This window comes from Triticum urartu, chromosome 1A (genome assembly GCF_056163025.1).
Source record: "Triticum urartu cultivar PI428250 chromosome 1A, HENAU_Tu73, whole genome shotgun sequence".
Taxonomy (NCBI): domain Eukaryota; kingdom Viridiplantae; phylum Streptophyta; class Magnoliopsida; order Poales; family Poaceae; genus Triticum; species Triticum urartu.
The window spans coordinates 84,257,598-84,329,686 of NC_141873.1; the positions used below are offsets into that span (position 1 = coordinate 84,257,598).

The 72,089-nt window shown below is 44.1% G+C and overlaps 2 protein-coding genes across 3 annotated transcripts; one reads left to right on the forward strand and one right to left on the reverse strand.

Moving 5' to 3' along the window:
* The first annotated feature begins 38,211 nt into the window (after positions 1 to 38,211).
* On the forward strand, positions 38,212 to 48,332 carry LOC125548737 (zinc finger CCCH domain-containing protein 4-like). Its single transcript, XM_048712289.2, has 14 exons — positions 38,212 to 38,501; positions 39,455 to 39,641; positions 40,866 to 41,039; positions 41,176 to 41,314; positions 41,785 to 42,093; positions 43,316 to 43,462; positions 43,545 to 43,728; positions 44,412 to 44,689; positions 44,768 to 44,884; positions 45,354 to 45,492; positions 45,805 to 46,067; positions 46,162 to 46,287; positions 47,154 to 47,660; positions 47,898 to 48,332. Exons 1-14 carry the CDS (start codon positions 38,369 to 38,371, stop codon positions 48,117 to 48,119), a joined length of 2,925 nt encoding a protein of 974 aa, XP_048568246.2. The 5' UTR covers positions 38,212 to 38,368; the 3' UTR covers positions 48,120 to 48,332.
* LOC125548748 (uncharacterized) lies at positions 45,924 to 53,678 on the reverse strand. 2 transcript variants are annotated; one of them, XM_087513708.1, is made up of 4 exons: positions 53,129 to 53,678; positions 52,965 to 53,039; positions 52,495 to 52,696; positions 45,924 to 46,059 (listed from the first exon to the last, which is right to left on the reverse strand). In XM_087513708.1, the coding sequence occupies exons 1-4, from the start codon at positions 53,497 to 53,499 to the stop codon at positions 46,057 to 46,059; spliced, it is 651 nt and encodes a 216-aa protein (XP_087369834.1). In that variant the 5' UTR covers positions 53,500 to 53,678; the 3' UTR covers positions 45,924 to 46,056. The 2 variants fall into 2 exon arrangements, with proteins under 2 accessions (XP_087369834.1, XP_087369833.1); XM_087513707.1 differs by having other exon boundaries at positions 45,969 to 46,107.
* Positions 53,679 to 72,089: the final 18,411 nt, after the last annotated feature.

A 72,089-nucleotide genomic window follows, 5' to 3' on the forward strand; every position in this document is an offset into this window, starting at 1 on the left:
TCTTGGCCAGGCGGTCACGCTCCTGGACCAAGGCAGCGTACTCGGCATCCTTGGTACGAAGGGCGGCATGCGCTTCGCTGAGCTCCCTCCTCAAGTCGGCGTTGGCCCCTGAAAGCACGAAAGACGAAAGAAAAACCAATAAGGAAAAAGTCGTCAAGGAAGATCCGACCCGACTGCTCAGCAGTCGGCCCGAATCTCGGGGACTACACCCAGTGGGTGCGCTGACGCGCCCCCACAGGAGACAGACAAGATCAAGCACTTACTTCGGCTGTTGACCAGGTCGTCGGTCTTCCGACCCAACTCCTGAGCCTGGGAGTTGAAGGCGGCAGCACGGGAGTTATGATATTCCTGGAAGTTCAGACAGGAAGCAAAAATAAGATAGTCGTCAAGAAAGATCCGACCCGACTGCTCAGCAGTCGGCCCAAATCTCGGGGACTACACCCAGTGGGTGCGCTGACGCGCCCCACGGAAGAATCAAGAGACCAAAGCGGCCAAGAATGAAGGACTCACCCGGATGGCGGCCCGCGTCGACAGGAACTCCTGGGTGTACTGCTGCAGCAGGGTGGCTTGAGCTTGAAGCCGGCTCCGGACCCCTTGAGTCGCCACATTCAGCTCGCCAGTCCCCCTGCTAGGAGTCCACTTGGACATGGTGGTGCTGGCCGCCTCCAGAGCCTCCGCCGACTGGCCGGCGCCCGCAACTCGGCGCGACCCCGCGGAGCGGCGCCTCCCCCTGCGCGTCGACGCATCACCGGCTGCACCTCGAAGCCGGCGCCGTCCTCCGGCTCACCCCCGGCCGGCTCCTCTGGCGCCGCTGACGATTGGCCGCCTTGGCCCTCTCCGGCTGGCGCTGCCAGCGGCGCTCTCCCCGCGAAGGCCACGAGGTCCTCCCTCCTCTCCATCAGCAGCGGGTCTTGGACGATTTCCTCCGCCAGGGGCAATGGGGTGTCAGGGGCCACGGCTCGGAGGGGAATGGCGAGCAGCGGAGGCTGGTTACGCGAACCCTCCGCCTCCGTTTCCGCGGTCGCCTCCTCCGCCTAGGCCTTGGCTGCCGCGTCGGCCTGCTCCCTCGCCGCCTGGGCGGCCGCTTTTTCCGCCGCCTCACACTCCTCCCGCGCCTCACGGGCGTTCCTCTCGGTGGCCTCCCTAAGGTCGGTACGGGGGTCCACGCGGCGGGAGCCCGAAGACCCTCCGGTCGGCCCAACTACGGAGCCGCCCGGACCCCGCTCAAGGGAAAGCGGCGCCCTGTCCAGCGAGCGGGAAAAGGTTAGGAAGAATGTTCGAACAAGAGAGAACGATGAAAAGCATGCGACCAGGCAATCGACGACTTACACTGAGACCGCCTCATCTCATTTGGTCGCCGCGGTGGAGGCTTTGGACTTCTTCGGCCGGCTGCCGAAGAGGGTTGACGCGGCCCGGCGCTTCTGTGCACCGCCGCTGGCAACCGGCGCGGTGGACGAGCCCGCACCCTGCTGGTCGGCCGCCGGCTGGCGATGCGGGGCGACTTCGGCTTCGACATCATCCGGCCAGTCCTCGAAGCTGGCGGTAAACCCTGTGCCTCCGGGCTCGGCGTCGTCCCCCACGACGGCGTTTTCCATGGCGGCCGCCCCCAAATCCGGGTCGTCGACGTCGTCCACCGTGCGGTCGGGGACGTACTGGCGTTCTATCCCTGCTGCCCCGGTCGTCGGCGGAAGAAGGGGGTTCTGCTAAGAAGAACCGACCGATCAGAAGCCGGCCATCATAAAGCCGGCTACCAACAAAAAGAAGAAAGAGAGGAAAGCTTACCACGGGCGGAGGGTTGGCGCGAGAATACGGCACCTTGCCGTATCGCCAGTCCTCGGCGAGCTTGCAATTGGAGATATGATTTACCATGTATGACACCTCCGCATGAGGCATCTCCCTGGTGCTCAGCCGGCTTGGGTCGAAGCGGCCGCTCATCTGACACATCATGTGGGGCCGGCTTTGGAGAGGAAGTATCTGGCGCTCCACGAAGGCGGCCACCAAGTCGGCCCCGCTCAGGCCTTCCGACTGGATCATCACCCGAAGCCGGGAGACGGCAGCATTCCCGGCCTGAGACAGTGACCTGGACCGGAAACTCCATGAGGGCTGCCTCCCAGCCGGCGGGCCGGCTACGTAAGCCGGCAGGTTGACGTGGTCTCCTTGCTGGGCAACGTTCTTCACGTAGAAGTACGACTTCTGCCAGATCTTCACCGACTGGATCAGGGGGATGGACGGGAACGGGTTGTTCTCGCTCGACCTCCTCATGGCGATGAAGGCCCCGCAGGGCGCGGGCACGCCTGCGATGACGGTGCCGAGTTTGCTCTGGAAGAATTCCCCCCAGAGCTCCAGCGTGGGGAGCAGCCCCAAGAAACCTTCGCAGAGAGAGACGAAGGCCGACAACAGCATCACCGCGTTGGGCGTGAGGTGATGCAGCTGAAGATTGTAGAACTCGAGGAAGGAGCGCAGGAATCCGCTCGCCGGAAGGCCGAAGCCGCGCAGGAAGTGTGAGCGGAAGACGACCCGCTCGCCCTCCTCCGGTGCCGGCGAGATCTCCATCTCTGGCGCCAGGCGGACCCGCACGAGGTTGGCATCGGGCAGGCGCCGAGTCCGGCGGAGGAACTCAACATGGTCCTCATGGACGTTGGAGCCATCCCACGAGCTCGATAGCGCCATGGGAGCAAGACGATGTGGCGGCGCGACGGCGCTGAGACGGGAGGCTGCGGCGGCAACGAGAGGAAGAAAGGAGGACGAGAAGGGGCGGAGCGAGAGAGAGCGTGCGAACCTCTGTCTCCCCCCCTCCTCCCCCTACTTATAGGCTCGCGTGGCGAAGTTGAGGAGGCGCGGCGTGGGGAATCGTGGGGATCGATCGTGCCCACCCCCCCCCCCACGTCCCGCGTTTATTACGCCCTAACGGCGAAATAAAATCGCCATGGGAAGGCGAGTGGTCCACCTGGGCCGCAGAAGATCAGCGTTCGGGCCGAGGCCTAGGAGTGGCGGGCCCGGGCCTGCGGCGGCGTCCCGTCGCGCGCGTGCGCCGGCGGGGTCTCGCTGCCACGTGGCCCGCGGGAGGGCCCGCGGTCAGCACGCGGGTCGACCACTTTCCCGCCTGCAAGACGCAGGGCCCCCCGAAATCGGCATACACCAGCAAAGCCGGCTCTTCAGGGTAGGAAGCTGACCAAGCTTCTCGTCCCTTTGTCCGCCTCGAAGCTCGATCAACTTCGGGGACTACTGTCAGAGTAAATAGCCATGGGTAGCCTAGCCGGCTTCCCCTGGCCCTTCTGAAAAAATTACAAGCCCGTCCGGCTCTCAAGAATCCAAGACATGGGGCCGCCTTCCCCTTGCTGGCTGTCACCCAGGCCGGCTTTCGGAAGGCGGCCCGACTTTAGCCCTCATGAAGAAAGCCGACTCCAAGAAGCCGGCCGTGAGGAGGCCGACTCCAAGAAGCCGGCTCCCATAAAGCGGTCGAGACCGTACCCTCAAAGTTTGCATCCACCTAGTGGCGATGAGACGGGGCATGGCTACAGTAAGGCCTGCCACCCCCAAATCCTGGAGCACGATCGGCACAGTGCGCCGTACGGGTGACCATGACCCGCCCGGCGCAACACTGTTGCCATGCTGACCCTGATGCCATCCACGATGGGCTGCTAGTACGGCCCACGGGCGGTGGGCCCCTTCGGGCAGAGAGACACCCGAAGGCGGCCACGCCTCCCCCAGTTGGCCCAAGACAGAGCCGGCTCCCCGCAGCCGGCTTGCCGCCTCCCTCGAAGGAGACGCCCCATTAAGGAGACAAGACGCGGTGAGGCTACAGCAATCGCCCGCCGGGCGGCGGCACTGTAGCCACGCCTACCTCGACGAAGCCCACGTCACCAAGATGGAGCAACAGTAACCAGCCGCCGACCAGGTCCTGGACAGTGGGGCCTGCCTGTCGACTAAGGGGCCGGCAGTCGGCGGGCCCCAGCAGCCGGCGCAGAAGCCGACGAGCGCAATCACAAACGGCTGGGCCCCGCGCCCAGTCGGATTACCATTGTACCCCCGGGGGGTAGGCCTATATAAACCCCCCCCGGGGCACCCATGCAAAGGGTTGGACCCCCAGCTAGTTTTAGACACCACACAAGGAGAAGAAGCAAGCTAGCCGTGCCCTTCTTCCTCCTCCCACCGAACAGCTCAAGGAGCATTGTGTAGCTACTTGTCCATCTAGTGATCATGCGGAGACCCCGCAGAGCAGCAGTAGGGGTGTTATCTCCACGGAGAGCCCCGAAGCTGGGTAAGATTCGCCGGCGTGCATGTCTTCGCCTCATCCCGTTTCCAGGCACCGGCGACGTCTTACTAGCTCCCACAATGATAAGCCACCCGTTGGCATATGTCGCACCTACCACCCGACAATGGCGATGGCGATGATTTCCCCCTCCCGAAGGGAAGTTTCCCCAGTAGAACAGCTCCGCCAGAGCCCTAGATTGGTTCCGCCAAGGTTCCGCCTCGTGGCGGTGGAGTTTAGTCCGAGAAGATGGCTTATGATTTTTTTTTCTCATCGAAAGAGTTCGTATAGTAGAAGATGGACATCGGAGGGCCTCCAAGGGGCCGACAAGGTAGGGGGCGCGCCCAGGGGGTAGGCCGCGCCCCCACCCTCATGGGCAGGGTGTAGCCCCCTGGTGAACTTCTTGCGCTCGGTATTTTTTATATATTCTGAAAACGTCTTCCGTGAAGTTTCAGGACTTTTGGAGTTGCGCGGAATAGGTCTATAATATTTGCTCCTTTTCTAGCCCAGAATCCCAGCTGTCGGCATTCTCCCTCTTTATGTAAACCTTGTAAAATAAGAGAGAATAGGCATAAGTATTCTGACATAATGTGTAATAACAGCCCATAATGCAATAAATATCGATATAAAAGCATGATGCAAAATGGACGTATCAGTAACCCCCCGGTACCCCGAAAAATGTCCGAACATTTCTGAAACCATTAGGGTGTCCAAACGTAACCTTCCAATTGTAACGCCCGGGTAATCAAGCTACAGTAATTCCACGTAAATGGTGCCATGTCACCACGGTTACTGTTGCTAATCTATCGTTAGTTCAAAATCAATTCAAATTCAAATTTAAAATAAAGTTAAATAATAAAAGTTTTCAAAAATTAAAACAAAAAAGTTCGGAGCGTGCCAATAATTCGCTAGGTGTTTATGGTGAAGGAATCGTACTTTTATAAAAGGCGTAAATATTTAAAATGAATTAAAACAGAAAAGAAAAAAAGGAAAAACTAAAACTAACAAAAACAAAAAAAGAGGGAACCCCCCTCCCACGGCCCACTGGCCCAGCTGGCTGGCCAGCCCACATGGCCTCGCCGGCCCACCCCACCGCCTTAACCCCCGTGATACATCCATTTTGCATCATGCTTTTATATCGATATTTATCGCATTATGGACTGTTATTTCACTTTATGTCACAATACTTATGGCTATTCTCTCTTATTTTACAAGGTTTACATAAGGAGGGAGAATGCCGGCAGCTGGAATTCTGGGCTAGAAAAGGAGCAAATATTAGAGACCTAGTCTGCGCAACTCCAAAAGTCCTGAAACTCCACGGAACATCTTAAAACAAATAAAGAAAAATCCTCGCCGAATATGAAGGCCAGGGGGCCCACACCCTGCTCACGAGGGTGGGGGGCGCCCCCCCCCCTTAGGGCGCGCCCCCTACCTCGTGGGCCCCCCGGTGGCTCTCCGACGCCCATCTTCTCCTATATGAAGTCTTTCGATGAGAAAAAAATAAGAAGGAACTTTTCAGGACGAGACTCCGCCGCCACGAGGCGGAACCTTGGCGGATCCAATCTAGAGCTCCGGCAGAGCTGTTCTGCTGGGGATACTTCCCTCCAGGAGGGGGAAATCATCACCATCGTCATCCTCGACACTCCTCTCATCGGGAGAGGGCAATCTCCATCAACATCTTCACCAGCACCACCTCATCTCCAAACCCTAGTTCATCTCTTGTATCCAATTCTTGTCTCGAAGTCCAGGATTGGTGCTAGTAGGTTGCTAGTAGTGTTGATTACTCCTTGTAGTTGATGCTAATTGGTTTATTTGGTGGAAGACCATATGTTCAGATCCTATATGCATATTATTACCCCTCTGATTATGAACATGAATATGCTTTGTGAGTAATTATGTTTGTTCCTAAGGACAAGGGAGAAGTCTTGCTATTAGTAGTCATGTGAATTTGGTATTTGTTTGATATTTTGATAAGATGTATGTTGTCTAGCCTCTAGTGGTGTTATGTGAACGTTGACTACATAACACTTCACCGTTATTTGGGCCTAGAGGAAGGCATTGGGAAGTAATAAGTAGATGATGGGTTGCTAGAGTGACAGAAGCTTAAACCCTAGTTTATGCGTTGCTTCGTAAGGGGCTGATTTGGATCCACATGTTTCATGCTATGGTTAGGTTTACCTTAATACTTTTGTTGTAGTTGCGGATGCTTGCAATAGAGGTTAATAATAAGTGGGACGCTTGTTCAAGTAAGAACAGCACCCAAGCACCGGTCCACCCACATATCAAATTATAAAGTATCGAACGCGAATCATATGAACGTGATGAAAACTAGCTTGACGATATTCCCATGTGTCCTCGGGAGCGCTTTTCCTATTATAAGAGTTTGTTCCGGCTTGTCCTTTGCTACAAAAGGATTGGGCCACCTTGCTGCACTTTATTTACTTTTGTTACTTGTTACTCGTTACAATTTATCCTATCACAAAACTATCTGTTACCACTTATTTCAGTACTTGCAGAGAATACCTTGCTGAAAACCGCTTATCATTTCCTTCTGATCCTCGTTGGGATCGACACTCTTACTTATCGAAAGGACTACAATAGATCCCCTATACTTGTGGGTCATCAAGACTCTTGTCTGGCGTCGTTGTCGGGGAGTGTAGCGCCTTTGGTAGGTGGAATTTGGTAAGGAAAAATTTATATAGTGTGCTGAAATTTACTGTCACTTGTTACTATGGAAAGTAATTCTCTGAGGGGCTTGTTCGGGGTATCTTCACCCTGTCCAGTAGAGCAAAGAGTTGCTCCTCAACCTACTGAACCTATTGAAAATGAAACTCCTTTTGAATTTCCTTCGGGTATGATGGAAAAACTGCTAGCTAACCCTTTTACAGGAGATGGAACAAAGCATCCTGATGAGCACTTAATATATGTGGATGAAGTTTGTGGATTATTAAAGCTTGCAGGTATACCCGATGATGTTGCTAAGAAGAAGGTCTTCCCTTTATCTTTGAAGGGAGACGCATTGATATGGTATAGGCTATGTGATGATATGAGATCATGGGACTATAAAAGATTGAAGTTGGAATTTCATCAAAAGTATTACCCTATGCATCTTGTTCATCGTGATCGCAATTATATATATAATTTCTAGCCTCGCGAAGGAGAAAGCATCGCTCAAGCTTGGGGGAGGCTTAAATCAATGTTATATTCATGCCCCAATCATGAGCTCTCAAGAGAAATGATTATTCAAAATTTATACGCTCGGCTTTCTGATAACAATCGCACCATGCTCGATACTTCTTGTGCTGGCTCTTTTATGAGGAAGACTATTGAATTCAGATGGAATTTATTGGATAGAATTAAACGCAACTCTGAAGATTGGGACCTCGACGAAGGTAAGGAGTCAGGTATAACACCTAAGTTTGATTGTGTTAAATCTTTTATGGACACCGATATTTTCTGTAAGTTTAGCACTAAAGATGGACTTGACTCTGAGATAGTAGCTTCTTTCTGTGAATCTTTTGCTACTTATGTTGATCTCCCTAAGGACAAGTGGTTTAAATATCATCCTCCCATAGAAGTAAAAGTAGCTGCACCTATTAAGGTTGAAGAAAAGACTGTCACTTATAATGATCCTATTGTTCCTACTTCTTATATTGAGAAACCACCTTTCCCTGTTAGAATAAAGGATCATGCTAAAGCTTCAACTGTTGTTCATAAAAGCAATATTAGAACTTATACACCTCCTGAGCAAGTTAAAGTAGAACCTAATATTGCTATTGTTAAAGATCTCTTGTCTGATAATATTGATGGGCATGTTATTCAGTTCGAAGGTGAAACTACTAGAATTGCTAAACCTTGTGATAAAGATAAACATAGACCTGTGGTAGGCGTGCCTGTCATTTCTGTTAAAATAGGAGATCATTGTTATCATGACTTATGTGATATGGGTGCTAGTGCTAGTACAATACCTATTGACTTATACAAAGAAATTATGCATGACATTGCACCTGTTGAGTTAGAAGAAATTGATGTTACTATTAAACTTGCTAATAGAGATACTATTTCACCAATTGGAATTGTTAGAGATGTTGAAGTCTTGTGTGGGAAAACTAAATATCCTGCTGATTTTCTTGTTCTTGGTTCCCCACAAGATAGCTTTTGTACCATTATATTTGGTAGACCCTTCTTAAATACTGTCAATGCTACCATAGATTGCACAAAGAATGTTGTTACTATTGGCTTGGATGATATGGTTCATGAGTTTAATTTCTCTAAATTTAGTAAACAACATCGTGAGGAAGAATTACCTAGTAAGGATGAAATTATTTGTCTTGCTTCTATTGCCGTACCTCCTAGTGATCCTTTAGAACACTATTTGCTAGACCATGAAAATGATATGTTCATGAATGAAAGAAGGGAAATAGATGAAGTATTCTTTAAACAGGAACCTATTCTACAACACAATTTGCCTGTTGAAATTTTAGGGGATCCTCCTCCACCCAAGGGTGATCCCGTGTTTGAGCTTAAACCTTTGCCTGATAATCTTAAATATGCTTATCTTGATGAAAAGAAGATATATCCTGTTATTATTAGTGCTAACCTTTCAGAGCATGAAGAAGAAAGATTATTGAAAACTCTGAAGAAGCGTCGTGATGCTATTTGATATACTCTTGATGATCTTAAGGGCATTAGTCCCACTCTATGTCAACATAAAATAAATTTGGAAGCAGATGCCAAACCAGTTCGTGATCCTCAACGACGTTTGGATCCTAAAATGAAAGGAGTGGTAAGAAAAGAAATACTAAAGCTTCTGGAGGCAGGTATAATCTATCCCGTTGCTGATAGTGAGTGGGTAAGTCATGTCCATTGTGTCCCTAAGAAGGGAGGTATTACTGTTGTTCCTAATGATAAAGATGAATTGATTCCACAAAGAATTATCATAGGTTATAGAATGGTAATTGATTTATGCAAATTAAATAAAGCTACTAAGAAAGATCATTACCCCTTACCTTTTATTGATCAAATTCTAGAAAGATTATGCAAACATACACACTATTGCTTTCTAGATGGTTATTCTGGTTTCTCTCAAATACCTGTGTCGGCTAGAGATCAATCAAAGACTACTTTTACATGCCCTTTTGGTACTTTTGCTTATAGACGTATGCCTTTTGGTTTATGTAATGCACCTGCTACATTTCAAAGATGCATGATGGCTATATTCTCTGACTTTTGTGAAAAGATTTGTGAGATTTTCATGGACGACTTTTCTGTCTATGGTTCCTCTTTTGATGATTGCTTGAGCAATCTTGATCGAGTTTTGCAGAGATGTGAAGAAACTAATCTTGTCTTGAATTGGGAAAAGTGCCACTTTATGGTTAATGAAGGTATTGTCTTGGGGCATAAAGTTTCTGAAAGAGGTATTGAAGTTGATAAAGCCAAGGTTGATGCTATTGAAAAGATGCCATGTCCCAAGGACATCAAAGGTATAAGAAGTTTCCTTGGTCACGCTGGATTTTATAGGAGGTTCATTAAGTACTTCTCAAAAATTTCTCGGCCTCTGACTAATTTATTGCAAAAAGATATACCATTTGTCTTTGATGATGATTGTGTAGAAGCATTTGAAATACTTAAGAAAGCATTAGTCACTGCACCTGTTGTTCAGCCACCTGATTGGAACCTACCCTTTGAAATTATGTGTGATGCTAGTGATTATGCTATAGGTGCTGTTCTAGGGCAAAGAGTTGATAAGAAATTAAATGTTATTCATTATGCTAGTAAGACTCTAGACAATGCTCAAAGAAATTATGCTACTACTGAAAAAGAGCTTTTAGCAGTTGTATTTGCTTGTGATAAGTTCAGATCTTATATTGTTGATTCTAAAGTAACTATTCAAACTGATCATGCTGCTATTAAATATCTTATGGAAAAGAAAGATGCTAAACCTAGACTTATTAGATGGGTTCTCTTGCTACAAGAATTTGATTTGCATATTGTTGATAGAAAGGGAGCTGAGAACCCCGTTGCAGACAACTTGTCTAGGTTAGAAAATATTCTTGATGACCCACTACCTATTAATGATAGCTTTCCTGATGAACAATTAAATGTTATAAGCACTTCTCGCAGTACTCCATGGTATGCTGATTATGCTAATTATATTGTTGCTAAGTTTATACCACCTAGCTTCACATACCAGCAAAAGAAAAAGTTTTTCTATGATTTAAGACATTACTTTTGGGATGACCCACATCTTTATAAAGAACGAGTAGATGGTGTTATTAGACGTTGTGTACCTGAGCATGAACAGGAACAGATCCTACGCAGGTGTCATTCCGAGGCTTATGGAGGACACCACGCTGGAGATAGAACTGCACATAAGGTATTGCAATCTGGTTTTTATTGGCCTACTCTCTTCAAGGATGCCCGTAAGTTTGTCTTGTCTTGTGATGAATGTCAAAGAATTGGTAATATTAGTAGACGTCAAGAAATGCCTATGAATTATTCACTTGTTATTGAACAGTTTGATGTTTGGGGCTTTGATTATATGGGACCTTTTCCTGCCTCTAATGGATACACACATATTCTAGTTGTTGTTGATTATGTTACTAAGTGGGTAGAAGCTATTCCAACTAGTAGTGCTGATCATAACACTTCTATTAAAATGCTTAAAGAAGTTATTTTCCCGAGGTTTGGAGTCCCTAGATATTTAATGACTGATGGTGGTTCACACTTTATTCATGGTGCTTTCCATAAAATGCTTACTAAGTATGATGTTAATCATAGAATTGCATCTCCTTATCACCCTCAGTCCAGTGGTCATGTAGAGTTGAGCAATAGAGAGCTCAAATTAATTTTGCAAAAGACTGTTAATAGGTCTAGAAAGAATTGGTCCAAGAAACTTGATGATGCATTATGGGCTTATAGAACTGCATATAAAAATCCTATGGGTATGTCTCCGTATAAAATGGTTTATGGAAAAGCATGTCACTTACCTCTCGAACTAGAACATAAGGCATATTGGGCTATTAAAGAGCTCAACTATGATTTTAAACTTGCCGGTGAGAAGAGGTTATTTGATATTAGCTCACTTGATGAATGGAGAACCCAAGCTTATGAAAATGCCAAGTTGTTTAAAGAAAAAGTTAAAAGATGGCATGACAAAAGGATACAAAAGCGTGAGTTTAATGTAGGTGATTATGTATTGCTATACAACTCTCATTTAAGATTTTTTGCAGGAAAACTTCTCTCTAAATGGGAAGGCCCCTATGTTATCGAAGAGGTCTATCGTTCCGGTGCCATAAAAATCAACAACTTCGAGGGCACAAATCCGAAGGTGGTAAATGGTCAAAGAATTAAACATTATATCTCAGGTAATCCCATAAATGTTGAAACCAATATTATTGAAACCGTAACCCTGGAGGAATACATAAGGGACACTTTTTGAAACGTTCCAGACTCCAAAAAGGAATAGGTATGTGGTACGGTAAGTAAACCGACTCCAAAACAATTTTTAAGGCAATATTTCTCCGTTTTGGAATATTTAGAAAAATAGAAAAATAAGTAGCAATCCGGGAAGGACACGAGGGCCCCACGAGGGTGGTGGGCGCGTCCTACCCCCCTGGGCGCGCCCCCCTACCTCGTGAGCACCTCGTCTGCCTTCCGGACTTTGTTTTCTTGCATGATACGTATTTTGGTCGGTAAAAATTCATTATATATTCTCCCGAAGGTTTTGACTCCCGTATCACGCAAATTTCCTCTGTTTTTGTTTTCGAGCTGTTGCTGCTACAGATTAGAACAAGATGTCTTCTCAAGAGTCAATCGGCGAGAGCCGGGTATCTAATCCGGCACCAGAACCAAGGGCAAACAGCGACGCTGACCACTTTGGGCCAGCAACGGAGGAAGAGATGGAGGCTGACTTGATGAGAGTAGATCCCATGGAGGATCAAGAAGTCACCTCTCTTTTCCGAGCTGGATTCACGATGGGGGAACTATAGAGCTCAGCCATTCCAAACTCGGTTATCCCTTCCAATGTTAGATTTCTTTCTTATGAAAATATGAAGAGGAGTGTCACTTGTTCTCCCGCAGCTATGCAACACCCTTGGGTGCAAGGAGCTTTAGCTGTCATAGGAAAGCTTCATAAGGACATAATGGACCTCAAGCAGCAAGTCAAAAAGCTCGAGGAGGAGAACCGCATCCTGAGGGGAATAATCGCCAAGAATATTACACCAACAACAAAGAAGGAGAAATAAACACATGGGTATGGGCACTCCCCTTGGCAACTGCCAAGCTTGGGGGAGGTGCCCCGGTATCGTATCACCATCACAACTCCTATCTTTACCGTTTTTCTTAGTTCGATCCTATTAGTAGTATCTTGATCTAGTAGAATAAAGTTTATGGCATGATCTAGTTTTGAGTTTTGCTTTATGATCTCTCTTTGTAATCGAGTCCGTGAGCTATATATAATAAAGATTAGTGTTGAGTCAAGGTCTTGATTATTTTTCCATGATCTTGGGAGAATAAAAGAAAGAGAAAAAGAATAAAAAGAAACAAAGAGTTCATATTGATCTTATTGAGAGTAATGACTTCACATAGAAAGAGTATGATGATTAAAAGTTGTTTGGAGTTGGTAGACATAGCCTTGGTCATCGTTGCAATTAATAGGAAGTAATAAGGAATGAGAGGTTTCACATATAGATATATTATCATTGACATCTTTTATGATTGGGAGCACTCATTAAAATATGACATGCTAAAGAGTTGATGTTGGACAAGGAAGACAACATAATGAGTTATGTCTTTCTTATATCTGAGATAAAGTATGTTGTCATGGATCCTCTAACTTGTTGAGCTTGCCTTTCCCCCTCATGCTAGCCAAATTCTCAGCACTAATTAGAAATACTACTTGTAATTCCAAAATCCCTAAACCAGTTTTTCCATGAGAGTCCACCATATCTACCTATGGATTGAGTAAGATCCTTCAAGTAAGTTGTCATCGGTGCAAAGCGATAAAAATTGCTCTAAACATGTATGATTGATTGGTGTGGGATAAATAAGCTTTATACGATCTTGTGATGTGGAAGTAATAAAAGCGACGAACTGCATAATAAAGGTTCATATCATAAGGGGCAATATAAAGTGACGTTCCTTCGCATTGAGATTTTGTGCATCCAACCATAAAAGCACATGGCAACCTCTGCTTCCCTCTGCGAAGGGCCTATCCTTTATTATTATCTTCTACCTTATACAAGAGTCGAGGTGATCTTCACCTTTTCTTTTTTCATTTTATCCTTTGGCAAGCTCAGCATGTTGGAAAGAACATGATATATATATCTAATTGGATGTAGGGGAGCATGGACCATTATTGTTGACATTACCCTTGAGGTAAAAGGTTGTGGGGCAAAACTATAAGCCCCTATCTTTCTCTGTGTCTGATAAAAACTTCGTAACCACAAGTATTGCGTGAGTGTATACAATTATGGAGGACTAAATAATAGTTGAGTATGTGGACTTGCTTTTTAGCTCTGACATAGACTCTTTCCGATGTTATGATAAATTGCAATTGCTTCAGTGACTGAGATTATAGTTTGTCGGAGCCCAATAAGGTTTATGATTTATACTTTTGCATTGTGAATAGATCATCGCTTGAACATAAGTAATCATATGACAAAATCTATATATGTTGATGTTCTGAGAATAATCATGATGCCTTCATGTCCGTATTTTATTTTTATCGACGCCTCTACCTCTAAACATGAGGACATATTTATTGTTATCGGCTTTTCACTTGAGGACAAGCGAGGTCTAAGCTTGGGGGAGTTGATACGTCCATTTTGCATCATGCTTTTATATCGATATTGATCGCATTATGGACTGTTATTTCACTTTATGTCACAATACTTATGGCTATTCTCTCTTATTTTACAAGGTTTACATAAGGAGGGAGAATGTCGGCAGCTGGAATTCTGGGCTAGAAAAGGAGCAAATATTAGAGACCTATTCCGCGCAACTCCAAAAGTCCTGAAACTCCACGGAACATCTTAAAACAAATAAAGAAAAATCCTCGCCAAAGATGAAGGCCAGGGGGCCCACACCCTGCTCACGAGGGTGGGGGGCGCCACCCCCCTAGGGCGCGCCCCCTACCTCGTGGGCCCCCCGGTGGCTCTCCGACGCCCATCTTCTCCTATATGAAGTCTTTCGATGAGAAAAAAATAAGAAGGAACTTTTCAGGATGAGACTCCGCCGCCACGAGGCGGAACCTTGGCGGATCCAATCTAGAGCTCCGACAGAGCTGTTCTGCCGGGGATACTTCCCTCCAGGAGGGGGAAATCATCACCATCGTCATCGTCGACACTCCTCTCATCAGGAGAGGGCAATCTCCATCAACATCTTCACCAGCACCACCTCATCTCCAAACCCTAGTTCATCTCTTGTATCCAATTCTTGTCTCGAAGTCCAGGATTGGTGCTAGTAGGTTGCTAGTAGTGTTGATTACTCCTTGTAGTTGATGCTAATTGGTTTATTTGGTGGAAGATCATATGTTCAGATCCTATATGCATATTATTACCCCTCTGATTATGAACATGAATATGCTTTGTGAGTAATTACGTTTGTTCCTAAGGACAAGGGAGAAGTCTTGCTATTAGTGGTCATGTGAATTTGGTATTCGTTTGATATTTTGATAAGATGTATGTTGTCTAGCCTCTAGTGGTGTTATGTGAACGTCGACTACATAACACTTCACCATTATTTGGGCCTAGAGGAAGGCATTGGGAAGTAATAAGTAGATGATGGGTTGCTAGAGTGACAGAAACTTAAACCCTAGTTTATGCGTTGCTTCATAAGGGGCTGATTTGGATCCACGTGTTTCATGCTATGGTTAGGTTTACCTTAATACTTTTGTTGTAGTTGCGGATGCTTGCAATAGTGGTTAATCATAAGTGGGACGCTTGTTCAAGTAAGAACATCATCCAAGCACTGGTCCACCCACATATCAAATTATAAAGTATCGAACGCGAATCATATGAACGTGATGAAAACTAGCTTGACGATATTCCCATGTGTCCTCGGGAGCGCTTTTCCTATTATAAGAGTTTGTTCCGGCTTGTCCTTTGCTACAAAAGGATTGGACCACCTTGCTGCACTTTATTTACTTTTATTACTTGTTGCTCGTTACAATTTATCCTATCAAAAAACTATCTGTTACCACTTATTTCAGTACTTGCAGAGAATATCTTGCTGAAAACCGCTTATCATTTCCTTCTGATCCTCGTTGGGTTCGACACTCTTACTTATCGAAAGGAATACGATAGATCCCCTATACTTGTGGGTCATCACCCCGCTCCCCCCCGAAACCCTAGAGCTCCACTCCCCCATTTCCCCCCCATGTCGCCACCTTCCCACTCCCGATCCAGATTGGATCGGGATCGACCCCATCGCCACGGACCGCCGCCTACGCCTCGTCGCCGGCGTCGCCCGTCATCACCCCCCTCCTCGCTGGACCTCCCCGAGCCCTCTGCCTAGACCCCACGCTCCCGCGGTGAGCTCCTGCTCCGAACGCACCGCCCCCTGCTGCTCCCTCGACAACTCCGGCGCCTCGCCCGCTGCACCCTGCTCCGGCGCCCGCCCGCGCATGGCCGCTGTCGGCCGTAGCCCCAGTCCCGCCCCCTGTCCCGGCCGCAACCGCATCACGCCCCCTGCTCGCCCGCCATCACCCGCGCCCGCGCCGTGCGCGCCTGTCTCCTTGCGCCACAAACGCCCGCTCGCATCGCCCCTGCCCGAGCTGCTCGCTGCTGCGGCCGTCCCCTGCGAGCACCGCCATTGTCTCCCACAGCCTCCCTCTCGTGCGTGCCCCGCTTCTAGCACCGACCCCGCCCTGCTTCTGCTCCACCGTCGCAGCACCTACTGCACTTGCCTCGCCGGCCGCTCGCGGTGGCCTCGCGCCCCGCTTGCCCGTGCTGCCGCGTCGGGACTATGCCTACCGCCGCCCCCTGCTGCCTATTGCCGTCGGCGCCTACCACGCTTCCCCCGCGCCTGCCGAAGGCCGCCACGGCTCGTCTCGCCGACGCGAGTGCCCGGCGCTGCTCCCGTCGTCGCCGGCCACCGAGGCCCCGGGCGCGCTCGCCTCTCATGGCCTCGGGTGCGAGCACCCGCAACCGTGAACCCGGCGCCCGCAAGGCCTTAGGCCACTTACACGCGGGCCCTAGCGCCTAGAACGTCTATTAAAAAAGAAAAGGATAAAAAAATATTAATAAATAATTAGTTAATTAATTAATTAAAGAAATAAATAACTTAATTAATTTTGATTAATTAAATTAAACAACTAATTAAACGTTAGTTACCTAATTAACCTGATTAGTTAATTACGTAATTAGTCAATGGCAGTGGGGCCCACCCCCTAATTAATCCTGATTAGGTTAATTAATGTGTTTAATTAAAATGGGTCACTGACAGGTGGGACCCACCTGTCAGGTTGACCAGGTCAACTGCTGATGTTAGCAAACACTATTATGGATAATTTTGGATTAAATTAATTAAATAAATGTTAAAATTAATTTAAATCTTTTAAAATCAATATAAAATAAACCGTAGCTCGGATGGAAAAACTTTGTACATGAAAGTTGCTCAGAACGACAAGACGAATCCAGATACGTAGCCCGTTTGTCCATCACGCATCCCTAGCATAGCAAACACACAACTTTTCCCCTCCGGTTCATTTGTCCGAAAACGCGAAACACCGGGGATATTTTCCCGGATGTTTCCCCCCTTCACTGGTACCACCTCATACCGCGTTAGGGCACCCCTAGCACTGATACTTGTCATGTCATGCATCGCTACGCATCTGTTTGCTTAATATTTATTGTTTCTTCCCCCTCTTCTCTCGCTAGACACCGAGATCGACGCCGCTGCTACCCAGTACGACTACGGTGTTGACGACCCCTCTCTCTTGCCAGAGCAACCAGGCAAGCCCCCCCTTTGATCACCAGATATCGTCTATTCTTCTGTCTACTGCTTGCATTAGAGTAGTGTAGCATGTTACTGCTTTCCGTTAATCCTATTCTGATGCATAGCCTGTCATTGTTGCTACAACTGTTGATACCTTACCTGCAATCCTAAATGCTTAGTAAAGGATGCTAGTTTATCATCAGTGGCCCTACATTCTTGTTTGTCTGTCTGCCATGCTATACTATCGGGTTGTGATCACGTCGGGTGTTGATCACGGGTATATACTATACCTATTACACATGATATATGTTGTGACTAAAGTCGGGTCGGCTCGTTGAGTACCCGTGGTTGATTCACGAATTGGGGGACTGAAAGGACATACTTTCCTGACGGCCCTCTGTGTGGATCTTTGTGGTGGAGCGACAGGGCAGGTTGAGACCACCCAGGTGAGAGGTGGGCCTGGCCCTGGTCGGCGTTCGTGGTTACTTCAAGATAACACGCTTAACAAGATCTTGGTATTTGATCCGAGTCTGGCCACTGGCCTATACGCACTAACCAACTACGTAGGAACAGTTATGGGCACTCGATGTCGTGGTATCAGCCAAAGCCTTCGTGACGTCAGCGACTGAGCGGCGTGCGCTGGGTTGGACCGCGTAACGCAACTTCCTTTGTAATGGAGGTTGCTAGGTCTGCTCTCCAGCCGCCCATGCAACGTGCAGGTGTGCAATGGGCGATGGGCCCAGACCCCTGCGCCATAGGATTTAGACTGGCGTGCTGACCTCTCTGTTGTGCCTAGGTAGGGCTGCGACGTGTTGATCTTCCGAGGCCGGACATGACCCAGGAAAGTTTGTCCGGACAAAGGGGATCGAGCGTGTTGGGAAATGTGGTGCACCCCTGCAGGGAAATTAATCTATTCGAATAGTCGTGATCTTCGGTAACAGGACGACTTGGAGTTGGACCTTGACCTTATGATAATTAGAACCGGATACTTAATAAAACACACCCTTCCAAGTGCCAGATACAACTGGTGATCGCTCTCTCATAGGGCGGCGAGGGGAGGATCTGTTGGGGAACGTAGCAGAAATTCAAAATTTTCCTACGTGTCACCAAGATCTATCTATGGAGAGACCAGCAACGAGGGGAAGGAGAGTGCATATACATACCCTTGTAGATCGCTAAGCGGAAGCGTTCAAGTGAACGGGGTTGATGGAGTCGTACTCGTCGTGATCCAAATCACCGGAGATCCTAGTGCCGAACGGACGGCACCTCCGCGTTCAACACACGTACAGCCCGACGACGTCTCCCACGCCTTGATCCAGCAAGGAGAGAGGGAGAGGTTGAGGAAGACTCCATCCAGCAGCAGCACAACGGCGTGGTGGTGGTGGAGGAGCGTGGCAATCCTGCAGGGCTTCGCCAAGCACCACGGGAGAGGAGAAGGACTTAGGAGAGAGGTAGGGGCTGCACCAAAGGCATAAGGGGTGTATCAAGAGGCCCTCCTACCCTCACTATATATAGGGAGCCCAAGGGGGGGTGCGCCAGCCCTAGGAGATCCAATCTCCTAGGGGGCGGCGGCCAGGGGAGGTTTCCCTCCCCCCCAAGGCACCTAGGAGGTGCCTTCCCTCCTTGGGACTCTTCCTTAGGGTTCCCCCTTCACCCTAGGCGCATGGGCCATAAGGGAAGTGGCGCCCCAGCCCACTTTGGGCTGGATCCCTTCCCACTTCAGCCTATGGGACCCTCCGGGATAGGTGGCCCCACCCGGTGGGCCCCCGGGACCCTTCCGGTGGTCCCGGTACAATACCGATGACCCCGAAACTTGTCCCGATGGCCGAAATAGGAGTTCCTATATATAAATCTTTACCTCCGGACCATTCCGGAACTCCTCGTGACGTCCGGTATCTCATCCGGGACTCTGAACAACATTCGGTAACCACATACAAGCTTCCTTTATAACCCTAGCGTCATCGAACCTTAAGTGTGTAGACCCTACGGGTTCGGGAGACATGCAGACATGACCGAGACACCTCTCCGGCCAATAACCAACAGCGGGATCTGGATACTCATGTTGTCTCCCACATGTTCCACGATGATCTCATCGGATGAACCATGATGTCAAGGACTTAATCAATCCCGTATACAATTCCATTTGTCTAGCGGTACGATACTTGCCCGAGATTCGATCGTCAGTATCCCGATACCTTGTTCAATCTCGTTACCAGCAAGTCTCTTTTACTCGTTCCGTAACACATCATCCCGTGATCAACTCCTTGATCACATTGTGCACATTATGATGATGTCCTACCGAGTGGGCCCAGAGATACCTCTCCGTTTACACAGAGTGACAAATCCCAGACTCGATTCATGCCAACCCAACAGACACTTTCGGAAATACCTGTAGTGTACCTTTATAGTCACCCAGTTACGTTGTGACGTTTGGTACACCCAAAGCATTCCTACGGTATCCGGGAGTTGCACAATCTCATGGTCTAAGGAAATGATACTTGACATTAGAAAAGCTTTAGCATACGAACTACACGATCTTTGTTCTAGGCTTAGGATTGGGTCTTGTCCATCACATCATTCTCCTAATGATGTGATCCCGTTTATCAATGACATCCAATGTCCATGGTCAGGAAACCGTAACCATCTATTGATCAACGATCTAGTCAACTAGAGGCTTACTAGGGACATGGTGTTGTCTATGTATCCACACATGTATCTGAGTTTCCTATCAATACAATTCTAGCATGGATAATAAACGATTATCATGAACAAGGAAATATAATAATAACTAATTTATTATTGCCTCTAGGGCATATTTCCAACAGTCTCCCACTTGCACTAGAGTCAATAATCCAGTTCACATCGATATGTGATTAACACTCAAGGTCACATCCCCATGTGACTAACACCCAAAGAGTTTACTAGAGTCAATAATCTAGTTCACATTTACCATGTGATTAACACTCGATGAGTTCTGGGTTTGATCATGTTTTGCTTGTGAGAGAGGTTTTAGTCAACGGGTCTGAATCTTTCAGATCCGTATGTACTTCACAAATTTCTTATGTCATTTTGTAGATGCAACTACTACGCTACAATTGGAGCTATTCCAAATAACTGTTCTACTATACGAATCCAGTTTACTACTCAGAATAATCTGGATTAGTGTCAAAGTTTGCATCGGCGTAACCCTTTACGACGAACTCTTTTACCACCTCCATAATCGAGAAAATTCCTTAGTCCACTAGTTACTAAGGATAACTTTGACCGCTGTCCTGTGATCCATTCTTGGATCACTCTTGTACCCCTTGACTGACTCATGGCAAGGCACACTTCAGGTGCGGTACACAGCATAGCATACTGTAGAGCCTATGTCTTAAGCATAGGGGACGACCTTCGTCCTTTCTCTCTATTCTTCCGTGGTCGAGCTTTAAGTCTTAACTTCATACCTTACAACTCAGGCAAGAACTCCTTCTTTGACTGATTCATCTTGAACACTTTCAAGATCATGTCAAGGTATGTGCTCATTTGAAAGTACCATTAAGCGTTTTGATCTATCCTTATAGATCTTGATGCTCAATGTTCAAGTAGCTTAATCCAGGCTTTCCATTGAAAAACACTTTCCAAATAACCCTATATGCTTTCCAGAAATTCTACGTCATTTCTGATCAACAACATATATTCATCAGAAATTCTATAGTGCTCCCACTCACTTCTTTGGAAATACAAGTTTCTCATAAACTTTGTATAAACTCAAAATCTTTGATCATCTCATCAAAGCATACATTCCAACTCCGAGATGCTTACTCCAGTCCTTAGAAGGATTGCTGGAGCTTTGCATACTTATTAGCATCTTTCAGGATTGACAAAACCTTCCGGTTGTATCACATACAACCTTTCCTCAAGAAAAATGTTTTGACATCCTATCTGCAAGATTTCATAAATAATGCAGTAATCGCTAATATAATTCCAACAGACTCTTAGCATCGCTACGAGCGAGAAAGTCTCATCGTAGTCAACTCCTTGAACTTGTCGGAAAACATCTTAACGACAAGTCGAGCTTTCTTAATGGTGACATTTACCATCATTGTCCGTCTTCCTTTTAAAATCCATCTGTACTCAACAGCCTTATGACCATCAAGTAGTTCTTCCAAAGTCTACACTTTGTTTTCATACATGGATCCTCTCTCGGATTTTATGGCCTCGAGCCATTTATCGGAATCCGGTTCCACCATCGCTTCTCCATAGCTCGTAGGTTCATCGTTGTCTAGCAACATGACTTCCAAGACAGGATTACGTACCACTCTGTAGTAGTACGCATCCTTGTCATCCTATGAGGTTTGGTAGTGACTTGATCTGAAGTTTCATGATCACTATCATAAACTTCCACTTCAATTGGTGTAGGTGCCACAGGAACAACTTCATGTGCCCTGCCACACACTAGTTGAAGAGACGGTTCAATAACCTCATCAAGTCTCCACCATCCTCCCACTCAATTCTTTCGAGAGAAACTTTTCCTTGAGAAAGGACCCGATTCTAGAAACAATCCCTTATTGCTTTCGGATCTGAGACAGGAGGTATACCAAACTGTTTTGGGTGTCCTATGAAGATGCATTTATCCGCTTTGGGTTTGAGCTTATCAGCCTGAAACTTTTTCACATAAGCATCGCAGCCCCAAACTTTTAAGAAATGACAGCTTAGGTTTCTCTAAACCATAGTTCACACGGTGTCATCTCATCGGAATTACGTGGTGCCCCTTTTAAAGTGAATGTGGTTGTCTCTAATGCCTAACCCATAAACTATCGTGGTAATTCGATAAGAGACATCATAGTATGCATCATATCCAATAGGGTGCAGTTATGATGTTCGGACACACCATCACACTATGGTATTCCAGGTTGTATCAGTTGTGAAACAATTTCCACAATGTCTTAATTCTATGCCAAACTCGTAATTCAAATATTCATCTCTATGATCATATCATAGATACTTTATCCTCTTGTCACGATAATCTTTCAACTTCACCCTGAAATTACTTGAACCTTTCAATAATTCAGACTCGTGATTCATCAAGTAAATATACTCAACATCTACTCAAATCATCTGTGAAGTAAGAACATAACGATATCCACTACACGCCTCAGCACTCATTGGACTGCACACATCAAAATGTATTACTTCCAACAAGTTGCTTTCTAGTTCCATTTTACTGAAACCGAGGCTTTCAGTCATCTTGCCCATGTGGTATGATTTGCATGTCTCAAGTGATTCAAAAATCAAGTGAGTCCAAACGATCCATCTGTATAGAGTTTCTTCATGCATATACACCAATAGACATGGTTCACATGTCTCAAACCTTTCAAAAACGAGTGAGCCCAAAGATCCATCAACATGGAGCTTCTTCATGCGTTTTATACCGATATGACTTACGTGGCAGTGCCACAAGTAGGTGGTACTATCATTACTATCTTTTTGGCATGAACATGTGTATCACTACGATCGAGATTCAATAAACCATTCATTTCAGGTGCAAGACCATTGAAGGTATTATTCAAATAAACAGAGTAACCGTTATTCTCCTTAAATGAATAACCGTATTGCGATAGACATAATCCAATCATGTCTATGCTCAATGCAAACACCAAATAACAATTATTAGGTTTTAATACCAATCTCGATGGTAGAGGGAGCGTGCGATGCTTGATCATATCAACCTTGGAAACACTTCCAACACATATCGTCAGCTCACCTTTAGCTAGTCTCCGTTTATTCCGTAGCTTTTATTTCGAGTTACTAACACTTAGCAACCGAACCGGTATCTAATACCCTGGTGCTACTAGGAGTACTAGTAAAGTACAAATTAACACAATGTATATCCAATATACTTCTATCGACCTTGCCAGCCTTCTCATCTACCAAGTATCTAGGGTAATTCTGCTCCAGTGGCTGTTCCCCTTATTACAGAAGCACTCAGTCTCGGGTTTGGGTTCAACCTTGGGTTTCTTCACTAGAGCAGTAGCTGAATTGCCGTTTCATGAAGTATCCCTTTGTTCCCTTGCCCTTCTTGAAACTAGTGGTTTTACCAACCATCAACAATTGATGCTCCTTCTTGATTTCTACTTTCGCGGTGTCAAACATCGCGAATATCTCAAGGATCATCATATATATCCCTGATATATTATAGTTCAACACGAAGCTCTAGCAGCTTGGTGGTGATGACTTCGGAGAAACATCACTATCTCATCTGGAAGATCAACTCCCACTCGATTCAAATGATTGTTGTACTCAGACAATCTGAGCACAAGCTCAACAATTGAGCTTTTCTCCCTTAGTTTGCAGGCTAAGAAAATCGTCGGAGGTCTTATACCTCTTGACGTGGGCACGAGCTGGAAATCCCAATTTCAGTCCTCGAAACATCTCATATGTTTCGCGACGTTTCAAAAACGTCTTTGGTGCCTCAATTCTAAACCATTTAGCATTACGCACTGAACTATCATGTAGTCATCAAAACGTGTATGTCAGATGTTCGCAACATCCACAGACGACGTTCGAGGTTCAGCACATTGAGCGGTGCATTAAGGACATAAGCCTTCTATGAAGCAATGAGGACAATCCTCAGTTTACGGACCTAGTCCGCATAATTGCTACTATCAACTTTCAACTAAATTTTCTCTAGGAACATATCTAAACAGTAGAACTGAAGCGCGAGCTACGACATTATTTGCGAAGACCTTTTGACTATGTTCAGGATAATTAAGTTCATCTTATGAACTCCCACTCAGATAGACATCCCTCTAGTCATCTAAGTGATGACATGATCCGAGTCAACTAGGCCGTGTCTGATCATCACGTGAGACGGACTAGTCAACATCGGTGAACATCTTCATGTTGATCGTATCTACCATACGACTCATGCTCGACCTTTCGGTCTTCTGTGTTCCGAGGCCATGTCTGTACATGCTAGGCTCGTCAAGTCAACTTAAGTGTTTGCATGTGTTCCGAGGCCATGTTTGTACATGCTAGGCTCGTGAACACCCGTTGTATGTGAACTTAAGAATCTAACACCCGATCATCACGTGGTGCTTTGAAACAATGAACTGTCGCAACGGTGCACAGTTAGGGGGAACACTTTCTTGAAATTTTAATGAGGGATCATCTTATTTACTACCGTCGTTCTAAGTAAACAAGATGCATAAACATGATAAACATCACATGAAATCAAATAGTGACATGATATGGCCAATATCATATTGCTCCTTTTGATCTCCATCTTCGGGGCTCCATGATCATCATCGTCACCGGCATGACACCATGATCTCCATCATCATGATCTCCATCATCGTGTCTTCTTGAAGTTGTCTCGTCAACTATTACTTCTACTACTACAGCTAACGATTAGCAATAAAGTAAAGTAATTACATGACGTTTATGTTGACACGCAGGTCATAAATAAATTAAGACAACTCCTATGGCTCCTGCCGGTTGTCATACTCATCGACATGCAAGTCGTGATTCCTATTACAAGAACATGATCATCTCATACATCACATATATCATTCATCACATCCTTTGGCCATATCACATCACATAGCATACCCTGCAAAAACAAGTTAGACGTCCTCTAATTGTTGTTTGCATGTTTTACGTGGCTGCTATGGGTTTCTAGCAAGAATGTTTCTTACCTACGCAAAGACCACAACGTGATATGCCAATTGCTATTTACCCTTCATAAGGACCCTGTTCATCGAATCCGATCCGACTAAAGTGGGAGAGATAGACACCCGCCAGCCACCTTATGCAACTAGTGCATGTTTGTCGGTGGAACCGGTCTCACGTAAGCGTACGTGTAAGGTTGGTCCGGGCCGCTTCATCCCACGATGCCGCCGAATCAAGATAAGACTAGTAACGGCAAGCATATTGAACAAAATCAACGCCCACAACTAATTTGTGTTCTACTCGTGCATAGAAACTACGCATAGACCTAGCTCTGATACCACTGTTGGGGAACGTAGCAGAAATTCAAAATTTTCCTACGTGTCACCAAGATCTATCTATGGAGAGACAGCAATGAGGGGAAGGAGAGTGCATCTACATACCCTTGTAGATCGCTAAGCGGAAGCGTTCAAGTGAACGGGGTTGATGGAGTCATACTCGTCGTGATCCAAATCACCGGAGATCCTAGTGCCGAACGGACGGCACCTCCGCGTTCAACACACGTACAGCCCGACGACGTCTCCCATGCCTTGATCCATCAAGGAGAGAGGGAGAGGTTGAGGAAGACTCCATCCAGCAGCAGCACAACGGCGTGGTGGTGGTGGAGGAGCGTGGCAATCCTGCAGGGCTTCGCCAAGCACCACGGGAGAGGAGAAGGACTTAGGAGAGAGGTAGGGGCTGCACCAAAGGCATAAGGGGTGTATCAAGAGGCCCTCCTACCCTCACTATATATAGGGAGCCCAAGGGGGGTGCGCCAGCCCTAGGAGATCTAATCTCCTAGGGGGCGGCGGCCAGGGGAGGTTTCCCTCCCCCCCAAGGCACCTAGGAGGTGCCTTCCCTCCTTGGGACTCTTCCTTAGGGTTCCCCCTTCACCCTAGGCGCATGGGCCATAAGGGAAGTGGCGCCCCAGCCCACTTTGGCTGGATCCCTTCCCACTTCAGCCCATGGGACCCTCCGGGATAGGTGGCCCCACCCGGTGGGCCGGTACAATACCGATGACCCCGAAACTTGTCCCGATGGCCGAAATAGGACTTCCTATATATAAATCTTTACCTCCGGACCATTCCGGAACTCCTCGTGACGTCCGGTATCTCATCCGGGACTCTGAACAACATTCGGTAACCTTATACAAGCTTCCTTTATAACCCTAGCGTCATCGAACCTTAAGTGTGTAGACCCTACGGGTTCGGGAGACATGCAGACATGACCGAGACACCTCTCCGGCCAATAACCAACAGCGGGATCTGGATACCCATGTTGGCTCCCACATGTTCCACGATGATCTCATCGGATGAACCACGATGTCAAGGACTTAATCAATCCCGTATACAATTCCCTTTGTCTAGCGGTACGATACTTGCCCGAGATTCGATCGTCGGTATCCCGATACCTTGTTCAATCTCGTTACCGGCAAGTCTCTTTTACTCGTTCCGTAACACATCATCCCATGATCAACTCCTTGATCACATTGTGCACATTATGATGATGTCCTACCAAGTGGGCCCAGAGATACCTCTCCGTTTACACGGAGTGACAAATCCCAGTCTCGATTCGTGCCAACCCAACAGACACTTTCGGAAATACCTGTAGTGTACCTTTATAGTCACCCAGTTACGTTGTGACGTTTGGTACACCCAAAGCATTCCTACGGTATCCGGGAGTTGCACAATCTCATGGTCTAAGGAAATGATACTTGACATTAGAAAAGCTTTAGCATACGAACTACACGATCTTTGTGCTAGGCTTAGGATTGGGTCTTGTCCATCACATCATTCTCCTAATGATGTGATCCCGTTTATCAATGACATCCAATGTCCATGGTCAGGAAACCGTAACCATCTATTGATCAACGATCTAGTCAACTAGAGGCTTACTAGGGACATGGTGTTGTCTATGTATCCACACATGTATCTGAGTTTCCTATCAATACAATTCTAGCATGGATAATAAACGATTATCATGAACAAGGAAATATAATAATAACTAATTTATTATTGCCTCTAGGGCATATTTCCAACAGGATCATCGGTTAGGATTATGCTATGCGATGTTACTTGGTGAACTTACCATCTACTCTCTTCTTCTGCTGCAAGATGGAGGTTACCAGAAGCGTAGTCTTCGAAAGGACTAGCTATCCCCCTCTTATTCCGGCATTCTGCAGTTCAGTCCATATATGATACCCCTTTTCCATTTGATACCAATGCATACATATGTAGTGTAGCTCCTTGCTTGCGAGTACTTTGGATGAGTACTCACGGTTGCTTTGCTCCCTCTTTTCCCCTTTCTATCCCCGATTGCTGTGACCAGACGATGGAGCCCAGGAGCCAGACACCACCGTCGACGACGACTCCTACTACGCTGGAGGTGCCTACTACTACGTGCAGCCCGCTGACGACGACCTGGACTAGTTTAGGAGGATCCCAGGCAGGAGGCTTGCGCCTCTTTCGATCTGTATCCCAGTTTGTGCTAGCCTTCTTAAGGAAAACTTGTTTAACTTATGTCTGTACTCAGATATTGCTGCTTCCGCTGACTCGTCTATGATCGAGCTCTTGTATTCGAGCCCTCGAGGCCCCTGGCTTGTAATATGATGCTTGTATGACTTATTTTTATTTGTAGAGTTGTGTTGTGATATCTTCCCGTGAGTCCCTGATCTTGATCGTACACGCTTGCGTGTATGATTAGTGTACGGTCAAATCGGGGCGTCACACCAATATATCAATCTTTATGCCTCGACCATTTCGAGACTCCTCGTCATGTCCGTGATCTCATCCGGGACTCCAAACAAACTTCGGTTCATCAAAACACATAACTCATGATACAAATCATCATCGAACGTGAAGCGTGCGGACCCTACGGGTTCGAGAACTATGTAGACATGACCGAGACACATCTCTGGTCAATAACCAATAGCGGATGCTCATATTGGTTCCTACATATTCTTTGAAGATCTTTATCAGTCAAACCGCATAACAACATACGTTGTTCCCTTTGTCATCGGTATGTTACTTGCCCGAGATTCGATCGTCGGTATTATCATACCTAGTTCAATATCATTACCGGCAAGTCTCTTTACTCATTCCATAATGCATCATCCCGCAACTAACTCATTAGTCACATTGCTTGCAAGCAAGGTTGTCAGAATCACGATTTTGAATCGGATCGGAGTTATGATGGTAGGATCGCAAATCGTAGAATCTTCACTATCAGGATCGTAAAAACGTAGATTCTATGAACTAAAATCGTAGAATCATAGGGGTTAGTTTGGATCGTAAAGTCGTAGAATCGTATAACAGAATCGCGATTCTAACAACCTTGCTTGCAAGGCTTATAGTGATGAGCTTACCGAGAGGGCCCAGACATACCTCTCCGATACACGAAGTGACAAATCCTAATCTCGATCTATGCCAACTCAACAAACACCATCGGAGACACCTATAGAGCATCTTTATAATCACCCAGTTACGTTGTGATGTTTGATAGCACACAAGGTGTTCCTCCGGTATTCGTGAGTTGCATAATCTCATAGTCAGAGGAACATGTATAAGTCATGATGAAAGCAATAGCAATAAAACTAAACGATCATTATGCTAAGCTAACGGATGGGTCTTGTCCATCACATCACTCTCTAATGATGTGATCCTGTTGAGCAAATGACAACACATGTCTACGGTCAGGAAATTTAATCATCTTTGATTAATGAGCTAGTCTAGTAGAGGCATACTAGGGACACTCTGTTTCACTACAAGAAATATGTCAACTAGTGACCTTCTGTCAGTGACCCTGGAAGAATTGGTCATAGATCTATGACCATTTGAGACCAATTGGTCAAAAGCTGTCCGGAGGGCTCCAAACCCTAAACCATTGCGACCATTTTGGTCAAAAAGGTCATAATTTTCTTACACGAAATGGTCATAAAGCAAACAGCGCTAGTCCGCTGCCTTATTTCTAGTTGTTAACGACCAATATAGATGGTCATAGCCTTGTAAATTGTGGTGGTTTGCGATGACTAGGCGCCATCTCATCAGTTTTGCCTATGTGTCATGTCCATGCGTCAATTTTTGCACTAGGTTGTGAAGCAACCTATATTTCTGTGATTCCAAAAATTCCCAAAAAATTCTCATAAATTGTTTGGATCATATCTTCATCAAATATGTCAAAAACCTTCCTTGCCTAGTTCAAAAATAATTTAACAATATTCATTTTCCTATTCTGTTCATAGCAGCACTTTGTGAAGGAAGTACCACTTTGGCATGTCCAAATAGTATTCATTTTCTACAGTGCTTTCCTATGCCCAAATAACCATCCTACACCAAATGTCAGCTCAATCCATTCATTATTTTGAGCCCAGCTTCAACATTCGTATTTATGTCCAGTGTGGTACTTTGCAAAGCAAGTACCACCTAGGCTCCTCCTTTTGAGCTGAAAATTTGTGAAGACAGTCTTCTTAGTAACTGATCATCCGCAGCCAAAACTCACGCCCATTAGCCATGTACATTTCCCGTACCGCTAATCAAACACTTGGCTGCTAATTCATGTTTGAGCATCGATCGGTCTCCTCGTGAGAATCTTATGTTGTAATTTTCTTCCTAGCACCTACCTGGGGAGTGCCCAACTCACTAGACATGCCTAGGCCGCCCAGAACACATGGCAATGCCACGGTCACGCGGTGACCATGCGGCGGGCATGCGAGTTTACGCGCTCTAGAGTTGGGGCCCTCGGCCACCGCCCAAACCTCGATGTATCGCCACCAAACCATGTATTTATGATTAAATAGGTACTTATGTAACTAGAAATGATTTTTGAAAAAAATAAATAGCAAACTATGAGGCGGCTGCAGTTCAAATTTGACCCGCTTCCAGCTGAATCGGCGGAAATTTGTCTTTTTCACGAGAGGTGTATCAAAACTTTTTGCATCCAACCATTTTTTTGTCAATTGTTCATTAAGTATGTCCTAGTATTTTATAAACTTGATTTGGTCCAATTTTGCAACAATTATTTGAGAGGTCCTTCACAAAAAAACCTCCTTTTGGGCACTCGAAAAATGAAAAATGGTTTTTTCGTCCAAAGAAAATGAAAACTTCCTTAGGCAACATTGTTTGCCATTCCAATATGCACCCTTGTGCACAATATGAGATCATTTGAACAAACTATGCCATGAATGTGGCCATAAGATTATTCATTTGGCTTGAAAGTCATTGATATCCATACGTGATACCTCGTTTCTGAGAACACTTTTTTAAAATAATTGCCGTATTATAAGTTTGTTATTTTTCCTGGGGACTTGGCCACATATAATGACACAATGCGAAGGTTTCCCAATTTTTTGATTTTTTTTAAAATTTTTTATGCCCGTTTCAAAATGCGGTCAAAACGGCGGGAATGGCCGTTCCTAGCTAGTGGTTGAATCTTGGATTTTTTTTTGGTGTTTCTCTGATTAAATAGATACTTTTGTACCTAGAAATGATTTTTGGAAAAAATAAATAGCAAACTATGAGGCAGCTATAGTTCAAATTTGACCCGCTTCCAACTGAATCGGCGAAAATTTATCTTTTTCACCAGAGGTGGATCAAAACTTTTTACACCCAACCATTTGGTCAATTGTGCATTAAATATGGCCTAGTATTTTATAAAAAATGATTTGTCCAATTTTGCAACAATTATTTGGTAGGTCCTTCACAAAAAACCTCATTTGGGGCACTCGAAAAATGGAAAATGATTTTTTCGTCCAAAGAAAATGAAAATTCCCTTAGGCAACATTGTTTGCCATTCCAATATGCACCCTTGTGCACAATCTGAGATCATTTGAACAAACTATGCCATGAATGTGGCCATAAGATTGATCATTTGGCTTGAAAGCCATTGATCTCCATACGTGATAGCTCGTTTTTTAGAACACTTTTTTAAAATAATTGTCGTATTACAAGTTTGTTATTTTTCCTGGGAACTTGGCCATATATAATGACACAATGCGAAGGTTTCCCAATTTTTTATTTTTTTAATTTTTTTATGCCCGTTTCAAAATGCGGTCAAAACGGCGGGAATGACCGTTCCTAGCTAGTGGTTGAATTTTGGATTTTTTTGGTGTTTCTCTGATTAAATAGATACTTTTGTACCTAGAAATGATTTTTGGAAAAAATAAATAGCAAACTATGAGGCAGTTGCAGTTCAAATTTGACCCGCTTCCAACTGAATCGGTGGAAATTTGTCTTTTTCACGAGAGGTGGATCAAAACTTTTTACACCCAACCATTTGGTCAATTGTGCATTAAATATGGCCTAGTATTTTATAAAAATGATTTGGTCCAATTTTGCAGCAATTATTTGGTAGGTTCTTCACAAAAAAACCTCATTTGGGGCACTCGAAAAATGGAAAATGATTTTTTCGTCCAAAGAAAATGAAAATTCCCTTAGGCAACATTGTTTGCCATTCCAATATGCACCCTTGTGCACAATATGAGACCATTTTTTTGATTTTTTTTCATGTGTAAAAGTAGAAGAAAAACAAAAGGAAAAGCACAATTATATGTGCTCTATTCTCATTGGTGGGTTTAGTTGTCACATGGATCGATGACATAGCGCCCATCCATCCGTCCAACTCTCCACCTCTCCATCCAGCCATCCATCCGTAGCCCAAACCCTAACCCGCACCCGCATCCTCCTTCCTCAGCTCCTCGCCGCCGTCACCTCCTCCCAGATCTCCCTCTCCCCGACCCAGACCTCCTTCTCTCTGCCATCCCAACCCCGCCGCCGGCCTCCCCCCATCCCAGCTGCTGACGACCTCCTCATCGCCCCCAGCACCGACCATCCTCCCTTCCACCACCCTTCCTGTCCGAGTCGCCCCCTCGCAATCAAATCTCGTGAGCCAATTCCCCTCCCCTCCCCGCACCCCCACGCGCGTGATCCAGGTGGAGATGGACGCCGCCGCCGCCGTCGCCCCCCCCCCCATCCCCGCCGTCGACGGACACCACCTCCTCGAGCAGGTGAGGCGGATTGGCGGCCTTAGCCACGCCGATCTGGCGGACACAACCTCGATCCGGAGGGAGGGATTTGGCAGCCATGGTGATGGGGGTCGCCTCCCTCCTCCCTCCCCTTGACGCCCTCCATGGTGATGGCTCCGTTCCCTCGACGCCCGGCGGTCATCCTCCCTTAGGCCACCCGCCCAACTTCGTCCACCCGCAGCAGCTCACCCTCCCCTCCTCCTCCTCCCCGACACACCTCTTCTCGTCGTCGTCCACAGGTACGTCTGAACCACCTCCTCCTCCCGCCGATCCTTCGCTTCCCCGTGGCCCTGGGCCGGCACTGGTGGTCGTCGTTGGCTGATGGATAGCTCGTTTCCTGGCTCCTGCAGGCGATTCCAGCATGGTGGTCGTCGGCTCCGCGGACACCTTCGAGGACATCCATGCCAAGGTGCAAGGTGCGGCGCCGATCCCCTCCCTTCTCGCCCTAGCTTTTCTACCGATTCTTCACATTGTTGTTAACAGTACTATGCGTGCGCAAGTTTCCCTCTCACGTGTGTTGCCTTTTGCAGTGGAGAAGCTCCCCGCCGTCTTCTACTACACAGCTGTCTGGTGTGGGTCGTGTAAGTGCCGTCTCCGTGCCATTAATTGGGATTTCAGTGTGTGACTGGAGAGAGCTACTGTTCTGTTGTTTGGTGTTGCAGGTCGGGCGATGGCACCTATGATCGAGAAGATGAGCAGGCAGTACCCCAAGATACCCGTGTACAAGGTGGACATCGACATGGTGATTAGGGACTGTTTTACAACACATCATCCTCTGTTTTTACACGCAGTTGTAGAAGAAAATACTCTTACTTATTGCAAGTCGCGACTGTCATGCGTATGTTATGAATTCAGAAACTATAACATGTTTTTTTGCCATGGTGGAGTAAACTGAACAATTAAGTTGCTAGTTCAGTATGTGAGTTGCATCATGAGATGCTGCTGATAAGAGAGAGGCACTCTCTCCGTTTTAATTTCTGTTTATTGTCTTTAGTTAATGCGTCCCCATGTCTTGGTAGGTAATCAGTATCATATCCATGTTGATGTCATGCGATGCTGCTGATAAGTCTGAAATTTTGCGTGCCCAAAATCTAGGCGTCCCAGTTTAATTGGGCAGCACTTACTGTCGTTGTAGCTACGCTTCTGGTTGTTGCGAGAAAATACTCGCTTCTGGGTGCGAGAAAATGGTCTTGCGGTCTTAATTTTTTGATCCAGTGGATTAGGGTCAGATATCATGCCATGTTGTGATGTTTGCTTATTAGGTATGTGCATTGATCTATTCTTGCTAGATGTGTAGCAACGAATTGAGAGATATGATACTGATTCCTTTCTTGTTCAGTGTAAATTTATTACATAAACATGTGGAGGGCACTATGACTGTAGCAGAGTTGGTGATATGATACCGATTCCTTTCTTGTTCAATGTAAATTTAGTTTGAGGAGAGTTGGTAATAAACACTTACAAGTTCATGAATAACTAAGCAATTGTCATGCTGAAAAAACACTTCCTACTGTAGATTATTAATCTTAATGTCCATGAGTATAGTACGACTCCATATTTGGCAACCACATGTCACAAGAACACCTTGAGACCGCTATTCGCTAAATACCTGTTACTTTTGTTATTCTTTGTTCTATCTTGTTCTACCTTGTCCTTTTCTAATTGGGGAAAAGCAATAATCCTATTTGGCTTTTGCTCAAGCGAATTTTTATGTACGTACTATTTTCCCCATGATCAAGTAGTTGATTCATTTGAATATACGCATATGATGCAGCACTGGACATGAAGTACATCACAAGGGTCAAGGATTAGGAAGGCTACCCTGCCATGGCAACTCGTCAACAAGGCCAGCGAAGAGGCTCTCTATGCTTTTGACAGCTTGAAGTACATAAGCGCTGAGCTGTGGCAGGTTATTGCTATGAAGTTCAGTGACTTGCACATCACTGCATTATGTTCTTTTTACTTCCAGAGCTACAGTGTTCTCATACTATCATTGCATTGCCAGCTGTTCTTGCTGCATACCTATATCTCAAGTATTTTAGATTTCCTGCTAGTTGCATATCTGCACTTCACTGTACGTACGTCGTGTTGGATCTCAGTCCAGAATCCAGATCCATAGCTTGTACTACAACTAATGTGTCATGCGTTTTGTGGTAGCAACAGCAGGTAGCAGGAGCAATTCTCTTGCTGGTATGCATGTATGCCTCTGCTTTGGTCTTACTGCATGTGAGCTCGGTTGTGTCCGTTGACGCAGTGTAGCTATTCTGTTCCTGTAGATTTGGGGTGGGGGAGGGGGGATCTTTGCCCACTTAAATTACTTTTATGTGCTCATCGAATTGGATGGTTGCTCTGGTGTGAATCATACTAGTATGCACTAGCAGCAATCTGTCAATGTTTGCTACTGCAAAATCAATTTGCATTAACTTTTAAACTCGAAACTGTTCCCTTTTCTGTTTGGTTCAAGCTTACTCTCGTTATAATGTATTGTGTAGTTGTTGTTTCAAACTGTTTTGCTACAAGTACCATAATTTGCATTGAAGATATTGTATTCTGTTGATGTATCATCGTTTAATAAAACCACAGCATGATGCTCACATGAGATATCCACATGTGTTTGTGCTGTTTGATTCAAGCTTACTCTCGTTATAATGTATTATGTTGCTGTTTTGCTACAAGCTGTGTGTTGATTTGATAACAGGAGTTTCCTTATTCTGGTCCTATACTGCATTTTGACTCCTATGTTTCTGTGCGCGTGTGTTTAATTGACGTTGTTTCAACTTTGAACTGCTTCTACATATGGCCTATACTGCAATTGAGATTTAAATTTGTGGTTGTTCCTCTTTTACAGATGCTCAAAGTGTGAAGTGTGAAGCAAGTGTGAAGCCGTGAAGTGTGAAGCCGTCAAGTTCTACTTAGTGAAGAGTAGCATATTGTAGCATATATGTGTTGTAAAGATTGTAATAGATTTATTTAGTGGTATATTTGATGAAATTTATGTGTTCTTTTTGATTATGTATGTGATCTGAAAACTTGTGAAATGGAAACTTGACCAATGGGTCCACTTATGAAAATAATCTGTTAAATTTGTACATTTCTGACATGTGGGACCAATTTGAGAGATGATCATGACAAGTGGGACCCATCTGACTAGTGGGACCAGCTTGAATATATAATGGATGAAAATAGAAAAGCAATAAATAATAAAAGGCCACGGGCCAACAATAAAAAAGGCTACAACGTTGGGCTTGGCCCATGAAGCCGACCAGAATTAACAAGGAAAAATAATAATAAAAGGCTGAATTAATGGGCTCGGCCCATGTAAAACACCTAATCAGACCGGGCTGATTCTTATGCCACATCGGACTGCCACGTCGGATGCCTACGTGGCCTGAGGAGCCTGCTAGTGACCAAAACAAAACAGTAGGCCTATTTTGGTCGTAAACGTCTACGACCTTCTCACAGAGAAGGTCGTTAATTTCAGTTTACGACCGCCAGCTTTTGACCTTATGTTTTTGGTTACAAAAAGGTCGCAAATGAAAAACAATGACCTTTCAGTGACCAATAGTCAAGGTCACAAGTTGACATATTTCTTGTAGTGTTTGTCTATGTATTCACACATGTACTAAGTTTTCGGTTAATACAATTCTAGCATGAATAATAAAAATTTCTCATGATATAAGGAAATATAAAAGACAACTTTATTATTGCCTCTAGGGCATATTTCCTTCAGGGTTTACCTCCACCGAGGTAGCCGAAGCCCGGGTAAACTGGTCTCTCCGACCTATTCATCTCTCCAGGGCACCATCCACCAGAATCATCTCCGACAACTTTGTTTAATTTTGACTTCAAAACTATGTTCTCCTGCCAATGATTAGGGCATGTGACCTAAACTTGCACTCTCAATCTTTACATATTGAGTGGTTGAAATGGCACAAACATGCAAAAAGTGATTGTTGTTTTGAGAGTTAGCCTAAAAGTGTGTGTCATGTAAACATTCTATACTTAAAAGTTATCATTGTGCTCCCAATAAATCTTCAAATTCATTCTAAAACTTTGGCAATCGTAATTTTGACACGATGCATTTCATTATCAAACAACATGTGAGAACTACCCCTTATGTGCGCTGAGGTAGTTAAGATTATTAAATTAGACCATTATCAAGCATCTTTAGTATTGATTTAGATTCACCAAAACATTTTGCATCAATAAATCAACTTCATGATAGATAGCATTCACATTTTAAATTATCTTTTTTACCATCTTCATGCTCGAGGATGAGCATGGATTAGGCTTGGGGATGCTAGTACATCTCTACGTATCTATAATTTGAGTAAAGTCTATTTCAAACCTTGAACTTATATTGCTGGTCAGAATCAAGCCCTAAACTCTCAATTCTTGAAAGAGAAAGTAACAAATGACAGCAACTTAGTGAAAACATGGAACCCAAGCATAGGCCGATGGATCTAAAATGTGGGCTATTGATTGAAGCTCACGTTTTTGCATACAAACGCCGGCAATGCTGATTATTATTTTGCACAAAGGATCTGGGATTTTTTGTGAAATGTATGAAATGGGTTGGTGGGTGAAACAACCCTTAGATTCTAGCTAGATCCAACGATCCATGTATGGGTTTCCGTCTTTTCATTGAGTAGTGGTTTCCATGTGATGTCCCCCCCCCCCATTTTATGTGAAACACAACAAGTTTTTAACACACAAATGTTAAAAGGATGGAGGAGCTCCTTGGATGGTACTGTTTAATGGGAATTTTGAAAGGTTTTACAGTATTTTCTCTACAAAGTGTCCTTGGGATCATAAGAATGAGACTGCATAATTTTTGTAAAACTACATAATAATCCACGTTTGTGGGATTATTTTGAGAGAATATTAGGATTTACTGATCAAGGATAATCAAGAGTGAGTGCCTCATGGATATAATCCGTGGTTACATGAAATATAGAGAGTCGTAGGAGGACTCACAAGATCTAGCTAGAATATGAGGCACAACATCCAACATACGGTTTACATGGCTAAAGCGAACACACGAGAACACCACCACAAATGGTTGATATTAGCAATGATGAGCCCCACTGGCGATCAATCCATAAATCAAAGTATTGATTCTTCTCTGAGTAACCAACTTACATTCTGAGTAAAAGAATTACTCTTTGAAAGCCTTCTTGACAGGTAAGAGCCACTGCACAACGTAGCTCCAATGCTTCTTGTAGTTATGGTGTGGTAACCTCATCAACGTGCTCGTGGCAAGCCAAGCAAGTAATCTCCATTGTGGTTCTGATTACTGTGCCAACTCCCATCCATCCAAAAGCTTTGAAGAGTGTAACATCCACATTAACTATAATTGCATTTGCCGGCGAAACCCATCTGACAGGAGACACTGGGCATCATGCCTTGAAAACATTTACAGCCTTACCACAGTTCTGGACAATCAAGTCGACGTAAGCCATTGCTTTCTCAGCCACATTGCGAGGATGCATGTGGGCATTGTTATTTCTTGCATCATTCCGGGCCTCCCAAATATGCCATATTGTCAGCATTAGGGCTGTGACATCGAGAGAACTCACTTGATAAAGGAAACCAAAGATCCACTGCGGTAGTGTGAACAAGTTCTCTTCGACGTGGATGGAATCCATATATCTACTTCATCTCTTGACAGATATGACGAGCGGACTGACAGAACATGAATAGATGATTCGTCGCTCCTCCCTGCTACAAAGAAAGCACACACCAACGCCTATGACATAGCGCTGTAGAAGCTGGCTGTCTGCAGGCAAACAGTCAGAGGGCGAGTCTCCACATAACGATTTTCATCTTCCTCGAAGCATCGACTTTCAACAATGATTGCCATCGTTTCTCTTCATCATTAAAGGTTGATGGCATACCTTGTCCATCACCGTTACGTGAAAAGAAAATCAGACTTGGCCAACCACAGGGCTATATCTTACGGAAAATCTTTCTGTGTGCTTCTCCTAACTCTTTTTTTTTTCAAAAATAGCTCACCATTCCTGTCGAATGGTCTTTTTTACTCTTTAGCGGTACCCTTGTTTGCGCTGGTCAACTTGGCGGTCAAGCCAACTTGCCGTGCGCCGATGCTCCGCTGCTGCCAGCTGTGAAAGACAGAGTGAATGGAAGTGAAAAGTAACTCGGTTCGTAGAGGCGGGTGGCTGGGACTCGATCCTACGTGTGTGAGCCCGGTGTTGATGCACCACAGAGCAGAGGGCGCCCGTCACGTGCTTTCGTAGGCTCGGTCCACCGTCCACACACCGGCTCTGCCTCGCCCCTCAAAAAGCTGGCCACCCTTTTGTCTTCTTCTCACGGAGAGAGAGAGAGAGAGAGAAGGGAAGGGAAGGCCGCCCGCCGAGCGACGACAGCCCAAGCAAAAAGGCGCGGAGCCGAAACTTGCATTGCAAGGAGAGAAGGCCCTCGCCGCCCACCTCCCCTTCGGGAGGCTGGCCATGGCGGAGGGGGAAGAGGAGGCGCCGCGGCCGCAGCCGCGGCCGACGCTCGCCCTGGAGGCTTTCCGCGACAGGATCGTCCAGGCGGTGAAGGAGAACCGCGTCACGATGATCGTGGGGGGCACCGGATGCGGTAATTAACATCTCCTCCCTCCTCTCTGCTTCGGCAGCTTGCTCAAGCTCTGGCCTCTGGGTGATGAGATGGTGGCGTGATGGTTTTGTGCCATTTGGGAAGAAGGCTGGCTCGCTTCTCGCTGCTGTCCGCTGGGTTCCTTCTACCTGTTTGTTCGTTGGGGGTTTTGGGGGGGCGTAGTGGGTGGCGTGGCGCATTGGGGATTTGGGAGCAGAGTTTCCGAGGGATTGGGAACAACTCGGAGACCTTGTTCTTCGCAGGTTTGAGACTTGAGAGGAACCTGGATGGTGGAGGATGAAGACAGCAAAGGGCTCTGGGCCAGGATGGTGCTATACTTTTTCTACGGCAACCACTGCTACAAATTTGTCTCGGATTCCCCTTTTCTTCGTATTTTGAATTCTGATTTCCTCTGGCGCTAGTACGTGAGGATTTTGGAGCAGAGTTTCGGCCGGATTGGGAACAACTCCAGAGCGATTGAACCTTGGTCTCGGGGACCTTGCTCTCTTCGCAGTTTTAGGGGAAGTGGATGACGAAGACGGCAGGGGTTTTGGGCCGGGATGGTGCTATATTTGTCTCGGTCGATGGCGACCCTTCTTCCACGAATTTGCCTCGGATTTCCATTTCCTTCCTATTTTGATTTCCCATTTCCCATGTGGAGTTGCTGAACAGAGTTTCAGTTCAGATTTGTTCATTGATTGTTGCGTCCGCTTGTTGGAGATTTCGTGGAACACTCTGTTTGAGGGGTGCAGCTACATGCGTCGCTTCAAGTTTCATGGGGCTGATTTCATCCATATGGCTTCTCCCTTCACTTGATGCCAAGTTTCCGATTGCTTTGTTTACGCCAACACATTCAGTCTAAATTTTGACATATTCTGTCTTGGGCTCGGATGTAAATTTTGGCCTAATTCTTATATATTGATAATGGATATGGTCGCTTGTTTATCTCATTGCAGGAAAGAGCTCCATGATCCCCCAATTTCTTCTAGAAGAAAATATGGAGCCCATTATGTGCACACAGCCTCGGAGGTTTGCGGTGGTAGCCATTGCTCAAAGGGTGGCTCATTCTCGCAAGTCGATGCTAGGACAAGAAGTTGGATATCATATAGGCCACCCAAATATGAAGAATCTTACCTCAACAAGGTAGCTCCTCGTTGTGAATCAGTGGCCCCACTCCCTAATATTAGGCAGATATCATTAGAATGTTCCTTCTACTTCTGCGTTGATCTCGACAGACATTATTGTGCAGGATACTTTAGCTTAGGCAGCCCCATCATATATACTCCTGAAACGTGTACTACCTAGAGGAAGCATTTCAGCAATCTTTTGCATTTTGTCAAAAAATATTAAAATGTCATATAGATAAGTGGTCCGGATCTTGCAATGTCCAGGACCACATCCTTATGGGTACCAACTGCATTGCTATAATTATTCTACCATCTGATTATTGTCGACTATCTAGGATCTGAAACTTTCGCACTTCACCTGATACTGCTGTCTGCTGCAACTTGCAAGTGTGACAAGTGACATTCTCAAGACACAGGACAGGGGATCAGTCCATGTCTTAGCCTTACATTACATGGCTTCATGCTATAGCTGAAACTAGAGTGGATCTTTGTTATCTTGATACCAAAAAACCACTGTATTGACATAGAATGCTTAGGAGCCTTATAGAAATCAGTCCGACTATCTTCAAAGCTGAACTGCAGGCAGTATAGATTGGTCTGGGTTGGTGGACCCATGACAGCTGAAAATGGAAATCATGCTATAGACATGTATTCTTTCAATCCTTGTTGTTCATTAATTTTTGATATCTCCCTTATATATATGAATTGTGCATGCACTTTTCATAGAAGTCATGCAGACATGCTTTACCATTCATAGCTATATCCAGTTATCCATGTGCATTAATGAGTTTGTTCAATTCCGGCTTTAGATTATATTGGCAATTCAATGCCTATTATTCCAAAATAAATAATCCATATGCATATATAAATAAATTATATTGCTTCTTATCTTTTAGGCTTGTAGTACCTGTCAGTTTGGAGTGTCATTCTTACCAAAAAAGATATACATAATGTCAGTTTCTTCATCTCCATTACACTGAAGAGGTAGGAGATGATTTGGACAGTTAACCTGCAGTTCAGTTATGTTGGGAATGCCACCATTATGACATCTTAATCTCTACTTCGAGCTTATTTGACTCGAAATTTCCAATTTTCCATCACATAGCCTTCTAACTTATTTGAAGTATCTTAATTACCTGAATCTCATGATCCATTCTTACCGGCTTGACAATATATGGTAAATTGTTTGTGCTGCATTGCTATAGATTGACTTTTTAGACTTGTTTAATGTATGGATCAGGTCAAAAATTGTTTTCAAAACAGCTGGTGTTATGCTAGAGCAAATTCGTCAACACGGCATTGATGCATTGCAATATAAGGTTATCATTCTTGATGAAATTCATGAAAGGTCTGTGGAATCTGATCTTGTCCTTGCTATTATCAAGCAGTTTATGATGGAAAAGAGTGACTTCAAGTAAGTACTCTGGTAACAAGCATTGGTACATTCTATCAATTTTTTTAATAATATTGATGGTTTCTGTCTACTGTAGAAAATGATCTTAACTCCTTCCTGCTGATTGCTAATACATATTATGTCACTCTTCACATAGACTGGTTTTGATGTCTGCCACTGTTGATAGCACGCGGTACGTTGAGTACTTTAAAGATATTGGAAAGGTTGAATTGATTACCATCCCGAGCATCCCATGCACTAACATGTTCCAGAGAAAAGTCCATTATCTTGATCAGGTATATACAGATTCTTGCTCTAAAATGAAGTGAATTATCCTCGTTCACTGTCCCTAATATATCCCTTGTTGCATGATGTACCTTCTAATTTTCAATGTCTGATTACCAAACATGCTATAGTTTATTTTGTAATCTTTGTCTCATATATTTTAGAATTTTACAACGGATTTTAATCATTCTGATATATTGCATAGCCATTTTAACATATTGTAGCATTACACCATAACATGCCAACTTATTTCTATTATTATTATTGCTGCTATCACTAACAGAAAAAATGATAGTAGTAGTACTATAGCAGTGGTGGTAGTAGTACTATATACTAATAATAATTAGGTGTTCGTTACCTTTCCTGGTCCCTGTTTGTTGTTTGTTAATTTTTCATACAATCAATACATTAGGTTCACCCCTTCAGCCCTTCTACTTTGCTCCCCTACTATTTGCTTATTACCTGATGCAACGGAATGCAGATCGATAACATGCTGAAGATGGATTCTGAATCATTCTCGACAAAGTATTGTGCTGGAGAAGATTTTAAAACAGATGCTATTCTTAATCCTGACGTGTATCATCTTATCCACACGTTATTGTTGCACACACACCAAAGTGAACCAGATACTGAAAGGAGTATTTTGGTTTTTCTTCCTACATACCATGCATTGGAGCAGCAGTGGGCTCGGTTGTCTGGTTGTTCAACTTTCAAAGTACATATTCTTCATCGCAGCATTGACACAGATGAAGCTTTGGAAACTATGAAGGCCTCAGAGTCTTGCCGAAAGGTACAAGTTGTTACATTCCAATTTAACTTGGTACAACTGCATCTTTTCTACCTGGAATACTTGTTCCTACTTTTAAGCTATATGTGTGGTGTTAGTAGCGTAATGCACTTGCATTTATGTAACATAGGAGTAGGGTACATATTCTATGGAGTATTTATGGAACTGAATTTGATGATTGAAACCTTGATACCATGTGGAATAGCAACTTGTGTATTCCAATGTTCTTTAGGCCAAGTACAATGCACAGGTGGTATGTAGAGTGTACCACAAACAGGAAGCCCAGACCATCTCTAAGATATAATATCACTATCATTATTTGCTAAATGCCATTGTATAGTTGCAATGGCTCATTGCTATAACGACATTTCTCTCCATTTTCCTACAATCGTTCGGCAACATATGATTCCAATTTTGTTTATTTTTCCATCATTTCCTTGTCCAATGTAAGGACCAGGGACCAGGGACCACTTTTTCTGGGGGGATAATAACATCGAAAATAAATAAATTCTGATTTTGGGAGGTGGTGTGCTGGAGGACCTTTGTTTAGGACATCGTAGCATCCAGTATCTTTAACCCCCTTCTCTCGTTTGGAGTTGCTAATCATCATCATCATTAGTAAGTTTGGAACAAAATTGGATCAATATAATTCATAGAGATTACATTTATACGGTAGCTAGTTTGAGGATCTTTTGGATCACAGGAATCACCCAAAAAATCAATCTTAGAGGTTTTTCGTAGATCACTAAACCTAGCCATATGTAGCATAGCATCGCATGGGGCAAATTCTACAGGATAGATCCGTTCATAGGGTCTAAGCACGTGGGGAAAATTCTACAGAATAGATCCATTCAGATGGGGCAAACATAAAACTAGCCATAAGTTTTGCATTTGACCCCTAAAGTTTGCATCGTAGCACCTGTTAGGCTGTTACCCTCTCTCACTTCACATTTTCTGAACACAGAACCGTATTTTGATCCTTGGCCCCAAGGGCACCGGCATGGCTGCCCCCTACTGTTATTAGTCTGTAAATCGTCTATGGTAACCACATAAGTTTATTTGAGGGGAGGGAACCACGCAAATTTCAATTTAGTGCACATAACAGGATGCATGGGAGGCGAAATTTAGCATGGATACATAAAATGTTTACATAATTGGAGCAATGTCCTCTTATCTTGTAATTTAACAATCCTTCCACGGACTCATTCAAATATTTTAATTGCAGGTTATACTGGCGACAAACATGGCCGAATCGTCTGTCACTATTCCAGGAGTTGCTTATGTTATTGATTCATGTAGATCATTGCAAGTCTATTGGGACCGAACCAGGAAAATCGACTCAACTAAGCTTGTATGGATTTCCAAGTCTCAGGTTAGTATCACAGATATACTGATGCTATTCACTTTTAACTTACTTTTGACCCTCATGTTGAAACTAGTTATAACTTTTTTAGGCTGAGCAGCGGAAAGGAAGGACAGGCCGAACCTGTGATGGACAGATTTTTCGCTTGGTAACAGAGCCATTTTACAACGCTTTTCCTGATCATGAAAGCCCTGCCATTTCAATGTTATCCTTGAGAGACCAAGCACTCATGATATGTTGTGCAGATTCCATAGCTATGAATGACGACCCCACTGGTAATTCTTTCTCTGCAATTCCACTAATCTTGCTTGATGTTTCTGTGCTCGGATTATAACAGTAAAATGAACCGCCTTTGCATCACTGTGATTCACACAGCCAAGGAATAGTGAACTATAGGAGCAGTTCTCAAATTCTTTGACATTGATGCACCCACCTCACTTGTACCTATCTTAAGAGTTCAGTATCATCTTTTTTTTTCAAGTTTTAAAAATAACTTAGTCATTGAATTAAGAATTCCTGTTTTGATTCTCATTATGTTTACTACTCGTATTTAAATATTTTACCAGTGTCCCTAAGTGCGTATTTTTTTAACACCTTGTACATCCTTTGATATATAGATGGGGAGTGCTAAATTCTGTAAAATTTGTTACGTATATTTTCGAGAAAACGTAATGCTTGCATCTCGATAAATTGGATAGTTATAAAGTGTATTTACAAGCCCGAGTGAGTGAGGTTACAATAGTGTGCAAAGAAAATTAATGGAAATTTGTTACTGAAGTTAAAAGAAACACCAAATACTTCTCTGTACAAGTTAGTAAGATCTTAAAAACCTTAGTACATGCATTTGAAAACAAAACATATTTGGGTATGTGGGATCATTCATTACTATACACTGTCACTCTTCTTCGTATATATCTATATTAAGGTAATATTCTCACTAACAGTCACTTGTTGGCAGTGCTGCTGCAAAAAATTCTCAATCCACCGGAATCCAGTGTTATTAAAGATGCACTAGATACTCTTGTTCAAATTGATGCATTTCAGCCAGCATTCCCTGGAGGGTATCATCCCAGATTTTATGGCTATTTGCTCGATAGTTTGCCGTTATCATTTCATGCTTCTGTTCTTACCCTGAAATTTGGTGAGATGGGGTATCTCCATGAAGGAATCCTGATAGGCATTATGTTGGACATTCAACCACTTCCTGTACTGCAACCTTTTGGTGATCAAGCATTGGTATGTTCTAGTTACTTCAAATGACATGCTTGTATCCCCGTGTTCTTTTAGTTATGTATCCTACTTTCTGTTTTACAGCGCAAGAAGATTAGAGATGATTATTTTGATGAACGTACCTTCCAAAAAATTGGCAAGAAGGAAGCTACACTAATCGCAAATCTCCGGGCATATCAGTTTTGGCAGCGTATGTTTAAGGTACATCTTGTCTTATCTGTAATAAAATACCATGTGCATATATGTCTTGGACATTTTTGGGAGTTGGTTATTTTTAAATTTGTAATCTTAACTTTCAAGTCCTTTTTAGTAACAATTACACGCTCATTCTGTTTTTGTACCATCTTTTTCTGGTAATACCTTTCCTAATACTCCCTCAATTCCTAAATATTTGTCTTTTTAGAGATTTCAAATGGACTACCATATACGGATGTATATAGACATATTTTAGAGTGTAGATTCACTCATTTTGCTCCGTATGTAGTCACTTGTTGAAATCTCTAGAAAGACAAATATTTAGGAACGGAGGGAGTAGATGACTATTTCTAGGATACTATATCATGGCCCTTAAGTGAATATTATTATTGATGAAAAAATGTATATATTTTTATTTGGATTCTGTTAACACTATTTATTTTTCACCAAAGTTACATATTCTAATTTTTTTCAGGATAAGTTTCGTCTGGAGTACCTGACAAATGTCTCCAAGAACCAAGAATCAAATGCATGTGAGATCTTGAAAGTTGAACAAGAATGGTGTAGATTACACAATCTCGTGCTTAAAGCACTTAACAACATCTCCAAAATTTGTATGTCCTTTAACTTGCGATAAAAAGTTTCTGAAGTGTATTTTGATTGCACAATTTGCATCTATTGATGTGTGTCAGGTACTCTAGCATTATCATGGTTTTCCACTAAAAGTTTGAAAATGTGTACATAAGATGGTGGAAAGTGTTGCCTGCTGTAGCCTACTGTGTTATACATCAGCTTTTTGTGTTGCAATAAAAAATTAAAATATACATAGTTGGTGTGAGGACCTACTCATAGAAGTGCAAATATCAAAATAATTTTCCAAGAATACAATATATGGACATTTCCTGGTAACTCACTCTTTTGAACAGATGATGATATTATGAGCACACTGCACCGGTTTAGGCCTCAATTTCTTCTGGAAATCAATCCTCCAAAGTACCTTCAGACCTCTGAATTCCACCATGAATGTCGTGATACTGAATTGCCGGAGCCAGATCATATGACTTCACTCCCGTTGGAAACTGACAATTCTCACTTAGATTCACAGAGGTGTGCTGCAATCCCTTATATTTCTGCAACTGATTTTGGAGCCACTGACATTGTTAATACCCTCATGAAGGTTACTGAAAAGGTGTGTTGTATTATATCAATTGTATGCATTGTCAAGTTACCTGTATATATGACATAAAGTAGTATAAATATAATGCTTCTTGATTGGTTCACAGATGAAGATAGAACTTGCAGAGACGTGTGTGGACTACCATGATGGATCTAGTGAAACATACAGAGGACCTCTTAACAATTTATCCAATGCCTCAAAACGAGCATGCAAGTTCTTCCTCACATTAAAGGTGAACTGTTGCATTCTTTCATGCTATTATCACCTGCCCTTTTTTCCCAGCGCGTCATTTGCAGGATATATACGTTATTTGGTTATTTTTCTATGTGTTGAGTAAGATCTTGATGAAGGATTGCCCTAATTTCATATCTTAAATTGTAGTAACCACAATTTATGCGACATAGTACATCATCTTATAGCCAGCCGGATGCAGACCAACTGAACTCCAAACCTACATCCTCAATATTCTACTGCAACTACTTGATACACTTTTCCCTGCCTCAGCGAAGGACTTTTTTTTTTCGAAAAGGGGGGGCTCCCCTGCCTCTGCATCAGAACGATGCATACGGCCATCTTATTAAACAAAAAAAGGCAAAAGTGCCAGTCTCCAGCTAAACCAAAAGGAAAAAGAGAAATGCAGCTCACACAGAGCTCCAGACGGCTAGATATACAAACTAGCCCAAAAAGGATGCCACAACCGGCTGGCTAACAATAGATAGCGAAGGACTTAACATATTCTTTCATTGTAATATTAAATGTAACTCATTGATGACACTAGGAATAAAATGGTTGTAACAGGTCAAATGACATTGACAGCAGTGATACTGTGCCAACATGCATTTCATTAAAGTTATATCTAACTAATACTAACTGAGAACTGAGCAGTAGCCTGACTGGAGTCTGAATCCCGTCGGGAATGAATTTCCGGTATCTCGCCTGGGTGGGCTCTCTCTTAATATATTGTCCATGGCGGTCCTCGCCCATTGTATCTCACTTTTTATATCTACCTAACTGCATGTATATGTTAACTTGGTATTTTGACAACTCGATGGGTATGAATTAACATTTTTGCTTTTGATATGCCGTTCCTTTGATCAGGGTTGTAGAAATGGCGACTCTTGTCCATTTGCACACAATCTTGGCTCTTTGAGCTCTTCATCTGTTACTTCTAAAATGAATCCAGAAGATCCACCATGGCCGCAGGCTGACATAGGTTGGAGGAAGTTAGTGACTGGAGGTGAAAATGGTCACATTCTTGTCGTGAATGACAGAACTCTGAAGTTTTCCTCTCAACTTCATAACATGGTTGACATTACACCTGATCTGCATTTGGCTGAGCGTAATTTAGTTGCAAACAATCTCAGAATAGTCCAGAATGTCGCTGATCCTTCTCATCTAACTATTGGAGATGAACATGAACTACCAGTTCCTTGGACGAGACTAAAGCGAATTATTTTGGTAGATGATTATGATTCTGGTGAAACACTCAACCACCAAGTCTTGCAGAAGTTCTTTGAGAATATTGCCATCAAGATATTGTCAGGACCATTATCTAGTGTGCAGATCATCTTGATCATGAGTAACACAAAGTTTGTTAAGATACAGGTACGCCATTTCTTAAGTTGTATCAACACCATTACAGTGAATAAATCTACTGGATCTATGTGTCTTGTTTTGCATGTCTAGTGGTAGTTTATTTACTGTATTTATTTTCTGGTACATATGGCCTGTTTAACATCTATGAATAACCTTCAGAATCTCATCTTAGTCAACAGGCAACATTATTACATTACATCAGTCCACTGCTAAAAATGACAGACATTGGCTGCTGTTTTTTTATAGGTGGAAAAGTTGGCAAGGGAGTGTTTCTTCATTCTTGGTGAATCATTCCTGTTAAATGTAGCGCCTCTTAAGTGGTCACCGATCATGGGCATCCGTCAACTAGATGGGCAGGTAGCAGGACGAGTTGCTTACGTTTTCAACATGCATCCTCCTTCGGGGGCGGGCATTCGGCGGGGCGATTTTGCAACACAACAGAGCGCCAAGTCCTCTGCGGAAAGCTAGGTCAAATCGTTAGCTTGGTCATACGCATTGTAATAGCTAGGTCAAACCGTTTTGCAAGTTGTAAGTAGTTCTTTGATCAGGTCACCTTGTACAGAAATATTATGGCAGAGTAGCTACGATGGGTACAGTAAGCACTGTTGCGCTGCAACTGCAAACTTGGGTTTAAATGTCGTCGCTGCTCTAATTTTTGTTAGACGTCCAATTATCATGGAAGTGCCTTGAAAGTTGTTATATGTTCATTTGGAAAGTGCCTCCAAGGCATGGAATCCCACTCTATGTGATAACCATTATATAACTATGTCAATTCGGTTTTGCCCTGGACGACTATGTCAGTGGCTGACCCGGCCAAGGTAAGTGAGGGCGGTTTTAAGTCGCCTACTACAGAACACCTTGGATACTCTACCGTGTTGTAGCGAGTCCTTGTGCAAATGCAAGAACATGAAATATATCAAAACTTCAAGAAACAACAGGAGCAGATCAACTTGGGGGAGGGGTGCATGAAACTTAGTAACGAAGAAGCTATATATACCGGATCAAACAAGAAACAATATATATGTACCCATACGAACGCACACCAGTGATCCCGAGTACTAAAGAGACCAAGTAATTTCTTGCTTGTACACAAGAAATAAATAGCACATATATCCGTTCATTGTGTAAGTCTCGTAACAAAAGAATCCGTTCAATGGGAACTATGTATATAACCACGCAGGAGAGCATACATAGAAATGATATTAAGCCTAGAGGTAAAGTGCATCTCAAATGCTAGTACAATAGAGCTATATACCAGTCTAAGACAGCATGGAAAATTTCCCCACCCATAGCACGTCCTTGTAGCAAGGGCGGTAAGTAAACGATCCTTTGACATAGAAAGCATCTTGCACGGGGTCTCTTAAGAGCTCATGTGAGTCGCCTAGGTACTGCATCCTCGACATGTCGAGATAGTACACTACTACTGCCCAGTCAAGTACGAGGATGAGTGCATTCTTGTGGGGATGGAATCCCACGATCCTACAATGGGCACCCCATTCCGGCGGCTTAAGGTGGACAGCTCCTTCGACCACGTCGATGAAGTTGTCATTGTTTGAGTCCCAAAAATATTCAGAGTCATTTGGTGTGGCTTCGTCCTCCTTCTCTACCGAGTCATCATAATCGTCATTGTAGCCTATGCTAGTCGGTCCGGTCCTGCTTTTGACAACACCCCATGTCACCTTGGGCTGTATAATGAGAGGCTTAATCATATGACCGTGTGGGTTGAGGCTAACATCGTGTGCTAGTGTCCAATCTAGTTGACCATCTGTCGAATCGGTTAACATCCATACTTGAAGATGTAATTTGTCGACTGTCACGTAGTGAATCCCTCTTTCGTAGCTTGCTAAGATGGAATTCCAAGGCAGCGTGTATATGCACCTTGTGCAGGGTTTCCCAGGCAGTCTAACCATGTCGTAAGTCCCCTTTGACGGGCGTAGGATCGTGAGGATGCTATAGTGGCAATGCATGTAGAGCGACCCGCGCCAGTACTGAGAAGACCACACTGTTTGGTTACTAGGCGAAGTGGTCGCAAGAATGTCATAGAGGTTCCTTGGGGCACAATGCCCAGGCATGAACTCTCGTTTCTCCCACCGCCAGGTACGCGACGAGAACACTTCCAAAGGCAACACATGTTCCCTCGGCTCCTCCTCCTCCTCGACCTCATCCTTCACTTGCTCGAGTGTTAAAGCCTCGGCTTGTTTACTATGTTGTGCTGACACATCTTTCTCGAAGACAAACACGTCGAAGTGCAGCGACATGGCCGGGTCGAAGGCGAGGGACATGGCGTCCACGGGGCTCTTGAGCGAAGGGCGCGGCAGCTCGGCGTACCGCCCGGTCGCTGGGTTGAAGACGTAGCAGTACCCCCAGTCCTCGAGCAGGAGAAGGCCGTTGCACGACCGGCGTACGGTTGCCTCGCGTGGATACGCAAGGCGTCGGAGGCCAGGCTTGCCATCCCGCCGCCCTGAGCGCGTCCATGGCGGGGCGAAGAAGGAAGAATCGGACTGGCAGCCGATCGTGGTGAAGAAGATTCCGGGAAAGCTGTGCCTGGGAAAGTAGTCCGGGAGGAGGAGGTCATCGATGACGTCCACGGCGGCCCGCCATGCGTGGCAGACGCGCCGGCACCTCGCGAGGGTGCACGGAGAGAGGCGGCTCAAGATTTTGAGGAGTACGTCGTAGGGCAAGGAGACCCCATCGCCGGCGTCCATCGTGTTTGGGTCGAAGTGGTGTGCAGACTCGCAGCGGATCGTCTAGACTCAGGTTTGTAAGGCGACCCGTACGTGACCGTGCACGTTCAGGGAGGACTCGGTTTTATCTGAGAGGAAGCTTTTTTTTTGTTGAGGGATATCTGAGAGGAAGCTTGATCTGCGTTTTCCCTTTTTTCTCGAGGGCCGACGCACGTAACCTCCACGGAACCCTTTTCACATACGTTTATGGAAAATGACGCGCTGGACAATTGTATTTGGAGGAGCTGGACGTCTCTAAAGTGCAAGATTTTCGCATGGTTGACAACCAAATATCGCCTTTGGACGTCTGACCATCGCACGAGGCACGGGCTTCAGGATGAGCCGTCACGTTGCTACCTTTGCCTACAGGAAGAAGAAAACGTGGATCACATTTTCGGGCATTGTGTCTACGTGAGGGAAGTGTGGCACAGGTGTTGCGACAGGCTCCAGATCAACATTGACATCCCTTCCACTACGGCCACGTTCCAGGATTGGTGGCTTGCCCAAAGAATTAACTTCTCTGGCAAGTCTCGGCGTGGTTTTGACTTCTTCATGATTGGTACCGCTTGGTTGTTATGAAAGCAACAAAACACTAGGGTCTTCAACAGGCAACAACAACAACAGACGGCAAGGCAATTGGGAGACATAGCCTTAGAGGACATCAAAGAGTGGCGTGAGGCAGGTTTCGGAGTTGGTGGCTTAGACACTTTTGTGAGAGAGTGACCGTTGTTTTACTTTGGTGTAAGGTGGCGATGTGCCTTTGTAGATGTTCGCATCCACATTAGGCCACTCTTATAATTAACATTCTTCATCGCGGTTGACCTGCGGATCTCGGTCGCGACGGCCCTTATTGACGTAGGGAAACTCGCGTTTCGGAGAGTTTTTGGCCCTGCTGAGACTGCGGATTGGCACAAGTTGCTGGAATGCATCGCGCTGCACGAACCTGATCTCCATAGTGGAGAAGACCGGGCCAAGTGGCGTCTAGAGCCATCGGGGCAATTCTTAAATAAATCTCTATACCAGGCCATCGCACCCTCGCTGGGTCATGAGGCCCTCACTTCCATCTGGGAGATTCAGTTCCCCCTGAAGATTAGGATATTCTTGTAGCAGTGGATTCTAGGCCGCCTGCCTTCCGACGTGGATGTCCTGAAGCGCAACGGCCCAGGAGGTGGGCGTTGCCCGCTCTGCGGGCCTGAAGAAGATTTGAATCATATCTTCTTCACCTGCGTGTCCGCGCAGTTCCTTTGGAGCTGTTTCCGCGAATTAATGGGGGAAGGGGGGCAGCTGGGACCACAACAACTTCCCCGACCTATTCGCGGAACTCCAGGCGTTACCTCCCCCCTACCCGCCACATTAGGTGGCTAGTCATCGGAGTGCTAACCTGGACGCTGTGGACTGTTAGGAATAAGCTTGTGATTCAGCGGATTCCTCTTCGACGTGCTACTGGCGCTTTGTTCAAATGGTTTGGTTACTTGCAGCTATGGCGGCCGCTTAGCCGCCCCCAGGAGAGAGACGCCATCACCATCATCATCGCCCAGATTCGCTCGATGGCTCTTCGGTTGGCTCCACCGCTTCCCCCTCCACCGCTGGAGCTGGATTAGATCTGCTACACCTCGCCGCCATCGTAGTAGTAGTAGTAGTAATAGTAGTAGTAGTAATAATAATAATAATTTCTCAGTCTTTCATATTTGGTTCTCCCATTGCTGTGTAGGGGAACATTGACTCCACCAAAGGTACAATTGTCCAGTAAGTCAGCTTATGTGCTAAGTTATCTTTGGCTTCTATTACTCAGCTTATGTTCTATTATTGTGTTATTAGGTTCAGTATCAAATTTGTCAGCTTAGACATGGGGGAAATGTTTTTTCAGAATATGGATTTTAGTTGCAACATTACACTTGTTGCTTTAGTAATACAATTCTGCCGTCTTATTTCACTGTGATATCCTAAAAGGAACCTTTTCTTCTTGTGGCCTGTGTGCAGCACATAGTAACATGGTTCTATTAAAGTTACTTGAGTGGCAGATAAGGTTTTATCGGAGTTACACATCAACAAGTTCTGTAGTAGCCTTAATTGAACAAATCAGACTCTTGCAGCAAAGAACCTTAAATATATATAGTTACCTTATTGTTTTTGTTTTTGTTGTAACATTTCAGAGCTAACTCAGCAAATCTCTTCGTCTGCTTTTGGTAACGCTCTTCACGCGCGGCTTGATCGAAGTTGGCTGGCTCACCCCAGTTCTCCACCACAGCACCCATAAAGTCATCTACCAGGGCATTATATGAATGATCTTCCTGTTTGCCGTCTGGTTCCCTATTTGGATAACTGGTTCAGCACATAACTAGTATGATGGACAAGAAACGCCGGCAGATTACTCACATTCAGGGAACAACTGCTAGCTACTAAAAAATGACAATAGGCAAGTAAAACTATTTCCAATGTGTATGAAACAACCAGAACATCATGGTCTTTTGATTGCACTTAGTCCAATCATAGAGTTGATATCACAAGTTTGTTTCCTATCTAGTGTAGAACATATCTGATATTTAAATGAGGCCCGTACAAATCTGATGCAAAGTTTTGTAAATTATACCTGTCAGTGATCCCTGAACCATCAGAGACGCCGTATTGCCGAAATCTTATCCTCTGATCATCCTCGTAACAGTATCTGCGTCCACAACCACAAGAAACTTGAAACACAGAGCCAAACAAGTTAAAAGATACATACTAGTCCGAGGAACAGGGGTAGATAATCACATGGGACTGTCAGGGCAGTCAGGGGTCGTGCTGCCATCATCCATCAGAGGCGGAGCCAGCACGCTCGAAGACGAAGAGCCGGCTTCGAACCGAGACCACTTGGCAGATGGCGAAACAGCTTTGCGTGCCGACTCGAGGCGAGGGCTGCGGCTGCGCTCACGCCGGTGGTGGTGCTCGCGGTGCCGCTCTCTGCGCGGTGACGGGCTCGGCCGCCGGTACGGTGCATGCGAAGTGTCAGCGGAGCGTTGCGGCCAAGGGCGTGGAGACGCGGAGCGGCGCCGTCGCCGGTTGGAACTCACGCGGAATTCGGACGGCGAGGGGCTGTCGATGCCGTGAAAGGGCGGCCGTGAGTTATCGCGCAAACCGTCCATGCCGAAGCCTCCACGGCGGTCGGGTGTGTGTCGTGCGCGTGGTCATGGTGGGAGTGGGGAATTGATGAAGGTTTGCCTTGGCTGAGTTGGCTCCTTCTCCGATAGGGAAACAGAAGCAGGATTAGTTTTTGGTTCCAAAAAAGAAGAAGAAGCAGGATTTCCTTTCGGAAGCAGGCTGCTGGCTGGTAGCGGCAGAGTGTCGGTAAGAGTACTCTGTGCGCTAATGGCATATGTAGCGGTCCCCTAAAATTTTGCTTCTCGGCTGTCCGGGCGAGTCGTGAATCAACCTATGGTTAAGTTGGTTAGGTGGACAGTGGTATCCCCAATCCATCAGGGTTTAAATCTTGATGCTCGCAGTATTTCTGGATTTATTTCAGGATTTCCGGCGATGCGCTTTCAGTGGAAGGAGACGTTCCGTCGACAACGAGGCGCCTTATGCGCGTGTATATGAGCGCTTGTGTCTGTACTGATGCTCAAAAAAAGCTGTCCGGGCGAGTCGGTTTTAAGTCCTGATCAGGGCCGGTCTTGACATTTCAGGGGCCGGAGCGACAATAGAACTGGGGACCCTTAATGTAATCATCAAAATAAGAGTACATACTAACATTATATACTAAAAGCACTTGAGATGCATCCAAAATCAATATTTATATAACGAATAAATCATATATATTATCTTCAAAAAATTCTAACATTCCATAGATGCAAAGTCTTTGATGATCATACCAATATTATCTTCCAACAATTTCTATGAACTTTTGCTAGAGACATCTGTTAGATAATATATGTCTCTCAATCCTAATAAATGATAGAATTGTAAACCATGATGTAATTAGAATTTAAATTAAACATAAATTTGCTATGTGTGCTAGACATCCATTCAGTATTTGAGATGATGGAAATTACACACCTGGACGCTCTTGGCTGTTGAGGAACGATCTAGCTGGTGAAGTAGCAAGAAATTGATTGAAGCAGGGACTAGACTAGCAGAGATAGAAGGAGAGGACGGCAGGGGCGGTTCATCGGCCTTCAATGTCACTAGAGGGCGGCAGGGAATTGTTGAACGCCTGCGGTCTGCCATGGTGACTTTGGATTAGTTTTTTTTAGAAACTGAATATGAGGGAGTCGGTGAGACAGATATGAAGAAAGAGGAAGCGAGGATCACGCTAGGAGATTTCGTCTTACGAATGCCCGGGGATAATGGCGATCATCTAGCGACTGCAATCCTTCTAGAGAAAAAACTAGTGATTGCAACTTGTAGCTAGCCATCAATGGAATATCTACTACTACTACCTGTGTACGTGTACCTGCCTCCTCCCTGCCTACTTTGTGTACGTGCATCTGGCCGGAGGTCCCTTAGGACTCGGGGGCCCGGGGCGGCCGCCCCCTGCCACCCCTCAGGGCCGGCCCTGATCCTGACTAGAAGGGTTGAGCGCGCTTTGCCGCGCCGTTGAATTTGTTAGGGTTTTTAAATTTCTTTACTCACTCTATTTCAAAATATATGATGTATTATTTTTTTTTAAAGTCTAACCTCTTTAAATTTGATCAAATTTATAGATAAATATATCAAAATTTATAATATTAAATCGGTTTAGCTTTATCATGAAATGAATTTTCATTTTCTTGTTTAATATTGTGGATGCGATATTTTTGGCTTTGAACTTGGTCAAAGTTAAAGAAATTTGAATTTCCAAATAACTAATAACCCTTATATTTTGAAATTGATGGAATATTTAGTTTGGCCGGTGGGGGAGACGACGGAGTGTGTTTTATGTTTATTTATAATGTGGTTAATTGATAGGCCTTTCGCACTGTGATTCTGTGTTATCCGCTAATCAACCCATATTTATGTGGGAATTTTTTTCATCAGTGGTTGCATGTACTGTATTTCGTGCTATAGTATCACATGGTAGCATTTTTTCTAGGTGATGGGAGTCTGCGAGGGGTTGATATGTTTTATAAGACAGTTGTTGCTGATTGATTTGAAAAATCATTGGCCTAATCAAAATCGTAAATCAAATCCAAGATTGAATACCCCAATCGAATGAAATAGCTTTAAAATTAGGGAACATAAAGAATTCAAATAATTAAATGGGAGAGCCCCTTGAGAAATTGTTGACCCAGTCAAAATCGGGTGACCCAATTCTAAATTGTAGCCTCAATTAATTGTGAAGATTTAAAAATTAGAAAGCATAATGTTTTGTATAAAAAATTAATTGAGAGAGTTTTGGAAAATTGTTGATCCGGTCAAAATTGGATAATCAAATCTCAATTGAAGACCTCAATTGATTGTGAGGCCTCCAATCCTAAGGAGCTTAGTAATATAGTATATTTATACATGCATGTAATCATACTAACGAAAGGGCCCGTGCGTTGCAGCGGGATATTTTTTTTCGTAATCTCCAATGGCCATGACTATATCAGTATATCTTGTTGCATCACTGAGATGCACTATCACTCTCAATTTCGTGAAATTATGAACATGTTTTAAAACTCGTCACATATCTAAAATCGTGATCATTTTTCAAATCCATGAACACTATTACAAATTTTTGAACATTTTCTAAAATCAAGAACATTTTTTGAAATTATGAACGTTCAATACAATTTACAAACATTTTTTAAAATGGTGAACATTTTTATACATTTTTTGAATCGGCGAACATTTCTACAATTGATGAATATTTTTTTGGAAATTGGTGGCACAAATTTCTAAATTCATGAACATTCTTTTTATCTAGCAAAAGGGCCCGTGCATTGCAACGGGAAAAAATCATGAACATTTTGATGCATCACCGAGATACACTATTGCTCTCATTTTCATGAAATTGTGAACATTTTCTAAAATCATGAGCATTTTTTTGAACTCATGAACATATCTGACATCATGAACATTTTTTTACAGATTTTCGAACATTTTTTTAAAATCATGAACATTTTATACTATTTTGCAAACATTTGTCTTAAATTTGAACATTTTGAAAATATTTTTCTTGAATAGGCAAACATTTCTAGAATCGACAAACATTTTTTGGAATTATTTGGTGGAACAATCTTTGAAGTTCATGAACATTTTTTTATTTAATGAATAATTTTTGAAATTCATGATCATTTTTTGAATCAGCGAACATTTTATGAATCAATAAATTATTTTGTAAGTTGCAAACAGTTTTGTAAGTTATGAACACAGGGGAATATTTTTTGAACTGGCAAAATTTTGTTCAATTTCATTAACATTTTGAATACATTATTTTTTGTTCAATTCTGAATATATTTTGAATATGCGAACAGAGTCCACAAACATTTGTGAGTAATCAAACATTTTATTTCAAAATTCTTATTTTTTTAATGCTCGAAACTTTTTGAATTGTCATATTATTTAAATCTCTATCTCTACTACTATCAAACAAGCAAACATATTCATCGCTAAGTACACCTAGCCTAATCTACACATAACAACTCCGATCAATTACAGCCTCACGATCAAACACACTTAATTAGATCTAACCATCAAATTAAAACTAACCCTCACCAAAAGTGCCTTTAGCAATTTTAACTCGGCGGCGGCTAGGCGTAAGCCGGCTGATCTTATAGAAGATCAGCCGCCTGCGCAGCCGCCTGATTTAGGCGTAGGTGGCCGTTAGACCGTAGGCTCCCAACAACGCATCTTCCTCTTCTTTCTTCGCATTCTTCTTTCGCAGTGCTCAGTCGTTGGAAGCAGCAGCCCCTCCTCAGCAGGCAATGAAGCGCTGCCGTTTGCCGGAGTCTCGTCTGGTCGCAGCAACCTCGCCATCGGCCACAGACGATGTTCCGATGCAACATTGGTCGCCCGGCGATGCTCCAACGCAGCACCGGAGCCTCGACAAATGCTTCATCGCAGCACCGGCGAACCCGACGATGCTTCATTGCAGCTCCGGCGCCTCGGCAATGCTTCATCGCAGCACCGGCAAACCCGACGATGCTTCGTCGCAGCTCTAGCGCCTCGGATATGCTTCATCGCAGCACTGGCGAACCCGACAATGCTTCGTCACAGCTCCGACGCCTCGGATATGCTTCATCGCAGCACCGACAACCCCGACGATGTTTTGTCGCTGCTCCGGCGCCTCGGCAATGCTTCATCGCAGCACCGGCAAACTCGACGATGCTTGGTCGCTGCTCCGGCTCCTCGGCAGCACGCCGCGACGACGGATGCAGCGACTGCACGCGGCGGAAATGACGGATCCAGCGACAGCACGCGGCGGCGCATGCTGCGATGCAGCTGCGGCAACGGCAGATGCAACAACAACACGCGGCGGCGATGGCGCATGCTCCTATGCAGCACGCGGCGACGGAGGAAGCTTGCTACCATGCAGCGACGGAGACGGCGCATGCTGCTATGCAGCGCGCAGCGGTGGTGGGCGACGACGACGATGGATGCAACGGCAGCACGCGGCGCCTGCGATGGCACGGTTCCAATGGCGGTGGTACCATGGTAGTGCTGGTGGCTGCGGATGGGAAGCATCCGTCGCTGCCATGCACTTGGAGAAAGATCAGAGCAGTTTGAGAAGACGAGCGGCCGCCGTTTGCTCCATGCCTGGCGCTGCCGCCGCTGCCGCCGTTTGCTCCAGATGTCCTGCTTGGGTCGCTGCCGTGCCTGGCGCTGCCGCCACGCGTGCCCGTGCCGAGGTCAGTTAACCGGGGTTTGCTGAGCGGAGAGATCCCAAGGCAAAAGAGTCGTCGCCGTGCAGCAAGCTCTCCTCTGCCCAGCCCGCTGGCGCCGTTGCCTTCAGGTTCAGGCCAAAACGCACGGCTCCGGGTGTTTATCAATGACATGTGTTCTTTTGTACTGCTCTCTCGATTGTCGCTTGTCCAGGTTGCCACCGGGAAGAGGTGTGGTGGCGGCCAAGACGAGAACAATGGGACACTGAAGTCCCTTGGATGTTCGTGTTTATCACAGGTACTCTCTTTTCCATCATTCTTTTCTTGTATTTTATTCTAGATCAGTGACTACTAATTTCCATGTCTACTCGGAGGAAGAAAGTCGGCAGGTGAACCTTTGCGACTATGTCAATCACTGCTTTGTTTAAACTCATAATATCATCCCTTTTAAGCTATTAAATCATAAGACATATTTTAAAAGGAAATATGCCCTAGAGGTAATAATAAAGTTGTTATTTATATTTTTTTATATCATGATAAATGTTTATTATTCATGCTAGAATTGTATTAACCGGAAACTTAGTACATGTGTGAATACGTAGACAAACAGAATTTCACTAGTATACCTCTACTTGACTAGCTCGTTGAATCAATGATGGTTATGTTTCCTAACCATAGACATGAGTTGTCATTTGATTAACGGGATCACATCATTATAGAATGATGTGATTGACTTGACCCATCCGTTAGCTTAGCACGATGATCGTTTAGTTTGTTGCTATTGCTTTCTCCTTAACTTATACATGTTCCTATGACTATGAGATCATGCAACTCCCGAATACCGGAGGAACACTTTGTGTGCTACCAAACGTCACAATGTAACTGGGTGATTATAAAGGTGCTCTACAGGTGTCTCCGATGGTGTTTGTTGAGTTGGCATAGATCGAGATTAGGATTTGTCATTTAGATTGTCGGAGAGGTATCTCTGGGCCCTCTCGATAATACACATCAATATAAGCCTTGCAAGCAATGTGACTAATGAGTTAGTTACGGGATGATGCATTACGGAACGAGTAAAGAGACTTGCCGGTAATGAGATTGAACTAGGTATTGAGATACCGATGATCGAATCTCGGGCAAGTAACATACCGATGACAAAGGGAACAACGTATATCGTTATGAGGTTTGACCGATAAAGATCTTTGTAGAATATGTGGGAGCCAAATATGAACATCTAGGTTCCGCTATTTGTTATTGACCAGAGACGCGTCTCGGTCATGTCTAAATAGTTTTCGAACCCGTAGGGTCCGCACGCTTAACATTCGGTGACGATCGGTATTATGAGTTTATGTGTTTTGATGTACCGAAGGTAGTTCGGAGTTTCGTATGTGATCACGGACATGACGAGGAGTCTCGAAATGGTCGAGACATAAAGATTGATATATTGGATGACTATATTCGGACACCGGATGAGTTCCTGAGGTCACCGAATAATTATCGGAGTGCTGGGGGGTTATCGGAACCCCCGGGGGAACTAATGGGCCAACATGGGTCTTGTGTGAGAGAGAAGGGGCCATAGGGCTGGCTGCGCCCCCCTGGGAGTCCGAATTGGACAAGGAGGGGGGCGCCCCCTCTTTCCCTCCCTCTCTCCCTCTCTTTCCTCCCCCTCCTTCCTAGTTGGACTAGGAAAGGGGGAGCCCTACTCCTACTAGGAGGAGGACTCCTCCCTCTCCTTGGCGCGCCCCAAGGCCAGCCGCCTCCCCCCTTGCTCCTTTATATACAGGTGTAGGGGGGCACCCTAGAACACACAAGTTGATTGTTTCCAGCCGTGTGCGGTGCCCCCCTCCAACATAATCCACCTCGGTCATATCGTAGGCAAAGCCCTGTTCCGGTAGCATCATCATCATCGTCATCACGCCGTCGTGCTAACAAAGCTCTCCCTCGACACTCTGTTGGATCGTGAGTTCATGGGACGTCACCGAACTGAACGTGTGCAGATCGCGGAGGTGCCGTACTTTCGGTACCAGGATCGGTCGATCGTGAAGACGTACGACTACATCAACCGCGTTGTCATAACGCTTCCGCTTACGGTCTACGAGGGTACGTAGACAACACTCTCCCCTCTCGTTGCTATGCATCACCATGATCTTGCGTGTGCGTAGGTATTTTTTGTGAAATTACTGCGTTCCCCAACAGTGGCATCCGAGTCAGGTTTATGCATAGATGTTATATGCGCGAGTAGAACATAAAGGAGTTGTGGGCGTGGGTATATAGATATTGCTTGCCATCACTAGTTGATTCTTGATTCGACGGTATTGTTGGATGAAGCGGCCCAGACCGACATTACGCATACGCTTAGCGAGACTGGTTCTACCGACGTGCTTCACACACAGGTGGCTGGTGGGTGTCAGTTTCTCCAACTTTAGTTGAATCGGATTCAATGAACAGGGTTCTTTCTGAAGATCAAAAAGCAATCACTATACCGCGTTGTGGTTTTTGATGCGTAGGTAATAACGGTTCTTGCTCATCCCGTAGCAGCCACGTAAAACTTGCAACAACAAAGTAGAGGACGTCTAACTTGTTTTTGTAGGGCATGTTGTGATGTGATATGGTCAAGACATGATGCTAAATTTTATTTTATAAGATGATCATGTTTTGTAACACAAGTTATCGGCAACTGGCAGAAGCCATATGGTTGTTGCTTTATTGTATGAAATGGAATCGCCATGTAATTGCCTTTACTTTATCACTAAGCGACAGCGATAGTCGTAGAAGCAATAGTTGGCGAGACGACAACGATGCTTCGATGGAGATCAAGGTGTCGAGCCGGTGACGATGGTGATCATGACGGTGCTTTGGAGATGGAGATCAAAGGCACAAGATGGTGATGGCCATATCATATCACTTATATTGATTGCATGTGATGTTTATCCTTTATGCATCTTATTTTGCTTAGTTCAGCGGTAGCATTATAAGATGATCTCTCATTAAATTTCAAGGTATAAGTGTTCTCCCTGAGTATGCACCGTTGATACAATTCATCGTGCCGAGACACCACGTGATGATCGGGCGTGATAAGCTCTACGTTCACATACAACGAGTGCAAGCCAGTTTTGCACATGCAGAATACTCAGGTTAAACTTGACGAGCCTAGCATATGCAGATATGGCCTTGGGACACTGAGACCAAAAGGTCGAGCATGAATCATATAGTAGATATGATCAACATAGTGATGTTCACCATTGGAAACTACTCCATCTCACGTGATGATCGGACATGGTTTAGTTGATATGGATCACGTGATCACTTAGAAAATTAGAGAGATGTCTATCTAAGTGGGAGTTCTTAAGTAATTTGATTAATTGAATTTTAATTTATCATGAACTTGGTACCTGATAGTATTTTGCATGTCTATGTTGTTGTAGATAGATGGTCCTTGCTATTGTTCCATTGAATTTTAATGCGTTCCTAGAGAAAGCTAAGTTGAAAGATGATGGTAGCAACTACACGGACCGGGTCCATAACTTGAGGATTATCCTCATTGCTGCATGGAAGAATTACGTCCTGGAAGCACTGCTAGGTGACAAACCCGCTGCAGGAGCAACGCCAGATGTTGTGAACACCTGGCAGAGCAAAGCTGATGACTACTCGATAGTTCAGTGTGCCATGCTTTACGGCTTAGAACCGGGACTTCAATGACGTTTTGAACGTCATGGAGCATATGAGATGTTCCAGGAGTTGAAGTTAATATTTCAAGCAAATGCCCGGATTGAGAGATATGAAGTCTCCAATAAGTTCTACAGCTGCAAAATGGAGGAGAATAGTTCTGTCAGTGAACATATACTCAGAATGTCTGGGTACCACAACCACTTGACTCAGCTGGGAGTTAATCTTCCTGATGATAAGTGTCATTGACAGAGTTCTTCAATCACTGCCACCAAGCTACAAGAGCTTCGTGATGAACTATAATATGCAAGGGATGGATAAGACGATAACTGAGCTCTTCGCAATGCTAAAAGCTGCGGAGGTAGAAATCAAGAAAGAGCATCAAGTGTTGATGGTCAACAAGACCACTAGTTTCAAGAAAAAGGGTAAAGGGAAGAAGGGGAACTTCAAGAAGAACAGCAAGCCAGTTGCTGCTCAAGTGAAGAAACTCAAGTATGGACCTAAGCCTGAGACTGAGTGCTTCTACTGCAAAGGGACTGGTCACTGGAAGCGGAACCGCCCCAAGTATTTGGTGGAGAAGAAGGATGGCAAAGTGAAAGGTATATTTGATATACATGTTATTGATGTGTACCTTACTAATGCTCGCAGTAGTGCCTGTGTATTTGATACTGGTTCAGTTGCTAACATTTGCAACTCGAAACAAGGGCTACGGATTAAGTAAAGATTGGCTAAGGACGAGGTGACGATGCGTGTGGGAAATGGTTCCAAAGTCGATGTGATCGCCGTCGGCACGCTACCTCTACATCTACCTTCGGGATTAGTTTTAGACCTAAATAAATATTATTTGGTGCCAGCGTTGAGCATGAACATTATATCTGGATCTTGTTTGATGCAAGGCGGTTATTCATGTAAATCAGAGAATAATGGTTGTTCTATTTATATCAGTAATATCTTTTATGGTCATGCACCCTTGATGAGTGGTCTATTTTTACTAAATCTTGATATTAGTGATACGCATGTTCATAGTATTGAAGCCAAAAGATGCAGAGTTGATAATTATAGTGCAACTTATTTGTGGCACTGCCGTTTAGGTCATATTGGTGTAAAACAGATGAAGAAACTCCATTCTGATGGACTTCTGGAATCACTTGGTACTTGCGAACCATGCCTCATGGGCAAGATGACTAAAACTTCGTTCTTCGGAACAATGGAGCGAGCAACAGAGTTATTGGAAATCATACATACTGATGTATGTGGTCCAATGAACATTGAAGCTCGCGGCAGATATCTTTATTTTCTCACCTTCACAGATGATTTGAGTAGATATGAGTATATCTACTTAATGAAACATAAGTCTAAAACATTTGAAAAGTTCAAAGAATTTCAGAGTGAAGTGGAAAATCATCGTAACAAGAAAATCAAGTTTCTACGATCTGATCGTGGAGGTGAATATTCGAGTTATGAGTTTGGACTTCATTTGAAACAATGCGGAATAGTTTCGCAACTCACGTCACCTGGAACACCACAACGTAATGGTGTGTCCGAACATCGTAACCGCACTTTATTAGATATGGTGCGATCTATGATGTCTCTCACTGATTTACCGCTATCGTTTTAGGGTTATGCTTTAGAGACGGCTGCATTCACATTAAATAGGGCACCATCTAAATCCGTTGAGACGACACCTTATGAACTGTGGTTTGGCAAGAAACTCAAGTTGTTGTTTCTTAAAGTTTGGGGCTGTGATGCTTATGTGAAAAAGCTTCAACCTGATAAGCTCGAATCCAAATCGGAGAAATGTGTCTTCATAGGATACCCAAAGGAGACTGTTGGGTATACCTTCTATCACAGATCCGAAGGCAAGATATTCGTTGCTAAGGATGGATCCTTTCTAGAGAAGGAGTTTCTCTCGAAAGAATTTAGTGGGAGGAAAGTAGAACTTGACGAGGTAATTGTACCTTCTCCCTTATTGGAAAGTAGTTCATCACTGAAATCAGTTCCAGTGATTCCTACACCAGTAAGTGAGGAAGCTAATGATGATGATCACGAAACTTCTGATCAAGTTACTACCGAACCTCATAGGTCAACATCCGCACCAGAGTGGTACGGTAATCCTGTTCTGGAAGTCATGTTACTTGACCATGATGAACCTACAAACTATGAGGAAGCGATGATGAGCCCAAATTCCGCAAAATGGCTTGAGGCCATGCAATCTGAGATGGGATCCATGTATGAGAACAAAGTGTGGACTTTGGTTGACTTGCCCGATGATCGGCAGGCCATAGAGAATAAATGGATCTTCAAGAAAAAGACTGACGTTGACGGTAATATTACTGTCTACAAAGCTCGACTTGTTGCAAAAGGTTTTCGACAAGTTCAAGGATTTGACTACGATGAGAACTTCTCACCCATAGCGATGCTTAAGTCCGTCCGAATCATGTTAGCAATTGCCGCATTTTATGATTATGAAATTTGGCAAATGGATGTCAAAACTGCATTCCTTAATGGATATCTTAAAGAAGAGTTGTATATGATGCAAGCAGAAGGTTTTGTTGATCCAAAAGGTGCAAACAAAGTGTGCAAGCTCCAGCGATCCATTTACGGACTAGTGCAAGCCTCTCGGAGTTGGAATATACGCTTTGATAGTGTGATCAAAGCATATGGTTTTATACAGACTTTTGGAGAAGCCTGTATTTACAAGAAAGTGTGTGGGAGCTCTGCAGCATTTCTGATATTATATGTAGATGAAATATTGTTGATTGGAAGTGATACTGAATTTCTGAATAGCATAAAAGGATACTTGAATAAGAATTTTTCAATGGAAGACCTCGGTGAAGCTGCTTATATATTGGGCATCAAGATCTATAGAGATGGATCAAGACGCTTAATTGGACTTTCACAAAGCACATACCTTGATAAAGTTTTGAAGAAGTTCAAAATGGATCAAGCAAATAAAGGGTTCTTGCCTGTGTTACAAGGTGTGAAGTTGAGTCAGACTCAATGCCCGACCACTGCAGAAGATAGAGAGAAAATGAAAGGTGTTCCCTATTTTTCAGCCATAGGCTCTATCATGTATGCAATGCTATGTACCAGACCTTATGTGTGCCTTGTTATCAGTTTAGCTGGGAGGTATCAAAGTAATCCAGGAGTGGATCACTGGACATCGATCAAGAACATCCTGAAATACCTGAAAAGGACTAACGATATGTTTCTCATATATGGAGGTGACAAAGAGCTCGTCGTAAATGGTTACGTCGATGCAAGCTTTGACACTGATCCGGATGACTCTAAGTCACAAACCAGATACACGTGTTTTTATTAAATGGTGGAGCTGTTAGTTGGTGCAGTTCCAAGCAGAGGGTCATGGTGGGATCTACGTGTGAAGCGGAATACATAGCTGCTTCGGAAGCAGCAAATGAAGGAGTCTGGATGAAGGAGTTCATATCCGATCTAGGTGTCATACCTAGTGCATCGGGTCCAGAGAACTAAGCACATCAAGAGATGCTTCAATTCCATCCGTGATCAAGTCAAGGAGGGAGACATAGAGATTTGCAAGATACATACAGATCTGAATGTTGCAGACCCGTTGACTAAACCTCTCTCACGAGCAAAACATGATCAGCACCAAGACTCCATGGGTGTTAGAATCATTACAATTTAATCTAGATTATTGACTCTAGTGCAAGTGGGAGACTGAAGGAAATATGCCCTAGAGGCAATAATAAAGTTGTTATTTATATTTCCTTATATCATGATAAATGTTTATTATTAATGCTAGAATTGTATTAACCAGAAACTTAGTACATGTGTGAATACATAGACAAACAGAATGTCACTAGTATGCCTCTACTTGACTAGCTCGTTGAATCAATGATGGTTATGTTTCCTAACCATAGATATGAGTTGTCATTTGATTAACGGGATCACATCATTATAGAATGATGTGATTGACTTGACCCATCCGTTAGCTTAGGACGATGATCGTTTAGTTTGTTGCTATTGCTTTCTCCATAACTTATACATGTTCCTATGACTATGAGATCATGCAACTCCTGAATATCGGAGGAACACTTTGTGTGCTATCAAACGTCACAACGTATCTGGGTGATTATAAAGGTGCTCTACAGGTGTCTCCGATGGTGTTTGTTGAGCTGGCATAGATCGAGATTAGGATTTGTCACTCCGATTGTCGAAGAGGTATCTCTGGGCCCTCTCGGTAATGCACATCAATATAAGCCTTGCAAGCAATGTGACTAATGAGTTATTTACAGGATGATGCATTACGGAACGAGTAAAGAGACTTGCCGGTAATGAGATTGAACTAGGTATTGAGATATCGATGATCGAATCTCGGGCAAGTAACATAGTGATGACAAAGGGAACAACGTATATCGTTACGCGGTTTGACCGATAAAGATCTCCCTAGAATATGTGGGAGCCAATATGAACATCCAGGTTCCGCTATTGGTTATTGACCGGAGACGTGTCTCGGTCATGTCTACATAGTTCTCGAACCCGTAGGGTCCGCATGCTTAATATTCGGTGACGATCGATATTATGAGTATATGTGTTTTGATGTACCGAAGGTAGTTCGGAGTTCCGGATGTGATCACGGACATGATGAGGAGTCTCGAAATGGGCGATACATAAAGATTGATATATTGGATGACTATATTCGGACACCGGATGAGTTACGGAGGTCACCGGATAATTATCGGAATGCCGGGAGGTTATCGGAACCCCAGGGGGAACTAATGGGCCAACATGGGCCTTGTGTGTGTGAGAGAGAAGGGGCCATAGGGTTGGCCACCCCCCTTGGTAGTCCGAATTGGACAAGGAGGGGGGGCGCCCCCTCTTTCCCTACCTCTCTTTCCTTCCCCTCCTTCTTCCTAGTTGGACTAGGAAAGGGGGAGTCCTACTCCTACTAGGAGGGGGGTCCTCCCTCTGCTTGGCGTGCCCCAAGGTCGGCCAGCCTCCCCCCTTGCTCCTTTATATACAGGGGCAGGGGCACCCTAGAACACACAAGTTGATTGTTTCCAGCCGTGTGCGGTGCCCCCCTCCACCATAATCTACCTCGGTCATATCGTAGCTGTGCTTAGGCGAAGCCCTGTTCCGGTAGCATCATCATCACCGTCATCATGCCGTCGTGCTGATGAAGCTCTCCCTCGACACTCTGCTGGATCGTGAGTTCGTGGGACGTCACCGAGTTGAACGTGTGCAGATCGCGGAGGTGTCGTACTTTCGATACTAGGATCGGTCGATCATGAAGACGTATGACTACATCAACCGCGTTGTCATAACGCTTCCGCTTACGGTCTAGGAGGGTACGTAGACAACACTCTCCCCTCTTGTTGCTATGCATCACCATGATCTTGCGTGTGCGTAGGAATTTTTTTGAAGTTACTGCGTTCCCCAACAAGTTTTGCTGTTGATTTCTTCTAATTCCCACTTTATTGCTTCACATAGACTATTTAGGGCTTATTTGAAATAACCTGCTCTGATAGTGCAGGAAAACATCATAAATGAAAACAAAAGATTTCATAAGAAGGCATACAATGATTTGGTGGAGAAGACGAAGGCTTTGTGTGGAAAATTAGTTTTGAAACTCAATTAGATTCTAAACTATTCTTTTGGCCGCTACTGCTCTATCCTTCAAACTTCTTTTCTAAAAAATTGAAAGATAAATACAATAATGATGCATCTCTGCAGATAAATACAAACTCAGTATTGTTCAGGGCCCAAATTCTTGATTGAACTTATGCTCAGTTTCAAATATTAGTTCACGATACACTTGCCAAAGATAAGTAACAACCTAGTTGAGCAAATTGGAAACACATTGGGATCAGGAGCAGTAGAAATTCTTAAGGGCATTGGGTTATTGAACTGCATGTACTGATGTGTGTGTTGTTTTTCAGCTCAATCTTGCTCTTCCTGATTTTGGAACCGTTGACACACACTGCACACTCATAGGCTCATTTAATCCTCATGGTAAAAGACCAAAAAGTTGTGTAGAAATGTCTTCGGGTTCGGGTGATAACGCATATTTGTTCAGTGTTCATGTCGATCCATCCTATTATTTTATCCTCGTAGGCATACTACTCATCTCCTCTTAATATTGATTTTCTTAATTTGTTCTGACTTTTGTGTTTGCTAAATGCAGCTAGCTTTGGCAGGTTTGTTAGGCTAATATAAGGTAGGGAGCTTTGCTACATGATAATACACGGATGATACTAGAGGATGTTTTGCAATTAGCAAGGTACTTTGTTTACGAGTTGATTGTCAACTTTCTTGAAAAGATACATGGTTGTTGTATCCTATCCGACAATATAAAACTTTTGTCATGATATTTCCTTGTGCAGTTTCAAGGTCACATGGATGCTGATAGCTCTCAGGTGTATTTGATATTTGTTGCTGGGTATTGTTGCAGTTCTTCTTGTTATGTCAATGTATATGGTTTCAGTTTCCATATTGAGATTGATATGGAACTGTCTCATCTTCCAGTGTGAACATTATATATTTTCTCTCTCCAAACCCCATGAGCATTCCTATAAAAACAGTTGCCACTTGCATCACCAGGCTAAATTATGTAAGTGTAGTGTAGTTTTCTCTTCTCATTACTTACACTTACTGTAATAAAAGTAGCCATTTTCATCAGTGGAGTAAATTATATAAGGCATAATTGGTAATGCATAGACTTACATTTCTGACGAAATAGGTACTTCTTGGCATCTCAATTATTAGTCTCAAAACACTACTTTTCATACTCTTCTATATCTGAAGTATTCATGACTAATTGACTATCATGCTGAAGACAAATCTTTTCTTGCTCCTCTCGATTGACTAAATAAACAAGAACGCTGAATTATTGATCTTATCTTGGACTATCATTTGTATTTAAATTTTTAAATCTTCTCCGGACTCTCACAAGAATCAAGTGTGGCAGACAGCTCCTTGCTCATCTTCGTTAGAGTTTGTACACTTGGGTTTTCTGAAAGCTAAATATTCTACTATGAATTTCAGTGCTACCTCTTGAGCACTTGCGTTGGTTTTCCCTTGAAGAGGAAAGGGTGGTGCAGCAAAGTAGCATAAGTATTTCCCTTAGTTTTTGAGAACCAAGGTATCAATCCAGTAGGAGGCTACGCGCGAGTCACTCGCACCTACACAAAACAAATAAATCCTCACAACCAACGCGATAAGGGGTTGTCAATCCCTACACGGTCACTTACGAGAGTGAGATCTGATAGATATGATAAGATAATATTTTTGGTATTTTTATGATAAAGATGCAAAGTAAAATAAAAGCAATGAAAATAACTAAGTATTGGAAGATTAATATGATAGAAGATAGACCCGGGGGCCATAGGTTTCACTAGTGGCTTCTCTCAAGAGCATAGGTATTTTACGGTGGGTGAACGAATTATTGTTGAGCAATTGACAGTTGAGCATAGTTATGAGAATATCTAGGTATGATCATGTATACAGGCATCACATCCAAGACAAGTAGACCGACTCCTGCCTGCATCTACTACTATTACTCCACACATCGACCGCTATCTAGCATGCATCTAGAGTATTAAGTTCATAAGAACAGAGTAACGCGTTAAGCAAGATGACATGATGTAGAGGGATAAATTCATGCAATATGATAAAAACCCCATCTTGTTATCCTCGATGGCAACAATACAATACGTGCCTTGCTGCCCCTACTGTCACTGGGAAAGGACACTGCAAGATTGAACCCAAAGCTAAGCACTTCTCCCATTGCAAGAAAGATCAATCTAGTAGGCCAAACCAAACTGATAATTCGAAGAGACTTGCAAAGATAACCAATCATACATAAAAGAATCCAGAGAAGATTCAAATATTGTTCATAGATAAACTTGATCATAAACCCACAATTCATCGGTCTCAACAAACACACCGCAAAAGAAGATTACATGGAATAGATCTCCACAAGAGAGGGGGAGAACATTGTATTGAGATCCAAAAAGAGAGAAGAAGCCATCTATCTAATAACTACTCAATTCTGGGCTGGGCCTCTGGTTAATAGGTTAGTCCCAAAAATAATATAAAAGTGGATAATAAAGCCCAATAATGTCCAAAATAGTGGACCCAAAGGTCTGAGGTAAACTACTCACACTTCATCGGGGAGGCTATGGTGTTGATGTAGAAGCCCTCCGTGATCGATGCCCCCTCCGATGGAGCTCCGAAACAGGCCCCAAGATGGGATCTCGTGGATACAGAAAGTTATGGTGGTGGAATTAGGGTTTTGGCTCCGTATCTGATCGTGTGGGGGTACGTAGGTATATATAGGAGGAAGAAGTACGTCGGTGGAGCAACAGGGGGCCCACGAGGGTGGAGGGCAGGCCTGGGGGGGTAGGCGCGCCCCTACCTCGTGGCCTCCCGGTTGGTTGCTTGACGTAGGGTCCAAGTCTCCTGGATCATGTTCGGTGAGAAAATCATGTTCTCGAAGGTTTCATTCCGTTTGGACTCCGTTTGATATTCCTTTTCTTCGGAACCCTAACATAGGAAAAAACATCAATTCTCGGCTGGGCGTCCGGTTAATAGGTTAGTCCCAAAAATAATATAAAAGTGGATAATAAAGCCCAATAATGTCCAAAACAGTAGATAATATAGCATGGAGCAATCGAAAATTATAGATACGTTGGATACGTATCAAGCATCCCCAAGCTTAATTCCTGCTCGTCCTTGAGTAGGTAAATGATAAAAACAGAATTTTTGATGTGGAATGCTACTTGGCATATTTCCAATGTAATTCTTATTAATCATGGCATGAATATTCAGATCCGAAAGATTCAAGACAAAAGTTTAATACTGAAATAAAAATAATAATACTTCAAGCATACTAACTAAGCAATTATGTCTCTTCAAAATAACATGGCCAAAGAAAGTTATCCCTACAAAATCATATAGTCTGGCTATGCTCTATCTTCACCACACAAAGTATTTAAATCATGCACAACCCCGATGACAAGCCAAGCAATTGTTTCATACTTTTGACATTCTCAAAACTTTTTCAATCTTCACGCAATACATGAGCGTGAGCCATGGACATAGCACTTTAGGTGAAATAGAATGGTGGTTGTGGAGGAGACAAAAAGGGAGAAGATAGTCTCACATCAACTAGGTGTATCAACGGGCTATGGAGATGCCAATCAATAGATATCAATGTGAGTGAGTAGGGATTGCCATGCAATAGATGCACTAGAGCTATAAGTATATGAAAGCTCAACAAAAGAAACTAAGTGGGTGTGCATCCAACTTGCTTGCTCACGAAGACCTAGGGCATTTTGAGGAAGCCCATCATTGGAATATGCAAGCCAAGTTCTATAATGAAAAATTCCACTAGTATATGAAAGTGACAACATAGGAGACTCTCTATTATGAAGATCATGGTGCTACTTTGAAGCACAAGTGTGGTAAAAGGATAGTAGCATTGTCCCTTCTCTCTTTTTCTCTCATTTTTTATTTTTTTATTTTTTATTTGGGCCTTCTCTTTTTTATGGCCTCTTTTTTATTTGGGCTTCTTTGGCCTCTTTTTTTCGTTCGGAGTCTCATCCCGACTTGTGGGGGAATCATAGTCTCCATCATCCTTTCCTCACTTGGGACAATGCTCTAATAATGATGATCATCACACTTTTATTTTCTTACAACTCAAGAATTACAACTCGATACTTAGAACAAGATATGACTCTATGTGAATGCCTCCGGCAGTGTACCGGGATTTGCAATGACTCATGAGTGACATGTATGAAAGAATTATGAGCGGTGGCTTTGCCACAAATACGATGTCAACTACATGATCATGCAAAGCAATATGACAATGATGGAGCGTGTCATAGTAAACGAAACGGTGCAAAGTTGCATGGCAATATATCTCGGAATGGCTATGGAAATGCCATGATAGGTAGGTATGGTGGCTGTTTTGAAGAAGGTATATGGTGGGTGTATGATACCGGCGAAAGGTGCGCGGTATTAGAGAGGCTAGCAATGGTGGAAGGGTGAGAGTGCGTATGATCCATGGATTCAACATTAGTCATAAAGAACTCATATAATTATTGCAAAAATCTACAAGTTATCAAAGCAAAGTATTACGCGCATGCTCCTAGGGGGATAGATGGGTAGGAAAAGACCATCGCTCGTCCCCGACCACCACTCATAAGGAAGACAATCAATAAATAAATCATGCTCTGACTTCATCACATAATGGTTCACCATACGTGCATGCTACGGGAATCACACACTTTAACACAAGTATTTATCAAATT

Coding starts and splice junctions, on each gene's coding strand:
- LOC125548748 (XM_087513707.1), bottom strand. CDS start 53,499: ATGGACGGTTTGCGCGATAACTCACGGCCGCCCTTTCACGGCATCGAC. Junction 53,040..53,128: donor GACTGCCCTGACAGTCCCAT/GTGATTATCTAC, acceptor TTGTGGACGCAG/ATACTGTTACGAGGATGATC. Junction 52,697..52,964: donor GGTTCAGGGATCACTGACAG/GTATAATTTACA, acceptor GTGCTGAACCAG/TTATCCAAATAGGGAACCAG.
- LOC125548737 (XM_048712289.2), top strand. CDS start 38,369: ATGGCGGAGGGGGAAGAGGAGGCGCCGCGGCCGCAGCCGCGGCCGACG. Junction 45,493..45,804: donor TAACAACATCTCCAAAATTT/GTATGTCCTTTA, acceptor TCTTTTGAACAG/ATGATGATATTATGAGCACA. Junction 47,661..47,897: donor CAAAGTTTGTTAAGATACAG/GTACGCCATTTC, acceptor GTTTTTTTATAG/GTGGAAAAGTTGGCAAGGGA.